General features: G+C 33.7%; 5 protein-coding genes across 5 annotated transcripts; 3 read left to right on the forward strand and 2 right to left on the reverse strand.

Annotated features, from left to right (window-relative positions):
- The first annotated feature begins 10,184 nt into the window (after positions 1–10,184).
- On the forward strand, positions 10,185–22,179 carry LOC145946720 (uncharacterized). Its single transcript, XM_083056470.1, has 2 exons — positions 10,185–11,229; positions 20,163–22,179. Exon 2 carries the CDS (start codon positions 20,163–20,165, stop codon positions 22,146–22,148), a length of 1,986 nt encoding a protein of 661 aa, XP_082912596.1. The 5' UTR covers positions 10,185–11,229; the 3' UTR covers positions 22,149–22,179.
- LOC145946727 (uncharacterized) lies at positions 11,983–12,724 on the reverse strand. Its single transcript, XM_083056481.1, has 2 exons — positions 12,068–12,724; positions 11,983–11,992 (listed from the first exon to the last, which is right to left on the reverse strand). The coding sequence occupies exon 1, from the start codon at positions 12,582–12,584 to the stop codon at positions 12,195–12,197; it is 390 nt and encodes a 129-aa protein (XP_082912607.1). The 5' UTR covers positions 12,585–12,724; the 3' UTR covers positions 11,983–11,992; positions 12,068–12,194.
- LOC145946726 (uncharacterized) lies at positions 12,894–15,843 on the forward strand. The gene has a single exon (XM_083056480.1). It carries the CDS (start codon positions 13,297–13,299, stop codon positions 14,917–14,919), a length of 1,623 nt encoding a protein of 540 aa, XP_082912606.1. The 5' UTR covers positions 12,894–13,296; the 3' UTR covers positions 14,920–15,843.
- Positions 22,180–22,191: 12 nt separating the features above from the next.
- Positions 22,192–26,353, forward strand: LOC145946722 (uncharacterized). Its single transcript, XM_083056471.1, has 2 exons — positions 22,192–25,642; positions 26,287–26,353. Exon 1 carries the CDS (start codon positions 22,294–22,296, stop codon positions 22,939–22,941), a length of 648 nt encoding a protein of 215 aa, XP_082912597.1. The 5' UTR covers positions 22,192–22,293; the 3' UTR covers positions 22,942–25,642; positions 26,287–26,353.
- A 42-nt stretch (positions 26,354–26,395) lies between these two features.
- On the reverse strand, positions 26,396–27,137 carry LOC145946725 (uncharacterized). Its single transcript, XM_083056479.1, has 2 exons — positions 26,481–27,137; positions 26,396–26,405 (listed from the first exon to the last, which is right to left on the reverse strand). The coding sequence occupies exon 1, from the start codon at positions 26,995–26,997 to the stop codon at positions 26,608–26,610; it is 390 nt and encodes a 129-aa protein (XP_082912605.1). The 5' UTR covers positions 26,998–27,137; the 3' UTR covers positions 26,396–26,405; positions 26,481–26,607.
- Between the last annotated feature and the right edge of the window lie 44,952 nt (positions 27,138–72,089).

Consider the following 72,089-nt stretch of genomic DNA (forward strand, 5'->3'; position numbering starts at 1 on the left):
ATCAAGTTAAAAATTTGTACGCTGATGTCTGTTTGGTACCAAATGGTTCTGTAATCAATGTACTATTAAAATGTATAATTGATGAATTTTTGGCTCGTCTTAAAATATTAGAAATCCATACTTTTTTACCGCTGACCCTATGCGACCCAACCTTATTTTATGTATATCAAGTTAAAAAATTTGTACGCTGGTGTCTGTTTGGTACCAAATGATTCTGTAATCAATGTACTATTAAAATGTATAATCGATGAATTTTTGGCTCGTCTTAAAATATTAGAAATCGATACTTTTTTACCGCTGACCCCATTCGACGCAACTTTATTTTATGTATATGAAGTTAAAAAATTTGTACGCTGGTGTCTGCATAGTATCAAAAGATTCTGTAATCAATGTACTATTAAAATGTATAATGGATGAATTTTTGGCTCGTCTTAAAATATTAGAAATCGATACTTTTTTACCGCTGACCCTATGCGACGCAACCTTATTTTATGTATATCAAGTTAAAAAATTTGTACGCTGGTGTCTGTTTGATACCAAATGGTTTTGTAATCAATGTACTATTAAAATGTATAATCGATGAATTTTTGGCTCGTCTTAAAATATTAGAAATCCATACTTTTTTACAGCTAACCCTATGCGACGCAACCTTATTTTATGTATATCAAGTTAAAAAATTTGTACGCTGGTGTCTGTTTGGTACCAAATGATTCTGTAATCAATGTACTATTAAAATGTATAATCGATGAATTTTTGGCTCGTCTTTAAATATTTGTAATCGATACTTTTTTACCGCTGACCCCATTCGACGCAACTTTATTTTATGTATATCAAGTTAAAAAATTTCTACGCTGGTGTCTGCATGGTATCAAAAGATTCTGTAATCAATGTACTATTAAAATGTATAATCGATGAATTTTTGGCTCGTCTTAAAATATTAGAAATCGATACTTTTTTACCGCTGACTCTATGCGACGCAACCTTATTTTATGTATATCAAGTTAAATAATTTGTACGCTGGTGTCTGTTTGGTACCAAATGATTGTGTAAACAATGTACTATTAAAATGTATAATTGATGAATTTTTGGCTCGTCTTAAAATATTAGAAATCGATACTTTTTTACCGCTGACTCCATTCGACGCAACTTTATTTTATGTATATCAAGTTAAAAAATTTGTACGCTGGTGTCTGCATGCTATCAAAAGATTCTGTAATCAATGTACTATTAAAATGTATAATCGATGAATTTTTGGCTCGTCTTAAAATATTGGAAATCGATACTTTTTACCGCTGATCCTTTGCGACGCAACCTTATTTTATGTATATCAAGTTAAAAAATTTGTACGCTGGTGTCTGTTTGGTACCAAATGATTCTGTAATCAATGTACTATTAAAATGTATAATCGATGAATTTTTGGCTCGTCTTTAAATATTTGAAATCGATACTTTTTTACCGCTGACCCCATTCGACGCAACTTTATTTTATGTATATCAAGTTAAAAAATTTGCACGCTGGTGTCTGCTTGGTACCAAAAGATTCTGTAATCAATGTACTATTAAAATGTATAATGGATGAATTTTTGGCTCGTCTTTAAATATTAGAAATCGATACTTTTTTACCGCTGACCTCATGCGACGCAACCTTATTTTATGTATATCATGTTAAAAAATTTGTACGCAGGTGTCTGTTTGGTACCAAATGGTTCTGTAATCAATGTACTATTAAAATGTATAATCGATGAATTTTTGGCTCGTCTTAAAATATTAGAAATCGATACTTTTTTACCGCTGACCCTATGCGACGCATCCTTAATTTATGTATAGCAAATGAAAAAGTTTGTATGCTGTTGTCTACTTGGTACCAAAAGATTCTGTAATTAATGTACTATTAAAATGTATAATGGATGAATTTTTGGCTCGTCTTTAAATATTAGAAATCGATACTTTTTTACCGCTGACCCCATGCGACGCAACCTTATTTTATGTATATCAAGTTAAAAAATTTGTACGCTGGTGTCTGTTTGGTACCAAATGGTTCTGTAATCAATGTACTATTAAAATGTATAATCGATGAATTTTTGGCTCGTCTTAAAATATTAGAATTCCATACTTTTTTACCGCTGACCCTATGCGACGCAACCTTATTTTATGTATATCAAGTTAAAAAATTTGTACGCTGGTGTCTGTTTGGTACCAAATAATTCTGTAATCAATGTACTATTAAAATGTATAATCGATGAATTTTTGGCTCGTCTTAAAATATTAGAAATCGATACTTTTTTACCGCTGACCCCATTCGACGCAACTTTATTTTATGTATATCAAGTTAAAAAATTTGTACGCTGGTGTCTGTTTGGTACCAAATGGTTCTGTAATCAATGTACTATTAAAATGTATAATCGATGAATTTTTGGCTCGTCTTAAAATATTAGAAATCCATACTTTTTTACCGCTGACCCTATGCGACGCAACCTTATTTTATGTATAGCAAGTTAAAAAATTTGTACGCTGGTGTCTGTTTGGTACCAAATGATTCTGTAATCAATGTACTATTAAAATGTATAATCGATGAATTTTTGGCTCGTCTTAAAATATTAGAAATCGATACTTTTTTACCGCGTACCCTATGCGACGCAACCTTATTTTATGTATATCAAGTTAAATAATTTGTACGCTGGTGTCTGTTTGGTACCAAATGATTGTGTAAACAATGTACTATTAAAATGTATAATCGATGAATTTTTGGCTCGTCTTAAAATATTAGAAATCGATACTTTTTTACCGCTGACCCCATTCGACGCAACTTTATTTTATGTATATCAAGTTAAAAATTTGTACGCTGGTGTCTGTTTGGTACCAAATGGTTCTGTAATCAATGTACTATTAAAATGTATAATCGATGAATTTTTGGCTCGTCTTAAAATATTAGAAATCGATACTTTTTTACCGCTGACCCCATTCGACGCAACTTTATTTTATGTATATCAAGTTAAAAAATTTGTACGCTGGTGTCTGCATGGTATCAAAAGATTCTGTAATCAATGTACTATTAAAATGTATAATCGATGAATTTTTGGCTCGTCTTAAAATATTGGAAATCGATACTTTTTACCGCTGATCCTATGCGACGCAACCTTATTTTATGTATATCATGTTAAAAAATTTGTACGCAGGTGTCTGTTTGGTACCAAATGGTTCTGTAATCAATGTACTATTAAAATGTATAATCGATGAATTTTTGGCTCGTCTTAAAATATTAGAAATCGATACTTTTTTACCGCTGACCCTATGCGACGCATCCTTAATTTATGTATAGCAAATGAAAAAGTTTGTATGCTGTTGTCTACTTGGTACCAAAAGATTCTGTAATTAATGTACTATTAAAATGTATAATGGATGAATTTTTGGCTCGTCTTTAAATATTAGAAATCGATACTTTTTTACCGCTGACCCCATGCGACGCAACCTTATTTTATGTATATCAAGTTAAAAAATTTGTACGCTGGTGTCTGTTTGGTACCAAATGGTTCTGTAATCATTGTACTATTAAAATGTATAATCGATGAATTTTTGGCTCGTCTTAAAATATTAGAAATCGATACTTTTTTACCGCTGACCCTATGCGACGCAACCTTATTTTATGTATATCAAGTTAAAAAATTTGTACGCTGGTGTCTGTTTGGTACCAAATGGTTCTGTAATCAATGTACTATTAAAATGTATAATCGATGAATTTTTGGCTCGTCTTAAAATATTAGAAATCCATACTTTTTTACCGCTGACTCCATTCGACGCAACTTTATTTTATGTATATCAAGTTAAAAAATTTGTACGCTGGTGTCTGCATGCTATCAAAAGATTCTGTAATCAATGTACTATTAAAATGTATAATCGATGAATTTTTGGCTCGTCTTAAAATATTGGAAATCGATACTTTTTACCGCTGATCCTTTGCGACGCAACCTTATTTTATGTATATCAAGTTAAAAAATTTGTACGCTGGTGTCTGTTTGGTACCAAATGATTCTGTAATCAATGTACTATTAAAATGTATAATCGAATTTTTGGCTCGTCTTTAAATATTTGAAATCGATACTTTTTTACCGCTGACTCCATTCGACGCAACATTATTTTATGTATATCAAGTTAAAAAATTTGCACGCTGGTGTCTGCTTGGTACCAAAAGATTCTGTAATCAATGTACTATTAAAATGTATAATGGATGAATTTTTGGCTCGTCTTTAAATATTAGAAATCGATACTTTTTTACCGCTGACCTCATGCGACGCAACCTTATTTTATGTATATCATGTTAAAAAATTTGTACGCAGGTGTCTGTTTGGTACCAAATGGTTCTGTAATCAATGTACTATTAAAATGTATAATCGATGAATTTTTGGCTCGTCTTAAAATATTAGAAATCGATACTTTTTTACCGCTGACCCTATGCGACGCATCCTTAATTTATGTATAGCAAATGAAAAAGTTTGTATGCTGTTGTCTACTTGGTACCAAAAGATTCTGTAATTAATGTACTATTAAAATGTATAATGGATGAATTTTTGGCTCGTCTTTAAATATTAGAAATCGATACTTTTTTACCGCTGACCCCATGCGACGCAACCTTATTTTATGTATATCAAGTTAAAAAATTTGTACGCTGGTGTCTGTTTGGTACCAAATGGTTCTGTAATCAATGTACTATTAAAATGTATAATCGATGAATTTTTGGCTCGTCTTAAAATATTAGAATTCCATACTTTTTTACCGCTGACCCTATGCGACGCAACCTTATTTTATGTATATCAAGTTAAAAAATTTGTACGCTGGTGTCTGTTTGGTACCAAATAATTCTGTAATCAATGTACTATTAAAATGTATAATCGATGAATTTTTGGCTCGTCTTAAAATATTAGAAATCGATACTTTTTTACCGCTGACCCCATTCGACGCAACTTTATTTTATGTATATCAAGTTAAAAAATTTGTACGCTGGTGTCTGTTTGGTACCAAATGGTTCTGTAATCAATGTACTATTAAAATGTATAATCGATGAATTTTTGGCTCGTCTTAAAATATTAGAAATCCATACTTTTTTACCGCTGACCCTATGCGACGCAACCTTATTTTATGTATAGCAAGTTAAAAAATTTGTACGCTGGTGTCTGTTTGGTACCAAATGATTCTGTAATCAATGTACTATTAAAATGTATAATCGATGAATTTTTGGCTCGTCTTAAAATATTAGAAATCGATACTTTTTTACCGCGTACCCTATGCGACGCAACCTTATTTTATGTATATCAAGTTAAATAATTTGTACGCTGGTGTCTGTTTGGTACCAAATGATTGTGTAAACAATGTACTATTAAAATGTATAATCGATGAATTTTTGGCTCGTCTTAAAATATTAGAAATCGATACTTTTTTACCGCTGACCCCATTCGACGCAACTTTATTTTATGTATATCAAGTTAAAAATTTGTACGCTGGTGTCTGTTTGGTACCAAATGGTTCTGTAATCAATGTACTATTAAAATGTATAATCGATGAATTTTTGGCTCGTCTTAAAATATTAGAAATCGATACTTTTTTACCGCTGACCCCATTCGACGCAACTTTATTTTATGTATATCAAGTTAAAAAATTTGTACGCTGGTGTCTGCATGGTATCAAAAGATTCTGTAATCAATGTACTATTAAAATGTATAATCGATGAATTTTTGGCTCGTCTTAAAATATTGGAAATCGATACTTTTTACCGCTGATCCTATGCGACGCAACCTTATTTTATGTATATCATGTTAAAAAATTTGTACGCAGGTGTCTGTTTGGTACCAAATGGTTCTGTAATCAATGTACTATTAAAATGTATAATCGATGAATTTTTGGCTCGTCTTAAAATATTAGAAATCGATACTTTTTTACCGCTGACCCTATGCGACGCATCCTTAATTTATGTATAGCAAATGAAAAAGTTTGTATGCTGTTGTCTACTTGGTACCAAAAGATTCTGTAATTAATGTACTATTAAAATGTATAATGGATGAATTTTTGGCTCGTCTTTAAATATTAGAAATCGATACTTTTTTACCGCTGACCCCATGCGACGCAACCTTATTTTATGTATATCAAGTTAAAAAATTTGTACGCTGGTGTCTGTTTGGTACCAAATGGTTCTGTAATCATTGTACTATTAAAATGTATAATCGATGAATTTTTGGCTCGTCTTAAAATATTAGAATTCCATACTTTTTTACCGCTGACCCTATGCGACGCAACTTTATTTTATGTATATCAAGTTAAAAAATTTGTACGCTGGTGTCTGTTTGGTACCAAATGGTTCTGTAATCAATGTACTATTAAAATGTATAATCGATGAATTTTTGGCTCGTCTTAAAATATTAGAAATCCATACTTTTTTACCGCTGACCCTATGCGACGCAACCTTATTTTATGTATAGCAAGTTAAAAAATTTGTACGCTGGTGTCTGTTTGGTACCAAATGATTCTGTAATCAATGTACTATTAAAATGTATAATCGATGAATTTTTGGCTCGTCTTAAAATATTAGAAATCGATACTTTTTTACCGCGTACCCTATGCGACGCAACCTTATTTTATGTATATCAAGTTAAATAATTTGTACGCTGGTGTCTGTTTGGTACCAAATGATTGTGTAAACAATGTACTATTAAAATGTATAATCGATGAATTTTTGGCTCGTCTTAAAATATTAGAAATCGATACTTTTTTACCGCTGACCCCATTCGACGCAACTTTATTTTATGTATATCAAGTTAAAAATTTGTACGCTGGTGTCTGTTTGGTACCAAATGATTGTGTAAACAATGTACTATTAAAATGTATAATCGATGAATTTTTGGCTCGTCTTAAAATATTAGAAATCGATACTTTTTTACCGCTGACTCCATTCGACGCAACTTTATTTTATGTATATCAAGTTAAAAAATTTGTACGCTGGTGTCTGCATGCTATCAAAAGATTCTGTAATCAATGTACTATTAAAATGTATAATCGATGAATTTTTGGCTCGTCTTAAAATATTAGAAATCGATACTTTTTTATCGCTGACCTCATTCGACGCAACTTTATTTTATGTATATCAAGTTAAAAAATTTGTACGCTGGTGTCTGTTTGGTACCAAATGGTTCTGTAATCAATGTACTATTAAAATGTATAATCGATGAATTTTTGGCTCGTCTTAAAATATTAGAATTCCATACTTTTTTACCGCTGACCCTATGCGACGCAACCTTATTTTATGTATATCAAGTTAAAAAATTTGTACGCTGGTGTCTGTTTGGTACCAAATGGTTCTGTAATCAATGTACTATTAAAATGTATAATCGATGAATTTTTGGCTCGTCTTAAAATATTAGAAATCGATACTTTTTTACCGCTGACCCTATGCGACGCAACCTTATTTTATGTATATCAAGTTAAATAATTTGTACGCTGGTGTCTGTTTGGTACCAAATGATTGTGTAAACAATGTACTATTAAAATGTATAATCGATGAATTTTTGGCTCGTCTTAAAATATTAGAAATCGATACTTTTTTACCGCTGACTCCATTCGACGCAACTTTATTTTATGTATATCAAGTTAAAAAATTTGTACGCTGGTGTCTGCATGCTATCAAAAGATTCTGTAATCAATGTACTATTAAAATGTATAATCGATGAATTTTTGGCTCGTCTTAAAATATTGGAAATCGATACTTTTTACCGCTGATCCTTTGCGACGCAACCTTATTTTATGTATATCAAGTTAAAAAATTTGTACGCTGGTGTCTGTTTGGTACCAAATGATTCTGTAATCAATGTACTATTAAAATGTATAATCGATGAATTTTTGGCTCGTCTTTAAATATTTGAAATCGATACTTTTTTACCGCTGACCCCATTCGACGCAACTTTATTTTATGTATATCAAGTTAAAAAATTTGCATGCTGGTGTCTGTTTGGTACCAAATGATTGTGTAATCAATGTACTATTAAAATGTATAATCGATGAATTTTTGGCTCGTCTTAAAATATTAGAAATCGATACTTTTTTACCGCTGACCCTATGCGACGCATCCTTAATTTATGTATAGCAAATGAAAAAGTTTGTATGCTGTTGTCTGCTTGGTACCAAAAGATTCTGTAATCAATGTACTATTAAAATGTATAATGGATGAATTTTTGGCTCGTCTTTAAATATTAGAAATCGATACTTTTTTACCGCTGACCTCATGCGACGCAACCTTATTTTATGTATATCATGTTAAAAAATTTGTACGCAGGTGTCTGTTTGGTACCAAATGGTTCTGTAATCAATGTACTATTAAAATGTATAATCGATGAATTTTTGGCTCGTCTTAAAATATTAGAAATCGATACTTTTTTACCGCTGACCCTATGCGACGCATCCTTAATTTATGTATAGCAAATGAAAAAGTTTGTATGCTGTTGTCTACTTGGTACCAAAAGATTCTGTAATTAATGTACTATTAAAATGTATAATCGATGAATTTTTGGCTCGTCTTAAAATATTAGAAATCGATACTTTTTTACCGCTGACCCCATTCGACGCAACTTTATTTTATGTATATCAAGTTAAAAAATTTGTACACTGGTGTCTGTTTGGTACCAAATGGTTCTGTAATCAATGTACTATTAAAATGTATAATCGATGAATTTTTGGCTCGTCTTAAAATATTAGAAATCCATACTTTTTTACCGCTGACCCTATGCGACGCAACCTTATTTTATGTATAGCAAGTTAAAAAATTTGTACGCTGGTGTCTGTTTGGTACCAAATGATTCTGTAATCAATGTACTATTAAAATGTATAATCGATGAATTTTTGGCTCGTCTTAAAATATTAGAAATCGATACTTTTTTACCGCTGACCCTATGCGACGCAACCTTATTTTATGTATATCAAGTTAAATAATTTGTACGCTGGTGTCTGTTTGGTACCAAATGATTGTGTAAACAATGTACTATTAAAATGTATAATCGATGAATTTTTGGCTCGTCTTAAAATATTAGAAATCGATACTTTTTTACCGCTGACCCCATTCGACGCAACTTTATTTTATGTATATCAAGTTAAAAATTTGTACGCTGGTGTCTGTTTGGTACCAAATGGTTCTGTAATCAATGTACTATTAAAATGTATAATCGATGAATTTTTGGCTCGTCTTAAAATATTAGAAATCCATACTTTTTTACCGCTGACCCTATGCGACCCAACCTTATTTTATGTATATCAAGTTAAAAAATTTGTACGCTGGTGTCTGTTTGGTACCAAATGATTCTGTAATCAATGTACTATTAAAATGTATAATCGATGAATTTTTGGCTCGTCTTAAAATATTAGAAATCGATACTTTTTTACCGCTGACCCCATTCGACGCAACTTTATTTTATGTATATGAAGTTAAAAAATTTGTACGCTGGTGTCTGCATAGTATCAAAAGATTCTGTAATCAATGTACTATTAAAATGTATAATCGATGAATTTTTGGCTCGTCTTAAAATATTAGAAATCGATACTTTTTTACCGCTGACCCTATGCGACGCAACCTTATTTTATGTATATCAAGTTAAAAAATTTGTACGCTGGTGTCTGTTTGATACCAAATGGTTCTGTAATCAATGTACTATTAAAATGTATAATCGATGAATTTTTGGCTCGTCTTAAAATATTAGAAATCCATACTTTTTTACCGCTGACCCTATGCGACGCAACCTTATTTTATGTATATCAAGTTAAAAAATTTGTACGCTGGTGTCTGTTTGGTACCAAATGATTCTATAATCAATGTACTATTAAAATGTATAATCGATGAATTTTTGGCTCGTCTTTAAATATTTGTAATCGATACTTTTTTACCGCTGACCCCATTCGACGCAACTTTATTTTATGTATATCAAGTTAAAAAATTTGTACGCTGGTGTCTGCATGGTATCAAAAGATTCTGTAATCAATGTACTATTAAAATGTATAATCGATGAATTTTTGGCTCGTCTTAAAATATTAGAAATCGATACTTTTTTACCGCTGACCCTATGCGACGCAACCTTATTTTATGTATATCAAGTTAAATAATTTGTACGCTGGTGTCTGTTTGGTACCAAATGATTGTGTAAACAATGTACTGTTACGTCCGGCGGACTTCACGATTCTTTTCTTTCCCACGACCAAGGCGAAGTTTGTTGTTAGGTAAATAAGAAAGGAAGAAAAAAGATAATAATAATCTAAGCGGCACGTATATAATAAAACGAAAACGTGCCCAGCGAAACGGACAGCTGCAGATATCGTGAGCGACCGATAAATATTACAAAATCGGTAAATAAAAGAGACCAGGCGGAAAGATGCCGAAAGCGGATTCTTGCCGACACCCTCGCGAATAATAAGTTAAAATCACATATCGGCAAAACATAAAGACGGCGAGAACGCGCCGAAAGCAAATCCTTCCCTAGTAAAATTAGGGGAAAACAAATAATGAAAACGAAAGTGTGCAAAATAAGATAGCACACCTGCGGGTATTCTCGCGAGAAAGCGGCGAAAAATATAAAGATTAAAAAGATGCCACACGCATCGCCTCTCAGTAAACAAGCTCTAAGCCACACGCGAGGGCAATAAAGCGAGAACCCGCCGATAAAAGCGGCACTAACAAACGACAAATATCGCGATATAGGAAAAACTAACAACAAACACCGCCGCCGATATCGAAATCTCGAGAGGATAATAAAAATATAAACCTCAACAAATTCTCCATTGGTCAAAACCTAGGGCCCTAAACAAAAGCCCTGACCAATCCCGATAAACTTTTAAAGTCAAGAGACGCCTCCGGGACTGAAAGGGCGTTATTGAAAAATTCCCTATTCGTCAGGAAATATTAACAAACTAACGGGAAGGAGGAGCAAGAAGGTATATATACCCGTAACATCTCTCAGAGAATATCAATCTTTTCTCAAACCTACGCTCGCGGATCAATCGCGAAAAGTTGTATCACCATCCTTCGAGAGAATCTCGAACTCGTGAGCATTCGCAGTGACATTTGTGAAATCATCGTGTGCCCAGTGCTCACCGAGTACGACGATTTTCGCGAGTGAACAACTGCGAGTGGAACACCATCCTCACGGAGGAGTCCGTAGCCAGATTCACACCTGGAATAATTAACATCTACCTGCGCACTCCATAAGTAGTAAGTTATCAAGCACGTTACATCTCCACCCTTACTAATAATACTTAAAATAATTCTGGGACTTCAATTAAATTATAATTGTTTTCCTTTTTAATTTATTAATTTATTATCCTTGTTAAATTCTAACTTCGAAAAACTGTCCTTTCTTCCCCCATCCTTATCTCTCTCTCTCTCTCGAAATCACTGTGGATTTCCCGCGATAGCGGAGCAATCCGTGATTTCTATCATCCCCTTACCTTTTGAAAAAACTCCGGATTTCCCGCGATAGCGGAGCAATCCGTGATTTCTTCCATCTCCTCTTTCTCTCGAAATCACTCTGGATTTCCCGCGATAGCGGAGCAATCCGTGATTTCTATCATCCCCTTACCTTTTGAAATCACTCCGGATTTCCCGCGATAGCGGAACAATCCGTGATTTACTCTCTCTCACTCTCTATCTCTCTCTCTCTCTCTCTCTCTCTCTCTCTTGAATGAACAAATAAGTAATACAATAACTAACTAAATTATTAAATAATTAAAATATCAAAATTATATAAAAATAAATATATATATATATATATTTTTTTTTTCTCTTACAAGAACTCCCAGAGTTATTTTTCAGTAAAAACTCTTCTTGCCCGGTTACTTTATTATTCACTCTCGTAGTGGAAAATCCAAGGAGACGACCCTCGCGAACCGCTGTTAAATTGGCGCGAAACCGGCGTAATAGGCGGTTAAAGAAAGCGTTGGCACGGAGTCTGGCTGCGGGCGAAACCTTCGGCTCCCTAGAAAAATTAACACACCGATCCATACAGAGACAACTAATACATATCACCCTACGGTCTCTCCTATTTCCTCACCCGAACATATAGAAACCCCGCTGACGCCGTCTCCCGCTACCTCTGCTTCTGCAGAATTTTTCGATTCCCCGCGAACTCCTTCTCCTCTTTCTCCCGAACCCGCTATACCTCAGCGGGCCCCTTCCCCTCACTCCTCTGTTTCCTCTGAGGACGCCGATTCTCCGCGGAGCCCTTCTCCCTTTCTTCCCCCTGCTTCTCCCGAACGCCCTGAGCCACCTAGATCTCCGTCTCCGGCTCCCTCAACAATCACCCTTGAAGATTCTCCTCCCTCATCCCCAACGTCCTCGGTAAATAGGGAACATCCGGAAGGGTTTGAGGTAGTAGATATCAGCGACGACGATTCCGAAGAATCAGAATCGCCTGCCAAGCTCTCATACGAGCAATTCAGAGCTTGGCTGATAAACCAGCTCCCAGGGATACGAGAAGTCCCTGAGGAAGCTTTCACGATTGGTCCAGGCCCCGTAGACCACGAGGCCTTACGCGAATTTCTAGAGACCACCGATAGGAATAACATCATCCCCTGGTATGTTCCCGGGCGAAGATATCCTTTAGCCGTCCCTGCACACCTTCTCCTACGAACCTATCCCCCCTCCACCGCCATAATTACCGAACTCATATAACCTAGAAGTCTCTCTTACACGCACACACATGGACACTAATTTTATATACCTATTACCATTTAAATTATTGTAACCACCAATCGGGACCCTAAAATTTAAACAATAACTCTTACCCCTTTCTGCCCCGATTGAAGACCTCCGTACTAATGTATCACCCGCGACACATACACATACATTCACTCTTCATTAGCAACTAAGTCCGTCAATAATATTATTATGTATATAAATTCTTTCGTCTTTATATTAGGAATAAATTTATAAATTTCAAAATAAATGATTTTCATTTATTAATAACCCGTTCCCACTTATTCCCGTAAACCAGGATCGCACAAGGTCCCATCCTGCGTAAAAGAGATTAAATTCTCTTGCCAAAAAGGGACCACCGAGCGAACGGCCCTTTAAATAGAGTAAGAGCGACCCTTGCGGTCGTTGACCTATTTGGGCCCAGACGTTCGTTCGGGTCGAACAGACGGATAGTCTGCCGTCGTTCGAAAAGATAAATTTAGTTACGTCCTTCCTTTCGACTCTTCCTTCCTTGAGTCTGGACGTAACATAAATAAAATTTGGGGGCTCGTCCGGGATAGAAATGTGCGATTCCTGGTAGCGGTAATGAGTAAAGGAACAAGAGGTCAAACTGATAAAGATCAAATAGAAGAACTATATAAAACTGCATTAACAACACCACATAGAACACGCAAATCTAAATCTAAACCATCTGATTCCGAATTAATTCACACATCCACACCTTTAGTACCTTCAACTTCGACATCTCGCCAAATAAAATTTTCGTTAAAAGATCCTTCCTCAGAATTCGATTTAACTGAAAATACTTTAGTAGCCGAATCGCCCGAGCCAGATTCCGACGATTCCACCGATATAACTACTGAAACAATAAAAGATCAAATCGAAAAATTTGATATCGAAAGCGATCCCGAAAATTTACTTTCTTTTAACATGGCGCAACCTAACCCCTTTGCTACCTTAAAATACGCGGTAGACGCCGTCCCCTTTTTTGACGGTAGTAACATTCCGCTAAATTATTTTATCGAGGGTTGCGAGGAAGCGAAAGCTATGCTTCCTAAGGAAGCAGAGGCTCAATTTACTAAAATTATAAGAACTAGAATAGTGGGAGAAGCGCGTCGAACAATTCGGGATGAAGATTTTGATACTGTATTGCAATTAACTACTTATTTAAAGAAAATTTATGGACCCACTAAAAATGTATATCAGTTACAAGGAGAACTAGGATGTATTTATCAAAGGAATGAAGAGGATGTCGTCACTTACGCAAATAGAGTTAAATTACTTGGAAAACAAATATTGGAAGCATATCGAAGTTCCGGTCACATTTTACCCAATCAAAATATAAAAACAACGGTAGAAAAAGACATGTGTAAGTGTTTTATTAGAGGGCTAAAGCCTGAAATAGAGCAAAGAATCGCTAGAGATTTAGACGTACAAGAAACTGTCGCCGACGCCCTAAGGATAGAAAGAGAGCTTCGAGAGATGACAGATTTGCGCCAAGGCCAAGGCGTTAAAACAGGCCAATCACCGTACACTAATCAAGTGCGGGAAATCTGTCAGATCTGTTTCAAAGAGGGACATGCCGCAAGTAGTTGTAGGAAGCTCGTTCAATTTTCCTTACAAGGGCACGATTTTCAAACGAATAACGGAACGGAGATTTTAATTTGCCAAATATGCAAAAAACGCGGCCACAGTGCGGATAAATGTCGCCAACGCGATCCTCGCGCTCGTCAATCAGTAAACGTAATTCAAGAAAAAATTACTATATGTCAATTATGTTCAAAAACCGGCCACGACGCCAAATCATGCCGACAAACTACTTCCCAACAACAAATTAATAAATCGACGGTTACTTGTCAATGGTGTGAAAGGCCTGGCCATTCGGCTAGTAATTGTTGGAAAAAACAGAACGAGGAAAGAAGTTTGGAAAGTAGACCGAAAGTTTCATGCCAACTTTGCGATAAATTCGGACACTCCGCTAAGGATTGTCGTGTTAAAATAAATCAACAACTGACAACGAAGAACGATACATTCTGCAGATATTGTAAAGAACAAGGCCATCTCCTTGAAAATTGTCAGTTACGCAACGCAAGTAATAATCGTCGAAAAGAAAATAATCAGGGAAACTACACAGGTCCCTCGGGGTCGGGTGCACAACGGGGGACCGGACAGACTTCACACCCGTCGACATCTCAAGAAGTCAAGTAGGCCGTCAAACCATCGACATACGACCCGTAACAGTAAACCTCGATAAACATAGTCGCGTGCCTACTGTTCAGGTCCAAATTAACGAAATACCATCGCAAATAACCTTTCTATTAGACACGGGATCCGGACCAAATATAATCAAGGAAAATTTTATACCTAAAACTCTAAAAATTAACTATACAAATATATTAAAATTAAATGGTATAAATAATCATCCCGTATATACGCTCGGAGAAGTCGCTTTAAATCTCCTTGGAATTCCGATATCTTTCCATTTAGTATCTCGCGACTTTCCGATTCCACAATCCGGAATATTGGGAAATGATTTCTTTAAACAAACATCATCGAAAATAGATTACGCTCAAGGATATCTGACCGTATCCGAAGTTAACATACCGTTTTTCTCACCGGAATCTATAATAGTGTCTCCGAGATCCGAATCATTATTTTATGTAAGGATAGAAAACCCCGAAATAAAGGTGGGATATATACCAAAATTAAAAATAGAACATGGAATTTACTTAGGAGACACTATTGTAGAGAACATCTCCGGAAAAGCATATCTCAATGTTATAAGTACTTTAGACGAAGAAGTGGAAGTCCGCGTACCCACTTTGCGTTTAAAGCCGTTGGATCAATTATTTGACGACCATAAATCCGACTGTCCGACGGTCAACAATTACGATGAAGTTTCATCTATAAACGAAGAACCAATGAACACCAACGAAACTTATATTGATATCGAAGACGAAGAAGAAATTTTCGAGGATGAAGAAAAATTTACGGAAATAACTCGAAGGACAAACAAAATTAATGTTGACAAGGGGAATAAAAATTCTCCTGAAAATTTTAATAATTCAAAAATCCTTGGAGAGGGAAGTTACCAAACCTCTCCTGAAAATTTTAATAATTCGAAAATCCTTGGAGAGGGAAGCTACCAAACCTCTCCTGAAATTTCATATAATCCAACAATTAACGGAGAGGGAAGTTACCAAACCTCTCTTGAAAAATTGAATAATTCTAGTAAAGGGAAAAATTATCAAATCTCTCTCAAAAATTTAAATGATTCAAAATCCCTTGGAGAGGGAAGTTACCAAACCTCTCCTGGAGGGGATATTTCTAGAATTTCGGAGGGAAATTTCCAAACCTCGACAGAAAATTCTAGCTCCGTCAATTGCGAGGAGGGAAGTTACCAAACCTCACTACGCGATTTGACACAATCTTGTTCTAATTTAAGAGAGAAAAATTCCTTATCAATTCTAGATATCAAATTTCCGAAAGTTGGATTATTCACAGAAGACCACAATGACAAATTAAAGTCATCTCATGTCACTATAAAAGACCTTCTTGAAAAGGCACAAAAATATTTAAATATTGAAAAATTAAACATTAAAAACTCTAAACGCATGAAAAACAGAACCAAACCGTCTTCGAAAGTTTCGACGTCTTTATTAAATAAATCGCAAGAAATTATAGATAAATTTATGCGAAAACGAAAATCTAAACATAAAAGAAAACAACAACAAATTAACGATGCAAGCAACGATTTGCATAATTGTCTGGTGGTTTCCGAGAAAAAGGAGAAAGACCGCTTTATACAAATTACCGAATTATTACGATTGGAACATCTAAATGAAAAGGAACAAGAAAGTGTAAAGAAATTAATAACAAACAGTCAAAACCAATTTCATATTCCCGGAGAAAATTTAACTGCAACTCATGTACTCCAACATCAAATACCAACCACAGATGATCGACCAATTAACACTCGTCAATACAGATTCCCGCAACTACATAAGGAAGAAATAAACAAGCAGGTAGAGGAACTGTTAGAAGGAGGCATCGTAAAACCCTCACAATCGCCATACAATACGCCCATATGGATCGTGCCGAAGAAAGAGGACTCCAAAGGAAACAAGCGCTGGAGAATGGTCCTCGACTTTCGGGCTTTAAACGACAAGATCATCGGGGACGCATATCCATTACCTAACATCATAGATATATTAGATCAATTAGGGGGCGCGCAATATTTCTCTGTATGCGACTTAGCATCTGGGTTTCATCAGATAAAAATGGATCCTGCTGACAGTCACAAAACTGCATTCACTACTCCCTTCGGTCACTACGAATTCGATCGAATGCCTTTTGGATTAAAAAACGCTCCTGCAACATTTCAGCGCCTAATGGATTTAGTATTAACAGGATTACAGGGCGAAGAATTATTTGTTTATATGGACGACATTGTTATTTATGCTACTTCCTTAGAAGAACACGAACGAAAATATAACGCATTAATAGAACGACTTCGCGAAGCTAATTTAAAACTACAACCTGATAAATGTGAATTTTTAAAAACCGAAGTAACTTATTTGGGACACGTAATTGGCAGAGATGGAGTAAAACCAGATCCGAAAAAATTAGAGGCAGTACATAAATTTCCCCGACCAAAAACCCCAAGAAATATTAAGCAATTTTTGGGACTTGCCGGATATTACCGGCGCTTTATTCCAAATTTCTCTAAACTAGCAAAACCATTAACAAATCTATTAAAAAATGACACTCGTTTCGAATGGACATCAATTCAAGAAGAATCCTTCGAGATATTGAAACAAAAATTATGTGAAGAGCCAGTACTACAATACCCTGATTTCTCTCGACCATTTATTTTAACTACGGATGCGTCGGGTTTAGCCGTAGGAGGAATACTCTCACAAGGAGAAATAAACAAGGACAGACCTATCGCATACGCTTCCAGAACACTCACGGACGACGAAACGAAATACGACACTTACGAAAAGGAAGCACTAGCCATAATATATTGCGTTAAACACTTCAGACCATACTTATATGGAAGAAAATTCACCCTAGTTACAGATCATAAACCTTTAATGTGGTTTAAAAACGCGCAAGACGCAAATATGAGAATACTTCGCTGGAGATTAAAATTAGCGGAATACGATTACGACGTTGTTTATAAGGCAGGAAAAACTAACGTAAATGCGGACGCATTATCAAGAAACCCAGTAGATCTTGAAGAAATTGATTGCAAAATAATAAAAGAACGAAAAACATTAAATCCAAATAATCCAGAAGATGCAGAAATAATTTCCAGAATGCTGGAAGAAACCGATGACGAAGAAGAAGAAGACGACGATTTTCAACTATATCTGTCAGATACCGAAGAAATTGAAGGACCGATACTCGAAGAAGAACCCCCTGATAATAATGCCGATCCTATACCTTTTACCCCCGAAGAACTAAACGAACCTCCAGCGTCACAAACTATCGAAAAAGCGCTAATACATGATCCTCCAAAACAAAACAGAATGCAAACAAGAAGTCAGGCGACAAAACGAAATATTAAGAAAAATAATGAAAATCATAATAACAACAAAAACAATACTGAAAAGATAGAAGAAAGAAACGATCCGCCAGACAAAGATCAGGATAACAAAGAAACAGATGGAAAAGAAAGGGAAGAAAGCGATGACGACGAAGAAGAAATTATCAATAAAAATTTAAAATCAAGAAAAACAAAAATGAAACCTACTATCATTGAGAATAAAATAATTAAAAGCAACGTTATAGATTCTCGCGAACTATTATTTCTGCGAAAAGACAATGTCGCGTATTTTGTCGACATTTACGGAAAACCTTTAGACTCAGGATCTGAAAAACTCTTCGAAAGAAACGAACTCCCGAATATAGGACCCCTGGAGTTAGGTAAAGCGAAAGCAATAAAATACAAAACCTACTACCACATAGTCTTACCCATCAGTGAGACGGAACGAGAAGGCCCCACAGCGACTCTCAACCAAATTATCGCGGTCATACACGACTTACGAAATTTGACTGAAAATTTAAATTTAGGAACACTCAGCATTGCAAAAACAGAAATTATCAACAACGTTCCATGGAATAATATCAAATCGCAACTGCAATTAAGATTCATTAATTCCACTACCAAAATAATCATTTGCAACGGACAAATTAAATATCCACCGAAAGATCTACGATCCGTTATAATTGGTGAGATGCACTGTTCGCCGACCGGAGGACATCGCGGCGTCACTAAGACATACAATAGAATAAAACACAATTACTATTGGGAAAACTTAAAACTAGACGTTCAAAGATACATACAACAATGTTTGCAGTGCCAACTGAGAAAATTAGTACGCGTCAAAACAAAACAGCCTATGATAATCACAGACACACCAGGCTCTTCTTTCGACAAGGTAGCCATGGATATTGTCGGACCTTTACCCAAGACAGAAAGAAACAGCGAATACATTTTGACCTTACAAGATCAGCTGACCAAATACTGTATGGGTATACCATTACAAAACCAAACCTCCGAAACTATCGCAGAAGCTTTCGTAGATCGTTTCATCTGCATATTCGGAGCGCCAAAGGCAATATTAACGGATCAAGGAAGAAATTTTATCAGTGATTTAATGAGGAAAATCGCAAAATTATTTAAAATTCGTAAATTTCGTACTACTGCCTTCCACCCACAATCTAACGGATCTTTGGAAAGATCGCATCACGCATTAGGAGAATATTTAAAACAATACGCAAACGAACAAAAACAGTGGGATAGATGGATAAGCCTTGCAATGTTCAATTATAATACTAATGTACACGAAGCAACCAGACATACACCGTACGAATTAGTCTTCGGAAAAATAGCCAGAATTCCTTCGAACGAGCTTTTACCTCCAAGCGACCAATTAGCGAATTACAACGATTATCTAGTAAACCTCGTTACACAACTTCATACAATTCAAGGAAATGCTCGTGAAAACGTTATCGAAGCAAAACACAGATCGAAGAAATATTACGATAGAAAGATTAACCCCCAAACCTTTAAACCAGGAGACCATGTATTTCTCTTAAAGGGGCCAAAACCCGGAAAATTCGGGGATCACTATACAGGACCTCATGAAGTACTGGAAATATTAAATAAAAATAATGTAAAAATTAGAATAAAGAAAAATAGCCGAATCGTGCATCCTAATCGATTGCGAATTTCCTACATTAAAACCACTAAATAATCAACAAAAAGGATTAATTTTCCACAAAAATAAATGTTTTTTTTTTTTTATATATATATATATATATATATATATATATATATATTAAAAATACAAAATATAATATTAATAAAAATAAAGTAGAAATACATAAAGGTTATAAGAGGAAAAAGATACACACACCTACAAAAATAATTAATATTTCAGATGGATCGCAAATTCAGACGAATAATCGCAATATTAATAATACTAGCAGTATACCTGCATCCAACACATGGGCTAATAGGATATGACTGTGGATCTTCCTCCGCAAACCTAACCACGCTATCACTGTTAAACATCGAGGAATGCGATATCCCTCGTAAAGAAATTAAACCGGATCAAGTTTACGTGCAGCTGTTACAAATTAATGAATTCGAAGCAGTGCACGTAATACAGTGCAAAGTTGAAATCGACCGATTAGTCAAGAAATGCGGAATGTTTTCTCACACAATGGATGTACATAACGGAAAATATTCATATATAGAAGAAATAACTCGCGAGGCTTGCAGGCGAATGCATAGTTACGGAAGTTATCAAGTAGGAAGCACTCTTATCTCAGGACTTAAATCCAATAGCACAATAACCAGACCGATTACGTTAGCTGGTCAAGTAGACAACTACGGCGAATGCCACGGAGGAGCATACTCAGATCCTTACGGAACATGGTCGGATGTCATTGTAGTCGGAACTGTAAAAATCACATTACAGGATTACACTGCCGACGTACGCATCAACACTAATAAAGTACAACTCAGATCCGGCATTACTTGCCAACTCGGCTCTACACATTGCATAGACATCGAAGGAGGAGACACGTATTGGAATACCGTACCTGCAGGTCCCTGTAAATTTAATAACTATGGAATATTATTCGAGGGGTACGCCTACAAAATAATTGACGACGAGCAAGGCCAAACAGTATATTCTCTCACCACACAAGACACAATATTCGCCCTAACCAGTAAAGGCAAACAAGATGTCTGCGGATATTCGATAATACGTACCGAACATCCTAAATTAATGATTTTCGAAACTGTACGAGGAACCGTCGTTTTCAAAAAACAATCGCGCGTTTCAAATCTCGATATCTTCACGTACATGAATTCTAAGTTTGTTTACGTGGAAAAACATATTCGCACGCAAATTAATCAACTTTACCATGACATTTTATTACAACAATGTAATTTAGAGCAACGAATGCTACAAAACGCTTTGGCCATAGCCACACAATCTCCAGATATTTTTGCATATCATCTAATGAAAGGGCCCGGCTATATGGCTCTACTAGCTGGAGAGGTTATTCACATCGTAAAATGCGTACCCGTCGAAGTCAAGCTCGCTCAAACAAACCGATGCTACAACCAACTACCCGTGCTTCGGGAAAATCAAACGTATTATTTAACTCCACAAACGCACATATTATTGCAACAAGGAACGCAAACCACTTGTAACACATTAGCACCCGCCATGTATCAGCTAGGAGATTCTTGGTACAAATTTATGCCAAGACCAGTGGATACCATACCGCCGGTCACTATAAAACCATTGACTAAGCCTGTATGGAAATACATCAGCCCAGGATCGCTCGCCACCAGCGGTATATACACGGAAACAGATTTAAAGGACCTACGAGATCATATAATGTTTCCAGCCGAACGACCTGCCGTCCTCAACTCCCTAGCGAGAGGGGTGATGGGAAAAACCATATCCCTGGAAGGGGGATCAATCTCCAATTTACTTGATACAAACACCATAGAAAAAATAGCAATATCTACATGGAACAAATTCTGGAATAAATTTCTATTTTTCGGGAATCTCAGCGCTGGACTAATCGGAATATACCTGAGCATCAGAGTCATAAAACTGACGCTAGACACAATAGTACACGGCTACGCCTTACACACAGTGTACGGGTGGTCCTTGTACCTGCTAGGAGCCCTATGGGACTCCCTAACACATCTACTAATACATTTGAAAACAAGGCAATCGAAAAAATCGAAAGCCAGCGTGCCGGTTCCCTATACCCAAAATAACGAGACACCTGAAACCATCCACACAGAAAACAACACAACTCCAACAGCTACCTACCCCCTCCTCCCCCCACGGGAAGATACTACATATACCTTGGAGCTTAAAGAAGCGAAATTTTAACGAGCAAGGCATACCGCCAATTACAATAACCCCCCCCCCCGGTTTTCTTCACATATCAAGCAAGGCATACCGCCAACACAATAAACCCCCTTTTTGGATCTCCCCATGCACCAAAAACAGTAAAATTTTTTTTTTATATACAGAAATGGAAACCTCTTACATCGACACTGAATTCTTGACTCGCGGTCGCCTGAAGGTGACCGTGGTAAGAGCGGAATCACCCTTGCTGTTTTGGGTACAACTAAGAAATAGCGCAAGGGAACTCTTGGAAATGGAAGAAGAAATCCAATTCCGGATGGATAGGAGAGCCAATTCATTGCTCGTATATCCTCACCATATGAAGGAGGACTTAGAGGTCGTGGTTAAAGACAAGAAAGGATGGAAGCGAGGGTTTATACAAAGCATAAATAAAAACACTTGGATGGTCAAAATAATGCTCGGCGACTGGGGAAGAACAGTGTGGCGCCGTATGAGCGAAGTGTATCACCTAGAAGACCGTTTTAAGGGGGTATCCTGGCAAGCCATAATATGTGGATTAGCCCACACCGCAGCCCCTAATGGTAGGCAAACGTGGCCAATAATGACACGAGACCTGTGTCGACTCCTTTTAGAGGGACAAGATGGATGGATAAATATAGTCCATCCTCTAAGAAAGGGTGCGGCCCTGGTGAAACTCCATATGGAGACCACCAAAATGTTCGATAGAGCATATAACTTTAGGGACGCGCTAATTCGGATTGGCCACGCCGAACTTTGCACAAAAATCACCGCCGACGTGGAACCCTCAGTCTAAAAAAAAAAAAAAAAAAAAAAAAAAAAAAAAAAAAAAAAAAAAAAAAAAAAAAAAAAAAAATATATATATATATATAACCAGAATTATGTATTAACTTAGAGTTATTGTAGCATTTAAATAATTCTATATATTCTAAATTTTTATTACTCCACTATTCATTTGAAATCTGAATTGTGTATTAATTCAGAATTACTCTAGTGTTTAACAATAAGTATTCCTATAGACCCTAAATTTTCTTTACCTTACTACTACTTCGTTTGAATTTTGAATTATGTATTAGTTAGAATTACGCAAGCGTTTAAGTACTCCCATATATCCCAAATATTAATTACTATTATCATTAGTCACTATATCACCCTACCTTTCCTCTTTATATTATGTACTTCTTTTGCATATTATAATTATAGCGTCATTATTGATGCTACACATTATCATATCATATTATTTTTTTTTTTTGTATTAATTACTATTAGACCATATATATATATTGAATCGTTATTGGTAATATTTCAACATTTGCGTTCTTAGATTTCAGTTTTTTTGTATACTTATCATGAATATATGTGTTTCTTCTTTAATTACATGCGCAAATTTATACCTTATACTTAACCTCATAATAATAATACTTTGTAAACAAGTGGAACCATTTTCTATCTTAATTACATCATTATCGTCAAAACATACTGCCTGATCATCGGTTGCAGTATAACAATGCCAGTATATCACCATCTTCAATGGACACCCGAGATGCCGGAAGAAGTACGCCAAGGCCCAATCGACGGTGTTAAACCAGGAGACCACCCCGAAACATACCGAAATCTAACAGAACTCCGGTGTGTTACATTAATGGAGGGTGAAATCTATCAAGATACGACTGACTGCAGCAAAATTTGTCAAGAATGCTATGGTAAAATATCAGCCGAGGAAAACCAAGAATATGCAACAATACCACCGCATAATTTGGTCCACGAAATATCAGCTGGCGACCAAACAAATTGCACTAAATGCAATAAAGTAATAGTAACAATCAAACCGGCAATAAACTGCAGGGACTGCATAGAAGAATATCTATACGTCGACCAGACATACTTGGCCGAAGGCTGGGGTCAAGCTGTGATCCCCAGAGGGGTAGAAGAGCAATAAAAGGAAGGGACCTGCTACTTGACACCAGAGAACTGACATTTACTACTGACGAAAATCAGGCAGATAAAAACGTGCCTAAATTCTTTTCTTTTCTTTATATATAACATATATATATTTTATATATATATATATCCCTCTATTTTCATTAGAATTTTCATACGATAGAAAAAGGGCTCCACACCAGCGTTACATGTATTAGCGGTACTAAATTTAAATAAATAAGTACAATTAAAAATAAGCTATAAGTAAATTGTATAAAAAGCGAGGAAAGGACGAAAGAACAAAGGAAGGGGTTATGGTGGTCGCCTTTTCTTTCCTCCTTTTCTACAAAATATTTAAATAGTAATTAGGAACTCAAAGAAACACATTTAATAAAAACAGAATTAAATGTGAGTCTTTCTACCAAATCGGCAAGTCGTGGCAAGAAAAGAATCGAATTATTCCTCACAGATTCTTTTTGCAAATGTTGTGTTTTTACACCCCCAACATTTGTCTAAGGCGGGGGGTGTTACGTCCGGCGGACTTCACGATTCTTTTCTTTCCCACGACCAAGGCGAAGTTTGTTGTTAGGTAAATAAGAAAGGAAGAAAAAAGATAATAATAATCTAAGCGGCACGTATATAATAAAACGAAAACGTGCCCAGCGAAACGGACAGCTGCAGATATCGTGAGCGACCGATAAATATTACAAAATCGGTAAATAAAAGAGACCAGGCGGAAAGATGCCGAAAGCGGATTCTTGCCGACACCCTCGCGAATAATAAGTTAAAATCACATATCGGCAAAACATAAAGACGGCGAGAACGCGCCGAAAGCAAATCCTTCCCTAGTAAAATTAGGGGAAAACAAATAATGAAAACGAAAGTGTGCAAAATAAGATAGCACACCTGCGGGTATTCTCGCGAGAAAGCGGCGAAAAATATAAAGATTAAAAAGATGCCACACGCATCGCCTCTCAGTAAACAAGCTCTAAGCCACACGCGAGGGCAATAAAGCGAGAACCCGCCGATAAAAGCGGCACTAACAAACGACAAATATCGCGATATAGGAAAAACTAACAACAAACACCGCCGCCGATATCGAAATCTCGAGAGGATAATAAAAATATAAACCTCAACAAATTCTCCATTGGTCAAAACCTAGGGCCCTAAACAAAAGCCCTGACCAATCCCGATAAACTTTTAAAGTCAAGAGACGCCTCCGGGACTGAAAGGGCGTTATTGAAAAATTCCCTATTCGTCAGGAAATATTAACAAACTAACGGGAAGGAGGAGCAAGAAGGTATATATACCCGTAACATCTCTCAGAGAATATCAATCTTTTCTCAAACCTACGCTCGCGGATCAATCGCGAAAAGTTGTATCACCATCCTTCGAGAGAATCTCGAACTCGTGAGCATTCGCAGTGACATTTGTGAAATCATCGTGTGCCCAGTGCTCACCGAGTACGACGATTTTCGCGAGTGAACAACTGCGAGTGGAACACCATCCTCACGGAGGAGTCCGTAGCCAGATTCACACCTGGAATAATTAACATCTACCTGCGCACTCCATAAGTAGTAAGTTATCAAGCACGTTACATCTCCACCCTTACTAATAATACTTAAAATAATTCTGGGACTTCAATTAAATTATAATTGTTTTCCTTTTTAATTTATTAATTTATTATCCTTGTTAAATTCTAACTTCGAAAAACTGTCCTTTCTTCCCCCATCCTTATCTCTCTCTCTCTCTCGAAATCACTGTGGATTTCCCGCGATAGCGGAGCAATCCGTGATTTCTATCATCCCCTTACCTTTTGAAAAAACTCCGGATTTCCCGCGATAGCGGAGCAATCCGTGATTTCTTCCATCTCCTCTTTCTCTCGAAATCACTCTGGATTTCCCGCGATAGCGGAGCAATCCGTGATTTCTATCATCCCCTTACCTTTTGAAATCACTCCGGATTTCCCGCGATAGCGGAACAATCCGTGATTTACTCTCTCTCACTCTCTATCTCTCTCTCTCTCTCTCTCTCTCTCTCTCTTGAATGAACAAATAAGTAATACAATAACTAACTAAATTATTAAATAATTAAAATATCAAAATTATATAAAAATAAATATATATATATATATATTTTTTTTTTCTCTTACAAGAACTCCCAGAGTTATTTTTCAGTAAAAACTCTTCTTGCCCGGTTACTTTATTATTCACTCTCGTAGTGGAAAATCCAAGGAGACGACCCTCGCGAACCGCTGTTAAATTGGCGCGAAACCGGCGTAATAGGCGGTTAAAGAAAGCGTTGGCACGGAGTCTGGCTGCGGGCGAAACCTTCGGCTCCCTAGAAAAATTAACACACCGATCCATACAGAGACAACTAATACATATCACCCTACGGTCTCTCCTATTTCCTCACCCGAACATATAGAAACCCCGCTGACGCCGTCTCCCGCTACCTCTGCTTCTGCAGAATTTTTCGATTCCCCGCGAACTCCTTCTCCTCTTTCTCCCGAACCCGCTATACCTCAGCGGGCCCCTTCCCCTCACTCCTCTGTTTCCTCTGAGGACGCCGATTCTCCGCGGAGCCCTTCTCCCTTTCTTCCCCCTGCTTCTCCCGAACGCCCTGAGCCACCTAGATCTCCGTCTCCGGCTCCCTCAACAATCACCCTTGAAGATTCTCCTCCCTCATCCCCAACGTCCTCGGTAAATAGGGAACATCCGGAAGGGTTTGAGGTAGTAGATATCAGCGACGACGATTCCGAAGAATCAGAATCGCCTGCCAAGCTCTCATACGAGCAATTCAGAGCTTGGCTGATAAACCAGCTCCCAGGGATACGAGAAGTCCCTGAGGAAGCTTTCACGATTGGTCCAGGCCCCGTAGACCACGAGGCCTTACGCGAATTTCTAGAGACCACCGATAGGAATAACATCATCCCCTGGTATGTTCCCGGGCGAAGATATCCTTTAGCCGTCCCTGCACACCTTCTCCTACGAACCTATCCCCCCTCCACCGCCATAATTACCGAACTCATATAACCTAGAAGTCTCTCTTACACGCACACACATGGACACTAATTTTATATACCTATTACCATTTAAATTATTGTAACCACCAATCGGGACCCTAAAATTTAAACAATAACTCTTACCCCTTTCTGCCCCGATTGAAGACCTCCGTACTAATGTATCACCCGCGACACATACACATACATTCACTCTTCATTAGCAACTAAGTCCGTCAATAATATTATTATGTATATAAATTCTTTCGTCTTTATATTAGGAATAAATTTATAAATTTCAAAATAAATGATTTTCATTTATTAATAACCCGTTCCCACTTATTCCCGTAAACCAGGATCGCACAAGGTCCCATCCTGCGTAAAAGAGATTAAATTCTCTTGCCAAAAAGGGACCACCGAGCGAACGGCCCTTTAAATAGAGTAAGAGCGACCCTTGCGGTCGTTGACCTATTTGGGCCCAGACGTTCGTTCGGGTCGAACAGACGGATAGTCTGCCGTCGTTCGAAAAGATAAATTTAGTTACGTCCTTCCTTTCGACTCTTCCTTCCTTGAGTCTGGACGTAACAGTACTATTAAAATGTATAATCGATGAATTTTTGGCTCGTCTTAAAATATTAGAAATCGATACTTTTTTACCGCTGACTCCATTCGACGCAACTTTATTTTATGTATATCAAGTTAAAAAATTTGTACGCTGGTGTCTGCATGCTATCAAAAGATTCTGTAATCAATGTAAGGTAAACGGCCCAGTTACAGGCACTGTCCTAGTTTCCGACACCGACGGTACATTTATATTTGTAATAAATAAAGTTTTCGTCAAATATTAAAAAGATTACAAGCAAATTAAAGAGCGTTTTTTACTGTTGATTATTGCACAAACACTTTTTTTTTTAATGTTTCGTACTTAAATTACCGACAGTGAATGGGGCGACTCGCGCGTTTCAGTGGCTCCCGAAGGGCATTCCTAGGTGACACACCTTAGTGGTAGCGAACGTCAAATTGCTGATGTTTAGTATTATGTAAGTATTAAAACGTCATAATGGTTATATGAACATGTTCAGCACGAATCACATTATCGATTAGATAAGTAATAGTTTATCTGTATGTTAGTTTTTCCCTTAAATTCCCGATGCCAAGAAGTGCGTCACGTAATGAAGGTTATGTTTCACTTTTTGGCACAGAGTTTGTAATATGTTGCATCATCAATTTTGCTTTATTATTCTAGAAATTGAGGTAGATTTATTGATACTTGTAACTCGAAAATTTATGATAAAAAACATTTTTTATGAAAAAAATAATTCTAATGAATTTTTATGAAATTTGTTTGAAATTTATTAATTATTCAACACATTTTGACACTTTACGCTACAGATAAATTTTGTTTTCTGTGTTTTATTTTCACCTATCTTATTTTTTGTATTTTAATGTATAATATATAAAAAATCTGTTGTAACAGAGTAAGCACAGATAGAGAAAAAAGTGATGGAGACTTTGGACTCTTCGAAGGTAGCTAATTTATCTCAGAATGCATCGAAAAGGTACAGAATACTTCTTTCAAACTAAGTATAGATTGTATTTTCAATAGGAAATATTTTAATATATTTTAATGTGCTTAGGAAGAAAAAATCTGCTGCAAGGTACACAGATGCTATTCTGAAGGAGGCCTTAGACGCAGTAAAGAAAGGGATGCCTGTCAGCACTGCATCAAAGCAGTACAATATTCCAAGAACTACGTTGCAGTACAAAAACTGGGGCAAATCGCCACCTGTTATTAAAAGTCGAGGACCTGAGTGTATACTTGGAGAAGAATACGAACGCCAACTCGTACAGTGGATTTTTTATATGAGTCAAAATGGATTTCCTGTGTCACGGGTTCAACTATTAGATAGCGTTCAACTGCTGCTGAAGCAGATAAAGACGACGACGACATTTCCAGATAATCGTCCTGGGAGACATTGGTATGATGCCTTTCGTGCTCGTCACAAAAATGTAACTGAACGAATGTCTCAGAATTTGACGCACAGTCGAGCTAAAGTAACGGAAGATAAGCTACGAGCGTGGTTCAACGAGGTGCGGATATATTTTGAATCGAAGTCGCTCCTTGATATTGATCCTTCTCGTGTATTCAATTGTGATGAGTCAGCATTCTTCCTGAGTCCGAAAGGAAGCAAAGCATTAGTCAAGAAAGGTGACAAAACGGTTTACAATTTTATAAATAACGATGAAAAGGAATGCTTGACTACGCTTATCTGTGGAAGTGCGAGCGGAAAAATTGCATCACCGATGGTAATTTTCTCATATAAGCGAATCCCCGGACACATCGCCAGAAGCATGCCAAAAGACTGGAGCATCGGACACTCTGAGAATGGATGGATGACTGGAGAAACGTTTTACGAGTACATCGCAAATATTTTTTACCCGTGGTTGGTGAAAAATGCTATCATGTTCCCAGTCGTGCTATTCTTAGACGGACACAGTTCGCATTTAACAATGGCGTTAAGCAATTTTTGCAGAGAGAAAGAAATAGAGCTCATTGCTCTGTACCCAAATGCGACGCACATACTGCAACCGTTAGACGTAGCATTTTTTCATCCTCTGAAGACAGCATGGGCGAAGGTAGTGGGTCAATGGAGACTCGAGAATAACGGCGAACGTATAAAACGAGAAAATTTCGCACAGCTCTTGCAGAAAGCCCTCGATATGTTGGACGTGAAAACAATTCTGAAAAACGGATTTGAAAAGACTGGGCTCCACCCTTTTTCGGCGGACGGAATTAATTATCAGAAATATTTCAAAAATTCAGTAGACTACGCAACTCCTCAAACTACTCCGAGCGAAAGAATTCGAACAGAGCTCGAAGATTACTTAGCGTTTATCGAGAATAATATCGAGAAGGAGGTCTTACAAATATTCAAGGACGTCGAAGAGGATGCTGAGTGGACGGGCGAACCGACACACAAAAGCCTCTTTTGCTTCTGGCGAAAGATTAAGAGTAAGATGAACTCCAGCGAAGCCAGTCATAGTATCTCCGGAGAGTCCAGAGTTGTCGGCGAGACACATGTAGCTAACGAAAACGAAAAACGGGTATTTAGAGAATATTTTTTATATTGATAACTTTTTATCAATCAATTCTATTGTATTACAATCATTGACAGTTTCTACTATAAGTGTACAACGTCAATTTCTATTACTTTTACAAGAATTTACATATAATTTATTTATACATTTTTTTTATTGATATCTTATAGGACTTTTTTATTTCTCATTATCAATTTATTTACAAAATTATTCTATATACTGTACAAATATAGATTTGCAACGAAGGTACGGCGAATGAGATAAACGAAGAGCGAGAGGAGAACGAAGAACTCAACGTAGAAGCTTTACCTATTTTTATTACAGCCTCCGACGACGCTTCAATTCTTCAAAACGAAACAGTGCCTAATTTATTGTTAATCGACAAAGATTCCAGAAATAATTTTGATCCACTGCAGGGAGACATCACCGTTTACGAAGTTAACCCATGCGGAGTGTTAACACCGATAAAAAATCAACTCAACGATGTTGATACTGCTGAGTTGATAGTAGAATTGCCTAATAAATGTATTGATGAATTGACTTCGCCGAAATCGCCACCGAAATCGCCGCCGAAATCGCCACCGAAATCGCCATCGAAATCGCCACCGAAATCGCCATCAAAATCGCCACCGAAATCGCCACCAAAATCGCCACCGAAATCGCCGAGTAGCATTCGCTTAAATGTACCTTCGCCGTTCAAGCATGCGTTGTTTTGGCCTTCGCAAAAAAAAGGACCTCCAAAAAAGCGCCAAGATAAGGAGAAGGTGCCAACAGTAGTCACGTCTGATGCATGGAAACAATTCCAAGAGGCAAAAGCAGAAAAAAAACGTAAAGAAGAAGAGGAAAAGGAAGCGAGGAAAGCAGAACGTTTAAAGAAAGCACAGTTTAAGAAGGAACAACAAGAAATCGCAAAAGCGGCAAGGAAAATAAAAAAGGAGCAGCTAGAAATTGCCAAAAAAGAGAAAAACGCTAAGAAGAGAGTTCAAAAAGAACAAGCACAAATAACAAAAAAAGTAAAAAAATAGTCATTAGAAATCCTACAAGGTGAAGAAAAACTAAAAAAAACTCGTAAATTAACTTTATAAAAGTGTGCAAAATGTATTATTTTATATGTAGTTTTTGTATAGAGGTTGACAAAATATATTTTGTAAAACTGTGCATATGTCTTATATTATATGTAGTTTTTGCATAGAGGTTGACAAAATATAATACCTACAAGCTAATTAGTAATTAAACATTGATTATTACAGCTAAAATTATACGCAGGACAATTTAAGTAACTGTGACGTCTCGAAGTGCCGAAAATTGGGCCCGTTGGTGCCATAAAGTGCGGCAGAGCACTTCGATAGTGCCAAAAACGCCGGCAGTAACGAGCATTATAAAAATAATTATTTATTTATTAGAACTGAATGATTTAACTAAAAATATAGGTGAATCTTACTCAGAAAGCTTTAATGCACGTGTTAAAATAGTTTGTTTGGGGTTTAACAATATATCGCGTTCGTAAATAATAGAAAATCAGGGCCGCTGCTATAAAGGTGCCTATAACTGGGCCGTTTACCTTACTATTAAAATGTATAATCGATGAATTTTTGGCTCGTCTTAAAATATTGGAAATCGATACTTTTTACCGCTGATCCTTTGCGACGCAACCTTATTTTATGTATATCAAGTTAAAAAATTTGTACGCTGGTGTCTGTTTGGTACCAAATGATTCTGTAATCAATGTACTATTAAAATGTATAATCGATGAATTTTTGGCTCGTCTTTAAATATTTGAAATCGATACTTTTTTACCGCTGACTCCATTCGACGCAACTTTATTTTATGTATATCAAGTTAAAAAATTTCCACGCTGGTGTCTGTTTGGTACCAAATGATTGTGTAATCAATGTACTATTAAAATGTATAATCGATGAATTTTTGGCTCGTCTTAAAATATTAGAAATCGATACTTTTTTACCGCTGACCCTATGCGACGCATCCTTAATTTATGTATAGCAAATGAAAAAGTTTGTATGCTGTTGTCTGCTTGGTACCAAAAGATTCTGTAATCAATGTACTATTAAAATGTATAATGGATGAATTTTTGGCTCGTCTTTTAATATTAGAAATCGATACTTTTTTACCGCTGACCTCATGCGACGCAACCTTATTTTATGTATATCATGTTAAAAAATTTGTACGCAGGTGTCTGTTTGGTACCAAATGGTTCTGTAATCAATGTACTATTAAAATGTATAATCGATGAATTTTTGGCTCGTCTTAAAATATTAGAAATCGATACTTTTTTACCGCTGACCCTATGCGACGCATCCTTATTTTATGTATATCAAGTTAAATAATTTGTACGCTGGTGTCTGTTTGGTACCAAATGATTGTGTAAACAATGTACTATTAAAATGTATAATCGATGAATTTTTGGCTCGTCTTAAAATATTAGAATTCCATACTTTTTTACCGCTGACCCTATGCGACGCAACCTTATTTTATGTATATCAAGTTAAAAAATTTGTACGCTGGTGTCTGTTTGGTATCAAATGATTCTGTAATCAATGTACTATTAAAATGTATAATCGATGAATTTTTGGATCGTCTTAAAATATTAGAAATCGATACTTTTTTACCGCTGACCCCATTCGACGCAACTTTATTTTATGTATATCAAGTTAAAAAATTTGTACGCTGGTGTCTGTTTGGTACCAAATGGTTCTGTAATCAATGTACTATTAAAATGTATAATCGATGAATTTTTGGCTCGTCTTAAAATATTAGAAATCCATACTTTTTTACCGCTGACCCTATGCGACGCAACCTTATTTTATGTATAGCAAGTTAAACAATTTGTACGCTGGTGTCTGTTTGGTACCAAATGATTCTGTAATCAATGTACTATTAAAATGTATAATCGATGAATTTTTGGCTCGTCTTAAAATATTAGAAATCGATACTTTTTTACCGCTGACCCTATGCGACGCAACCTTATTTTATGTATATCAAGTTAAATAATTTGTACGCTGGTGTCTGTTTGGTACCAAATGATTGTGTAAACAATGTACTATTAAAATGTATAATCGATGAATTTTTGGCTCGTCTTAAAATATTAGAAATCCATACTTTTTTACCGCTGACCCTATGCGACCCAACCTTATTTTATGTATATCAAGTTAAAAAATTTGTACGCTGGTGTCTGTTTGGTACCAAATGATTCTGTAATCAATGTACTATTAAAATGTATAATCGATGAATTTTTGGCTCGTCTTAAAATATTAGAAATCGATACTTTTTTACCGCTGACTCCATTCGACGCAACTTTATTTTATGTATATGAAGTTAAAAAATTTGTACGCTGGTGTCTGCATAGTATCAAAAGATTCTGTAATCAATGTACTATTAAAATGTATAATCGATGAATTTTTGGCTCGTCTTAAAATATTAGAAATCGATACTTTTTTACCGCTGACCCTATGCGACGCAACCTTATTTTATGTATATCAAGTTAAAAAATTTGTACGCTGGTGTCTGTTTGGTACCAAATGGTTCTGTAATCAATGTACTATTAAAATGTATAATCGATGAATTTTTGGCTCGTCTTAAAATATTAGAAATCCATACTTTTTTACCGCTGACCCTATGCGACGCAACCTTATTTTATGTATATCAAGTTAAAAAATCTGTACGCTGGTGTCTGTTTGGTACCAAATGATTCTGTAATCAATGTACTATTAAAATGTATAATCGATGAATTTTTGGCTCGTCTTTAAATATTTGTAATCGATACTTTTTTACCGCTGACCCCATTCGACGCAACTTTATTTTATGTATATCAAGTTAAAAAATTTGTACGCTGGTGTCTGCATGGTATCAAAAGATTCTGTAATCAATGTACTATTAAAATGTATAATCGATGAATTTTTGGCTCGTCTTAAAATATTAGAAATCGATACTTTTTTACCGCTGACCCTATGCGACGCAACCTTATTTTATGTATATCAAGTTAAATAATTTGTACGCTGGTGTCTGTTTGGTACCAAATGATTGTGTAAACAATGTACTATTAAAATGTATAATCGATGAATTTTTGGCTCGTCTTAAAATATTAGAAATCGATACTTTTTTACCGCTGACTCCATTCGACGCAACTTTATTTTATGTATATCAAGTTAAAAAATTTGTACGCTGGTGTCTGCATGCTATCAAAAGATTCTGTAATCAATGTACTATTAAAATGTATAATCGATGAATTTTTGGCTCGTCTTAAAATATTGGAAATCGATACTTTTTACCGCTGATCCTTTGCGACGCAACCTTATTTTATGTATATCAAGTTAAAAAATTTGTACGCTGGTGTCTGTTTGGTACCAAATGATTCTGTAATCAATGTACTATTAAAATGTATAATCGATGAATTTTTGGCTCGTCTTTAAATATTTGAAATCGATACTTTTTTACCGCTGACTCCATTCGACGCAACATTATTTTATGTATATCAAGTTAAAAAATTTGCACGCTGGTGTCTGCTTGGTACCAAAAGATTCTGTAATCAATGTACTATTAAAATGTATAATGGATGAATTTTTGGCTCGTCTTTAAATATTAGAAATCGATACTTTTTTACCGCTGACCTCATGGGACGCAACCTTATTTTATGTATATCATGTTAAAAAATTTGTACGCAGGTGTCTGTTTGGTACCAAATGGTTCTGTAATCAATGTACTATTAAAATGTATAATCGATGAATTTTTGGCTCGTCTTAAAATATTAGAAATCGATACTTTTTTACCGCTGACCCTATGCGATGCATCCTTAATTTATGTATAGCAAATGAAAAAGTTTGTATGCTGTTGTCTACTTGGTACCAAAAGATTCTGTAATTAATGTACTATTAAAATGTATAATGGATGAATTTTTGGCTCGTCTTTAAATATTAGAAATCGATACTTTTTTACCGCTGACCCCATGCGACGCAACCTTATTTTATGTATATCAAGTTAAAAAATTTGTACGCTGGTGTCTGTTTAGTACCAAATGGTTCTGTAATCAATGTATTATTAAAATGTATAATCGATGAATTTTTGGCTCGTCTTAAAATATTAGAATTCCATACTTTTTTACCGCTGACCCTATGCGACGCAACCTTATTTTATGTATATCAAGTTAAAAAATTTGTACGCTGGTGTCTGTTTGGTACCAAATGATTCTGTAATCAATGTACTATTAAAATGTATAATCGATGAATTTTTGGCTCGTCTTAAAATATTAGAAATCGATACTTTTTTACCGCTGACCCTATGCGACGCAACCTTATTTTATGTATATCAAGTTAAATAATTTGTACGCTGGTGTCTGTTTGGTACCAAATGATTGTGTAAACAATGTACTATTAAAATGTATAATCGATGAATTTTTGGCTCGTCTTAAAATATTAGAAATCGATACTTTTTTACCGCTGACCCCATTCGACGCAACTTTATTTTATGTATATCAAGTTAAAAATTTGTACGCTGGTGTCTGTTTGGTACCAAATGGTTCTGTAATCAATGTACTATTAAAATGTATAATCGATGAATTTTTGGCTCGTCTTAAAATATTAGAAATCCATACTTTTTTACCGCTGACCCTATGCGACCCAACCTTATTTTATGTATATCAAGTTAAAAAATTTGTACGCTGGTGTCTGTTTGGTACCAAACGATTCTGTAATCAATGTACTATTAAAATGTATAATCGATGAATTTTTGGCTCGTCTTAAAATATTAGAAATCGATACTTTTTTACCGCTGACCCCATTCGACGCAACTTTATTTTATGTATATGAAGTTAAAAAATTTGTACGCTGGTGTCTGCATAGTATCAAAAGATTCTGTAATCAATGTACTATTAAAATGTATAATGGATGAATTTTTGGCTCGTCTTAAAATATTAGAAATCGATACTTTTTTACCGCTGACCCTATGCGACGCAACCTTATTTTATGTATATCAAGTTAAAAAATTTGTACGCTGGTGTCTGTTTGATACCAAATGGTTCTGTAATCAATGTACTATTAAAATGTATAATCGATGAATTTTTGGCTCGTCTTAAAATATTAGAAATCGATACTTTTTTACCGCTGACCCTATGCGACGCAACCTTATTTTATGTATATCAAGTTAAATAATTTGTACGCTGGTGTCTGTTTGGTACCAAATGATTGTGTAAACAATGTACTATTAAAATGTATAATTGATGAATTTTTGGCTCGTCTTAAAATATTAGAAATCGATACTTTTTTACCGCTGACTCCATTCGACGCAACTTTATTTTATGTATATCAAGTTAAAAAATTTGTACGCTGGTGTCTGCATGCTATCAAAAGATTCTGTAATCAATGTACTATTAAAATGTATAATCGATGAATTTTTGGCTCGTCTTAAAATATTGGAAATCGATACTTTTTACCGCTGATCCTTTGCGACGCAACCTTATTTTATGTATATCAAGTTAAAAAATTTGTACGCTGGTGTCTGTTTGGTACCAAATGATTCTGTAATCAATGTACTATTAAAATGTATAATCGATGAATTTTTGGCTCGTCTTTAAATATTTGAAATCGATACTTTTTTACCGCTGACCCCATTCGACGCAACTTTATTTTATGTATATCAAGTTAAAAAATTTGCACGCTGGTGTCTGCTTGGTACCAAAAGATTCTGTAATCAATGTACTATTAAAATGTATAATGGATGAATTTTTGGCTCGTCTTTAAATATTAGAAATCGATACTTTTTTACCGCTGACCTCATGCGACGCAACCTTATTTTATGTATATCATGTTAAAAAATTTGTACGCAGGTGTCTGTTTGGTACCAAATGGTTCTGTAATCAATGTACTATTAAAATGTATAATCGATGAATTTTTGGCTCGTCTTAAAATATTAGAAATCGATACTTTTTTACCGCTGACCCTATGCGACGCATCCTTAATTTATGTATAGCAAATGAAAAAGTTTGTATGCTGTTGTCTACTTGGTACCAAAAGATTCTGTAATTAATGTACTATTAAAATGTATAATGGATGAATTTTTGGCTCGTCTTTAAATATTAGAAATCGATACTTTTTTACCGCTGACCCCATGCGACGCAACCTTATTTTATGTATATCAAGTTAAAAAATTTGTACGCTGGTGTCTGTTTGGTACCAAATGGTTCTGTAATCAATGTACTATTAAAATGTATAATCGATGAATTTTTGGCTCGTCTTAAAATATTAGAATTCCATACTTTTTTACCGCTGACCCTATGCGACGCAACCTTATTTTATGTATATCAAGTTAAAAAATTTGTACGCTGGTGTCTGTTTGGTACCAAATGATTCTGTAATCAATGTACTATTAAAATGTATAATCGATGAATTTTTGGCTCGTCTTAAAATATTAGAAATCGATACTTTTTTACCGCTGACCCCATTCGACGCAACTTTATTTTATGTATATCCAGTTAAAAAATTTGTACGCTGGTGTCTGTTTGGTACCAAATGGTTCTGTAATCAATGTACTATTAAAATGTATAATCGATGAATTTTTGGCTCGTCTTAAAATATTAGAAATCCATACTTTTTTACCGCTGACCCTATGCGACGCAACCTTATTTTATGTATAGCAAGTTAAAAAATTTGTACGCTGGTGTCTGTTTGGTACCAAATGATTCTGTAATCAATGTACTATTAAAATGTATAATCGATGAATTTTTGGCTCGTCTTAAAATATTAGAAATCGATACTTTTTTACCGCGTACCCTATGCGACGCAACCTTATTTTATGTATATCAAGTTAAATAATTTGTACGCTGGTGTCTGTTTGGTACCAAATGATTGTGTAAACAATGTACTATTAAAATGTATAATCGATGAATTTTTGGCTCGTCTTAAAATATTAGAAATCGATACTTTTTTACCGCTGACCCCATTCGACGCAACTTTATTTTATGTATATCAAGTTAAAAATTTGTACGCTGGTGTCTGTTTGGTACCAAATGGTTCTGTAATCAATGTACTATTAAAATGTATAATCGATGAATTTTTGGCTCGTCTTAAAATATTAGAAATCGATACTTTTTTACCGCTGACCCCATTCGACGCAACTTTATTTTATGTATATCAAGTTAAAAAATTTGTACGCTGGTGTCTGCATGGTATCAAAAGATTCTGTAATCAATGTACTATTAAAATGTATAATCGATGAATTTTTGGCTCGTCTTAAAATATTAGAATTCCATACTTTTTTACCGCTGACCCTATGCGACCCAACCTTATTTTATGTATATCAAGTTAAAAAATTTGTACGCTGGTGTCTGTTTGGTACCAAATGATTCTGTAATCAATGTACTATTAAAATGTATAATCGATGAATTTTTGGCTCGTCTTAAAATATTAGAAATCGATACTTTTTTACCGCTGACTCCATTCGACGCAACTTTATTTTATGTATATGAAGTTAAAAAATTTGTACGCTGGTGTCTGTTTGGTACCAAATGGTTCTGTAATCAATGTACTATTAAAATGTATAATCGATGAATTTTTGGCTCGTCTTAAAATATTAGAAATCCATACTTTTTTACCGCTGACCCTATGCGACGCAACCTTATTTTATGTATAGCAAGTTAAAAAATTTGTACGCTGGTGTCTGTTTGGTACCAAATGATTCTGTAATCAATGTACTATTAAAATGTATAATCGATGAATTTTTGGCTCGTCTTAAAATATTAGAAATCGATACTTTTTTACCGCGTACCCTATGCGACGCAACCTTATTTTATGTATATCAAGTTAAATAATTTGTACGCTGGTGTCTGTTTGGTACCAAATGATTGTGTAAACAATGTACTATTAAAATGTATAATCGATGAATTTTTGGCTCGTCTTAAAATATTAGAAATCGATACTTTTTTACCGCTGACCCCATTCGACGCAACTTTATTTTATGTATATCAAGTTAAAAATTTGTACGCTGGTGTCTGTTTGGTACCAAATGGTTCTGTAATCAATGTACTATTAAAATGTATAATCGATGAATTTTTGGCTCGTCTTAAAATATTAGAAATCGATACTTTTTTACCGCTGACCCCATTCGACGCAACTTTATTTTATGTATATCAAGTTAAAAAATTTGTACGCTGGTGTCTGCATGGTATCAAAAGATTCTGTAATCAATGTACTATTAAAATGTATAATCGATGAATTTTTGGCTCGTCTTAAAATATTGGAAATCGATACTTTTTACCGCTGATCCTATGCGACGCAACCTTATTTTATGTATATCATGTTAAAAAATTTGTACGCAGGTGTCTGTTTGGTACCAAATGGTTCTGTAATCAATGTACTATTAAAATGTATAATCGATGAATTTTTGGCTCGTCTTAAAATATTAGAAATCGATACTTTTTTACCGCTGACCCTATGCGACGCATCCTTAATTTATGTATAGCAAATGAAAAAGTTTGTATGCTGTTGTCTACTTGGTACCAAAAGATTCTGTAATTAATGTACTATTAAAATGTATAATGGATGAATTTTTGGCTCGTCTTTAAATATTAGAAATCGATACTTTTTTACCGCTGACCCCATGCGACGCAACCTTATTTTATGTATATCAAGTTAAAAAATTTGTACGCTGGTGTCTGTTTGGTACCAAATGGTTCTGTAATCATTGTACTATTAAAATGTATAATCGATGAATTTTTGGCTCGTCTTAAAATATTAGAATTCCATACTTTTTTACCGCTGACCCTATGCGACGCAACCTTATTTTATGTATATCAAGTTAAAAAATTTGTACGCTGGTGTCTGTTTGGTACCAAATGATTCTGTAATCAATGTACTATTAAAATGTATAATCGATGAATTTTTGGCTCGTCTTAAAATATTAGAAATCGATACTTTTTTACCGCTGACCCCATTCGACGCAACTTTATTTTATGTATATCAAGTTAAAAAATTTGTACGCTGGTGTCTGTTTGGTACCAAATGGTTCTGTAATCAATGTACTATTAAAATGTATAATCGATGAATTTTTGGCTCGTCTTAAAATATTAGAAATCCATACTTTTTTACCGCTGACCCTATGCGACGCAACCTTATTTTATGTATAGCAAGTTAAAAAATTTGTACGCTGGTGTCTGTTTGGTACCAAATGATTCTGTAATCAATGTACTATTAAAATGTATAATCGATGAATTTTTGGCTCGTCTTAAAATATTAGAAATCGATACTTTTTTACCGCGTACCCTATGCGACGCAACCTTATTTTATGTATATCAAGTTAAATAATTTGTACGCTGGTGTCTGTTTGGTACCAAATGATTGTGTAAACAATGTACTATTAAAATGTATAATCGATGAATTTTTGGCTCGTCTTAAAATATTAGAAATCGATACTTTTTTACCGCTGACCCCATTCGACGCAACTTTATTTTATGTATATCAAGTTAAAAATTTGTACGCTGGTGTCTGTTTGGTACCAAATGGTTCTGTAATCAATGTACTATTAAAATGTATAATCGATGAATTTTTGGCTCGTCTTAAAATATTAGAAATCGATACTTTTTTACCGCTGACCCCATTTGACGCAACTTTATTTTATGTATATCAAGTTAAAAAATTTGTACGCTGGTGTCTGCATGGTATCAAAAGATTCTGTAATCAATGTACTATTAAAATGTATAATCGATGAATTTTTGGCTCGTCTTAAAATATTGGAAATCGATACTTTTTACCGCTGATCCTATGCGACGCAACCTTATTTTATGTATATCAAGTTAAAAAATTTGTACGCTGGTGTCTGCATGGTACCAAATGGTTCTGTAATCAATGTACTATTAAAATGAATAATCGATGAATTTTTGGCTCGTCTTAAAATATTAGAAATCGATACTTTTTTACCGCTGACCCTATGCGACGCAACCTTATTTTATGTATATCAAGTTAAATAATTTGTACGCTGGTGTCTGTTTGGTACCAAATGATTGTGTAATCAATGTACTATTAAAATGTATAATCGATGAATTTTTGGCTCGTCTTAAAATATTAGAAATCGATACTTTTTTATCGCTGACCTCATTCGATGCAACTTTATTTTATGTATATCAAGTTAAAAAATTTGTACGCTGGTGTCTGTTTGGTACCAAATGGTTCTGTAATCAATGTACTATTAAAATGTATAATCGATGAATTTTTGGCTCGTCTTAAAATATTAGAATTCCATACTTTTTTACCGCTGACCCTATGCGACGCAACCTTATTTTATGTATATCAAGTTAAAAAATTTGTACGCTGGTGTCTGTTTGGTACCAAATGGTTCTGTAATCAATGTACTATTAAAATGTATAATCGATGAATTTTTGGCTCGTCTTAAAATATTAGAAATCGATACTTTTTTACCGCTGACCCTATGCGACGCAACCTTATTTTATGTATATCAAGTTAAATAATTTGTACGCTGGTGTCTGTTTGGTACCAAATGATTGTGTAAACAATGTACTATTAAAATGTATAATCGATGAATTTTTGGCTCGTCTTAAAATATTAGAAATCGATACTTTTTTACCGCTGACTCCATTCGACGCAACTTTATTTTATGTATATCAAGTTAAAAAATTTGTACGCTGGTGTCTGCATGCTATCAAAAGATTCTGTAATCAATGTACTATTAAAATGTATAATCGATGAATTTTTGGCTCGTCTTAAAATATTGGAAATCGATACTTTTTACCGCTGATCCTTTGCGACGCAACCTTATTTTATGTATATCAAGTTAAAAAATTTGTACGCTGGTGTCTGTTTGGTACCAAATGATTCTGTAATCAATGTACTATTAAAATGTATAATCGATGAATTTTTGGCTCGTCTTTAAATATTTGAAATCGATACTTTTTTACCGCTGACCCCATTCGACGCAACTTTATTTTATGTATATCAAGTTAAAAAATTTGCATGCTGGTGTCTGTTTGGTACCAAATGATTGTGTAATCAATGTACTATTAAAATGTATAATCGATGAATTTTTGGCTCGTCTTAAAATATTAGAAATCGATACTTTTTTACCGCTGACCCTATGCGACGCATCCTTAATTTATGTATAGCAAATGAAAAAGTTTGTATGCTGTTGTCTGCTTGGTACCAAAAGATTCTGTAATCAATGTACTATTAAAATGTATAATGGATGAATTTTTGGCTCGTCTTTAAATATTAGAAATCGATACTTTTTTACCGCTGACCTCATGCGACGCAACCTTATTTTATGTATATCATGTTAAAAAATTTGTACGCAGGTGTCTGTTTGGTACCAAATGGTTCTGTAATCAATGTACTATTAAAATGTATAATCGATGAATTTTTGGCTCGTCTTAAAATATTAGAAATCCATACTTTTTTACCGCTGACCCTATGCGACCCAACCTTATTTTATGTATATCAAGTTAAAAAATTTGTACGCTGGTGTCTGTTTGGTACCAAATGGTTCTGTAATCAATGTACTATTAAAATGTATAATCGATGAATTTTTGGCTCGTCTTAAAATATTAGAAATCCATACTTTTTTACCGCTGACCCTATGCGACCCAACCTTATTTTATGTATATCAAGTTAAAAAATTTGTACGCTGGTGTCTGTTTGGTACCAAATGATTCTGTAATCAATGTACTATTAAAATGTATAATCGATGAATTTTTGGCTCGTCTTAAAATATTAGAAATCGATACTTTTTTACCGCTGACCCCATTCGACGCAACTTTATTTTATGTATATGAAGTTAAAAAATTTGTACGCTGGTGTCTGCATAGTATCAAAAGATTCTGTAATCAATGTACTATTAAAATGTATAATCGATGAATTTTTGGCTCGTCTTAAAATATTAGAAATCGATACTTTTTTACCGCTGACCCTATGCGACGCAACCTTATTTTATGTATATCAAGTTAAAAAATTTGTACGCTGGTGTCTGTTTGATACCAAATGGTTCTGTAATCAATGTACTATTAAAATGTATAATCGATGAATTTTTGGCTCGTCTTAAAATATTAGAAATCCATACTTTTTTACCGCTGACCCTATGCGACGCAACCTTATTTTATGTATATCAAGTTAAAAAATTTGTACGCTGGTGTCTGTTTGGTACCAAATGATTCTATAATCAATGTACTATTAAAATGTATAATCGATGAATTTTTGGCTCGTCTTTAAATATTTGTAATCGATACTTTTTTACCGCTGACCCCATTCGACGCAACTTTATTTTATGTATATCAAGTTAAAAAATTTGTACGCTGGTGTCTGCATGGTATCAAAAGATTCTGTAATCAATGTACTATTAAAATGTATAATCGATGAATTTTTGGCTCGTCTTAAAATATTAGAAATCGATACTTTTTTACCGCTGACCCTATGCGACGCAACCTTATTTTATGTATATCAAGTTAAATAATTTGTACGCTGGTGTCTGTTTGGTACCAAATGATTGTGTAAACAATGTACTATTAAAATGTATAATCGATGAATTTTTGGCTCGTCTTAAAATATTAGAAATCGATACTTTTTTACCGCTGACTCCATTCGACGCAACTTTATTTTATGTATATCAAGTTAAAAAATTTGTACGCTGGTGTCTGCATGCTATCAAAAGATTCTGTAATCAATGTACTATTAAAATGTATAATCGATGAATTTTTGGCTCGTCTTAAAATATTGGAAATCGATACTTTTTACCGCTGATCCTTTGCGACGCAACCTTATTTTATATATATCAAGTTAAAAAATTTGTACGCTGGTGTCTGTTTGGTACCAAATGATTCTGTAATCAATGTACTATTAAAATGTATAATCGATGAATTTTTGGCTCGTCTTTAAATATTTGAAATCGATACTTTTTTACCGCTGACTCCATTCGACGCAACTTTATTTTATGTATATCAAGTTAAAAAATTTCCACGCTGGTGTCTGTTTGGTACCAAATGATTGTGTAATCAATGTACTATTAAAATGTATAATCGATGAATTTTTGGCTCGTCTTAAAATATTAGAAATCGATACTTTTTTACCGCTGACCCTATGCGACGCATCCTTAATTTATGTATAGCAAATGAAAAAGTTTGTATGCTGTTGTCTGCTTGGTACCAAAAGATTCTGTAATCAATGTACTATTAAAATGTATAATGGATGAATTTTTGGCTCGTCTTTTAATATTAGAAATCGATACTTTTTTACCGCTGACCTCATGCGACGCAACCTTATTTTATGTATATCATGTTAAAAAATTTGTACGCAGGTGTCTGTTTGGTACCAAATGGTTCTGTAATCAATGTACTATTAAAATGTATAATCGATGAATTTTTGGCTCGTCTTAAAATATTAGAAATCGATACTTTTTTACCGCTGACCCTATGCGACGCATCCTTATTTTATGTATATCAAGTTAAATAATTTGTACGCTGGTGTCTGTTTGGTACCAAATGATTGTGTAAACAATGTACTATTAAAATGTATAATCGATGAATTTTTGGCTCGTCTTAAAATATTAGAATTCCATACTTTTTTACCGCTGACCCTATGCGACGCAACCTTATTTTATGTATATCAAGTTAAAAAATTTGTACGCTGGTGTCTGTTTGGTATCAAATGATTCTGTAATCAATGTACTATTAAAATGTATAATCGATGAATTTTTGGCTCGTCTTAAAATATTAGAAATCGATACTTTTTTACCGCTGACCCCATTCGACGCAACTTTATTTTATGTATATCAAGTTAAAAAATTTGTACGCTGGTGTCTGTTTGGTACCAAATGGTTCTGTAATCAATGTACTATTAAAATGTATAATCGATGAATTTTTGGCTCGTCTTAAAATATTAGAAATCCATACTTTTTTACCGCTGACCCTATGCGACGCAACCTTATTTTATGTATAGCAAGTTAAACAATTTGTACGCTGGTGTCTGTTTGGTACCAAATGATTCTGTAATCAATGTACTATTAAAATGTATAATCGATGAATTTTTGGCTCGTCTTAAAATATTAGAAATCGATACTTTTTTACCGCTGACCCTATGCGACGCAACCTTATTTTATGTATATCAAGTTAAATAATTTGTACGCTGGTGTCTGTTTGGTACCAAATGATTGTGTAAACAATGTACTATTAAAATGTATAATCGATGAATTTTTGGCTCGTCTTAAAATATTAGAAATCCATACTTTTTTACCGCTGACCCTATGCGACCCAACCTTATTTTATGTATATCAAGTTAAAAAATTTGTACGCTGGTGTCTGTTTGGTACCAAATGATTCTGTAATCAATGTACTATTAAAATGTATAATCGATGAATTTTTGGCTCGTCTTAAAATATTAGAAATCGATACTTTTTTACCGCTGACTCCATTCGACGCAACTTTATTTTATGTATATGAAGTTAAAAAATTTGTACGCTGGTGTCTGCATAGTATCAAAAGATTCTGTAATCAATGTACTATTAAAATGTATAATCGATGAATTTTTGGCTCGTCTTAAAATATTAGAAATCGATACTTTTTTACCGCTGACCCTATGCGACGCAACCTTATTTTATGTATATCAAGTTAAAAAATTTGTACGCTGGTGTCTGTTTGGTACCAAATGGTTCTGTAATCAATGTACTATTAAAATGTATAATCGATGAATTTTTGGCTCGTCTTAAAATATTAGAAATCCATACTTTTTTACCGCTGACCCTATGCGACGCAACCTTATTTTATGTATATCAAGTTAAAAAATCTGTACGCTGGTGTCTGTTTGGTACCAAATGATTCTGTAATCAATGTACTATTAAAATGTATAATCGATGAATTTTTGGCTCGTCTTTAAATATTTGTAATCGATACTTTTTTACCGCTGACCCCATTCGACGCAACTTTATTTTATGTATATCAAGTTAAAAAATTTGTACGCTGGTGTCTGCATGGTATCAAAAGATTCTGTAATCAATGTACTATTAAAATGTATAATCGATGAATTTTTGGCTCGTCTTAAAATATTAGAAATCGATACTTTTTTACCGCTGACCCTATGCGACGCAACCTTATTTTATGTATATCAAGTTAAATAATTTGTACGCTGGTGTCTGTTTGGTACCAAATGATTGTGTAAACAATGTACTATTAAAATGTATAATCGATGAATTTTTGGCTCGTCTTAAAATATTAGAAATCGATACTTTTTTACCGCTGACTCCATTCGACGCAACTTTATTTTATGTATATCAAGTTAAAAAATTTGTACGCTGGTGTCTGCATGCTATCAAAAGATTCTGTAATCAATGTACTATTAAAATGTATAATCGATGAATTTTTGGCTCGTCTTAAAATATTGGAAATCGATACTTTTTACCGCTGATCCTTTGCGACGCAACCTTATTTTATGTATATCAAGTTAAAAAATTTGTACGCTGGTGTCTGTTTGGTACCAAATGATTCTGTAATCAATGTACTATTAAAATGTATAATCGATGAATTTTTGGCTCGTCTTTAAATATTTGAAATCGATACTTTTTTACCGCTGACTCCATTCGACGCAACATTATTTTATGTATATCAAGTTAAAAAATTTGCACGCTGGTGTCTGCTTGGTACCAAAAGATTCTGTAATCAATGTACTATTAAAATGTATAATGGATGAATTTTTGGCTCGTCTTTAAATATTAGAAATCGATACTTTTTTACCGCTGACCTCATGGGACGCAACCTTATTTTATGTATATCATGTTAAAAAATTTGTACGCAGGTGTCTGTTTGGTACCAAATGGTTCTGTAATCAATGTACTATTAAAATGTATAATCGATGAATTTTTGGCTCGTCTTAAAATATTAGAAATCGATACTTTTTTACCGCTGACCCTATGCGATGCATCCTTAATTTATGTATAGCAAATGAAAAAGTTTGTATGCTGTTGTCTACTTGGTACCAAAAGATTCTGTAATTAATGTACTATTAAAATGTATAATGGATGAATTTTTGGCTCGTCTTTAAATATTAGAAATCGATACTTTTTTACCGCTGACCCCATGCGACGCAACCTTATTTTATGTATATCAAGTTAAAAAATTTGTACGCTGGTGTCTGTTTAGTACCAAATGGTTCTGTAATCAATGTATTATTAAAATGTATAATCGATGAATTTTTGGCTCGTCTTAAAATATTAGAATTCCATACTTTTTTACCGCTGACCCTATGCGACGCAACCTTATTTTATGTATATCAAGTTAAAAAATTTGTACGCTGGTGTCTGTTTGGTACCAAATGATTCTGTAATCAATGTACTATTAAAATGTATAATCGATGAATTTTTGGCTCGTCTTAAAATATTAGAAATCGATACTTTTTTACCGCTGACCCTATGCGACGCAACCTTATTTTATGTATATCAAGTTAAATAATTTGTACGCTGGTGTCTGTTTGGTACCAAATGATTGTGTAAACAATGTACTATTAAAATGTATAATCGATGAATTTTTGGCTCGTCTTAAAATATTAGAAATCGATACTTTTTTACCGCTGACCCCATTCGACGCAACTTTATTTTATGTATATCAAGTTAAAAATTTGTACGCTGGTGTCTGTTTGGTACCAAATGGTTCTGTAATCAATGTACTATTAAAATGTATAATCGATGAATTTTTGGCTCGTCTTAAAATATTAGAAATCCATACTTTTTTACCGCTGACCCTATGCGACCCAACCTTATTTTATGTATATCAAGTTAAAAAATTTGTACGCTGGTGTCTGTTTGGTACCAAACGATTCTGTAATCAATGTACTATTAAAATGTATAATCGATGAATTTTTGGCTCGTCTTAAAATATTAGAAATCGATACTTTTTTACCGCTGACCCCATTCGACGCAACTTTATTTTATGTATATGAAGTTAAAAAATTTGTACGCTGGTGTCTGCATAGTATCAAAAGATTCTGTAATCAATGTACTATTAAAATGTATAATGGATGAATTTTTGGCTCGTCTTAAAATATTAGAAATCGATACTTTTTTACCGCTGACCCTATGCGACGCAACCTTATTTTATGTATATCAAGTTAAAAAATTTGTACGCTGGTGTCTGTTTGATACCAAATGGTTCTGTAATCAATGTACTATTAAAATGTATAATCGATGAATTTTTGGCTCGTCTTAAAATATTAGAAATCGATACTTTTTTACCGCTGACCCTATGCGACGCAACCTTATTTTATGTATATCAAGTTAAATAATTTGTACGCTGGTGTCTGTTTGGTACCAAATGATTGTGTAAACAATGTACTATTAAAATGTATAATTGATGAATTTTTGGCTCGTCTTAAAATATTAGAAATCGATACTTTTTTACCGCTGACTCCATTCGACGCAACTTTATTTTATGTATATCAAGTTAAAAAATTTGTACGCTGGTGTCTGCATGCTATCAAAAGATTCTGTAATCAATGTACTATTAAAATGTATAATCGATGAATTTTTGGCTCGTCTTAAAATATTGGAAATCGATACTTTTTACCGCTGATCCTTTGCGACGCAACCTTATTTTATGTATATCAAGTTAAAAAATTTGTACGCTGGTGTCTGTTTGGTACCAAATGATTCTGTAATCAATGTACTATTAAAATGTATAATCGATGAATTTTTGGCTCGTCTTTAAATATTTGAAATCGATACTTTTTTACCGCTGACCCCATTCGACGCAACTTTATTTTATGTATATCAAGTTAAAAAATTTGCACGCTGGTGTCTGCTTGGTACCAAAAGATTCTGTAATCAATGTACTATTAAAATGTATAATGGATGAATTTTTGGCTCGTCTTTAAATATTAGAAATCGATACTTTTTTACCGCTGACCTCATGCGACGCAACCTTATTTTATGTATATCATGTTAAAAAATTTGTACGCAGGTGTCTGTTTGGTACCAAATGGTTCTGTAATCAATGTACTATTAAAATGTATAATCGATGAATTTTTGGCTCGTCTTAAAATATTAGAAATCGATACTTTTTTACCGCTGACCCTATGCGACGCATCCTTAATTTATGTATAGCAAATGAAAAAGTTTGTATGCTGTTGTCTACTTGGTACCAAAAGATTCTGTAATTAATGTACTATTAAAATGTATAATGGATGAATTTTTGGCTCGTCTTTAAATATTAGAAATCGATACTTTTTTACCGCTGACCCCATGCGACGCAACCTTATTTTATGTATATCAAGTTAAAAAATTTGTACGCTGGTGTCTGTTTGGTACCAAATGGTTCTGTAATCAATGTACTATTAAAATGTATAATCGATGAATTTTTGGCTCGTCTTAAAATATTAGAATTCCATACTTTTTTACCGCTGACCCTATGCGACGCAACCTTATTTTATGTATATCAAGTTAAAAAATTTGTACGCTGGTGTCTGTTTGGTACCAAATGATTCTGTAATCAATGTACTATTAAAATGTATAATCGATGAATTTTTGGCTCGTCTTAAAATATTAGAAATCGATACTTTTTTACCGCTGACCCCATTCGACGCAACTTTATTTTATGTATATCCAGTTAAAAAATTTGTACGCTGGTGTCTGTTTGGTACCAAATGGTTCTGTAATCAATGTACTATTAAAATGTATAATCGATGAATTTTTGGCTCGTCTTAAAATATTAGAAATCCATACTTTTTTACCGCTGACCCTATGCGACGCAACCTTATTTTATGTATAGCAAGTTAAAAAATTTGTACGCTGGTGTCTGTTTGGTACCAAATGATTCTGTAATCAATGTACTATTAAAATGTATAATCGATGAATTTTTGGCTCGTCTTAAAATATTAGAAATCGATACTTTTTTACCGCGTACCCTATGCGACGCAACCTTATTTTATGTATATCAAGTTAAATAATTTGTACGCTGGTGTCTGTTTGGTACCAAATGATTGTGTAAACAATGTACTATTAAAATGTATAATCGATGAATTTTTGGCTCGTCTTAAAATATTAGAAATCGATACTTTTTTACCGCTGACCCCATTCGACGCAACTTTATTTTATGTATATCAAGTTAAAAATTTGTACGCTGGTGTCTGTTTGGTACCAAATGGTTCTGTAATCAATGTACTATTAAAATGTATAATCGATGAATTTTTGGCTCGTCTTAAAATATTAGAAATCGATACTTTTTTACCGCTGACCCCATTCGACGCAACTTTATTTTATGTATATCAAGTTAAAAAATTTGTACGCTGGTGTCTGCATGGTATCAAAAGATTCTGTAATCAATGTACTATTAAAATGTATAATCGATGAATTTTTGGCTCGTCTTAAAATATTAGAATTCCATACTTTTTTACCGCTGACCCTATGCGACCCAACCTTATTTTATGTATATCAAGTTAAAAAATTTGTACGCTGGTGTCTGTTTGGTACCAAATGATTCTGTAATCAATGTACTATTAAAATGTATAATCGATGAATTTTTGGCTCGTCTTAAAATATTAGAAATCGATACTTTTTTACCGCTGACTCCATTCGACGCAACTTTATTTTATGTATATGAAGTTAAAAAATTTGTACGCTGGTGTCTGCATAGTATCAAAAGATTCTGTAATCAATGTACTATTAAAATGTATAATCGATGAATTTTTGGCTCGTCTTAAAATATTAGAAATCGATACTTTTTTACCGCTGACCCTATGCGACGCAACCTTATTTTATGTATATCAAGTTAAAAAATTTGTACGCTGGTGTCTGTTTGGTACCAAATGGTTCTGTAATCAATGTACTATTAAAATGTATAATCGATGAATTTTTGGCTCGTCTTAAAATATTAGAAATCCATACTTTTTTACCGCTGACCCTATGCGACGCAACCTTATTTTATGTATATCAAGTTAAAAAATCTGTACGCTGGTGTCTGTTTGGTACCAAATGATTCTGTAATCAATGTACTATTAAAATGTATAATCGATGAATTTTTGGCTCGTCTTTAAATATTTGTAATCGATACTTTTTTACCGCTGACCCCATTCGACGCAACTTTATTTTATGTATATCAAGTTAAAAAATTTGTACGCTGGTGTCTGTTTGGTACCAAATGATTGTGTAAACAATGTACTATTAAAATGTATAATCGATGAATTTTTGGCTCGTCTTAAAATATTAGAAATCGATACTTTTTTACCGCTGACTCCATTCGACGCAACTTTATTTTATGTATATCAAGTTAAAAAATTTGTACGCTGGTGTCTGCATGCTATCAAAAGATTCTGTAATCAATGTACTATTAAAATGTATAATCGATTGAATTTTTGGCTCGTCTTAAAATATTGGAAATCGATACTTTTTACCGCTGATCCTTTGCGACGCAACCTTATTTTATGTATATCAAGTTAAAAAATTTGTACGCTGGTGTCTGTTTGGTACCAAATGATTCTGTAATCAATGTACTATTAAAATGTATAATCGATGAATTTTTGGCTCGTCTTTAAATATTTGAAATCGATACTTTTTTACCGCTGACTCCATTCGACGCAACATTATTTTATGTATATCAAGTTAAAAAATTTGCACGCTGGTGTCTGCTTGGTACCAAAAGATTCTGTAATCAATGTACTATTAAAATGTATAATGGATGAATTTTTGGCTCGTCTTTAAATATTAGAAATCGATACTTTTTTACCGCTGACCTCATGGGACGCAACCTTATTTTATGTATATCATGTTAAAAAATTTGTACGCAGGTGTCTGTTTGGTACCAAATGGTTCTGTAATCAATGTACTATTAAAATGTATAATCGATGAATTTTTGGCTCGTCTTAAAATATTAGAAATCGATACTTTTTTACCGCTGACCCTATGCGATGCATCCTTAATTTATGTATAGCAAATGAAAAAGTTTGTATGCTGTTGTCTACTTGGTACCAAAAGATTCTGTAATTAATGTACTATTAAAATGTATAATGGATGAATTTTTGGCTCGTCTTTAAATATTAGAAATCGATACTTTTTTACCGCTGACCCCATGCGACGCAACCTTATTTTATGTATATCAAGTTAAAAAATTTGTACGCTGGTGTCTGTTTAGTACCAAATGGTTCTGTAATCAATGTATTATTAAAATGTATAATCGATGAATTTTTGGCTCGTCTTAAAATATTAGAATTCCATACTTTTTTACCGCTGACCCTATGCGACGCAACCTTATTTTATGTATATCAAGTTAAAAAATTTGTACGCTGGTGTCTGTTTGGTACCAAATGATTCTGTAATCAATGTACTATTAAAATGTATAATCGATGAATTTTTGGCTCGTCTTAAAATATTAGAAATCCATACTTTTTTACCGCTGACCCTATGCGACGCAACCTTATTTTATGTATATCAAGTTAAATAATTTGTACGCTGGTGTCTGTTTGGTACCAAATGATTGTGTAAACAATGTACTATTAAAATGTATAATCGATGAATTTTTGGCTCGTCTTAAAATATTAGAAATCGATACTTTTTTACCGCTGACCCCATTCGACGCAACTTTATTTTATGTATATCAAGTTAAAAATTTGTACGCTGGTGTCTGTTTGGTACCAAATGGTTCTGTAATCAATGTACTATTAAAATGTATAATCGATGAATTTTTGGCTCGTCTTAAAATATTAGAAATCCATACTTTTTTACCGCTGACCCTATGCGACCCAACCTTATTTTATGTATATCAAGTTAAAAAATTTGTACGCTGGTGTCTGTTTGGTACCAAACGATTCTGTAATCAATGTACTATTAAAATGTATAATCGATGAATTTTTGGCTCGTCTTAAAATATTAGAAATCGATACTTTTTTACCGCTGACCCCATTCGACGCAACTTTATTTTATGTATATGAAGTTAAAAAATTTGTACGCTGGTGTCTGCATAGTATCAAAAGATTCTGTAATCAATGTACTATTAAAATGTATAATGGATGAATTTTTGGCTCGTCTTAAAATATTAGAAATCGATACTTTTTTACCGCTGACCCTATGCGACGCAACCTTATTTTATGTATATCAAGTTAAAAAATTTGTACGCTGGTGTCTGTTTGATACCAAATGGTTCTGTAATCAATGTACTATTAAAATGTATAATCGATGAATTTTTGGCTCGTCTTAAAATATTAGAAATCCATACTTTTTTACAGCTAACCCTATGCGACGCAACCTTATTTTATGTATATCAAGTTAAAAAATTTGTACGCTGGTGTCTGTTTGGTACCAAATGATTCTGTAATCAATGTACTATTAAAATGTATAATCGATGAATTTTTCGCTCGTCTTTAAATATTTGTAATCGATACTTTTTTACCGCTGACCCCATTCGACGCAACTTTATTTTATGTATATCAAGTTAAAAAATTTGTACGCTGGTGTCTGCATGGTATCAAAAGATTCTGTAATCAATGTACTATTAAAATGTATAATCGATGAATTTTTGGCTCGTCTTAAAATATTAGAAATCGATACTTTTTTACCGCTGACCCTATGCGACGCAACCTTATTTTATGTATATCAAGTTAAATAATTTGTACGCTGGTGTCTGTTTGGTACCAAATGATTGTGTAAACAATGTACTATTAAAATGTATAATTGATGAATTTTTGGCTCGTCTTAAAATATTAGAAATCGATACTTTTTTACCGCTGACTCCATTCGACGCAACTTTATTTTATGTATATCAAGTTAAAAAATTTGTACGCTGGTGTCTGCATGCTATCAAAAGATTCTGTAATCAATGTACTATTAAAATGTATAATCGATGAATTTTTGGCTCGTCTTAAAATATTGGAAATCGATACTTTTTACCGCTGATCCTTTGCGACGCAACCTTATTTTATGTATATCAAGTTAAAAAATTTGTACGCTGGTGTCTGTTTGGTACCAAATGATTCTGTAATCAATGTACTATTAAAATGTATAATCGATGAATTTTTGGCTCGTCTTTAAATATTTGAAATCGATACTTTTTTACCGCTGACCCCATTCGACGCAACTTTATTTTATGTATATCAAGTTAAAAAATTTGCACGCTGGTGTCTGCTTGGTACCAAAAGATTCTGTAATCAATGTACTATTAAAATGTATAATGGATGAATTTTTGGCTCGTCTTTAAATATTAGAAATCGATACTTTTTTACCGCTGACCTCATGCGACGCAACCTTATTTTATGTATATCATGTTAAAAAATTTGTACGCAGGTGTCTGTTTGGTACCAAATGGTTCTGTAATCAATGTACTATTAAAATGTATAATCGATGAATTTTTGGCTCGTCTTAAAATATTAGAAATCGATACTTTTTTACCGCTGACCCTATGCGACGCATCCTTAATTTATGTATAGCAAATGAAAAAGTTTGTATGCTGTTGTCTACTTGGTACCAAAAGATTCTGTAATTAATGTACTATTAAAATGTATAATGGATGAATTTTTGGCTCGTCTTTAAATATTAGAAATCGATACTTTTTTACCGCTGACCCCATGCGACGCAACCTTATTTTATGTATATCAAGTTAAAAAATTTGTACGCTGGTGTCTGTTTGGTACCAAATGGTTCTGTAATCAATGTACTATTAAAATGTATAATCGATGAATTTTTGGCTCGTCTTAAAATATTAGAATTCCATACTTTTTTACCGCTGACCCTATGCGACGCAACCTTATTTTATGTATATCAAGTTAAAAAATTTGTACGCTGGTGTCTGTTTGGTACCAAATGATTCTGTAATCAATGTACTATTAAAATGTATAATCGATGAATTTTTGGCTCGTCTTAAAATATTAGAAATCGATACTTTTTTACCGCTGACCCCATTCGACGCAACTTTATTTTATGTATATCAAGTTAAAAAATTTGTACGCTGGTGTCTGTTTGGTACCAAATGGTTCTGTAATCAATGTACTATTAAAATGTATAATCGATGAATTTTTGGCTCGTCTTAAAATATTAGAAATCCATACTTTTTTACCGCTGACCCTATGCGACGCAACCTTATTTTATGTATAGCAAGTTAAAAAATTTGTACGCTGGTGTCTGTTTGGTACCAAATGATTCTGTAATCAATGTACTATTAAAATGTATAATCGATGAATTTTTGGCTCGTCTTAAAATATTAGAAATCGATACTTTTTTACCGCGTACCCTATGCGACGCAACCTTATTTTATGTATATCAAGTTAAATAATTTGTACGCTGGTGTCTGTTTGGTACCAAATGATTGTGTAAACAATGTACTATTAAAATGTATAATCGATGAATTTTTGGCTCGTCTTAAAATATTAGAAATCGATACTTTTTTACCGCGTACCCTATGCGACGCAACCTTATTTTATGTATATCAAGTTAAAAATTTGTACGCTGGTGTCTGTTTGGTACCAAATGGTTCTGTAATCAATGTACTATTAAAATGTATAATCGATGAATTTTTGGCTCGTCTTAAAATATTAGAAATCGATACTTTTTTACCGCTGACCCCATTCGACGCAACTTTATTTTATGTATATCAAGTTAAAAAATTTGTACGCTGGTGTCTGCATGGTATCAAAAGATTCTGTAATCAATGTACTATTAAAATGTATAATCGATGAATTTTTGGCTCGTCTTAAAATATTAGAATTCCATACTTTTTTACCGCTGACCCTATGCGACGCAACCTTATTTTATGTATATCAAGTTAAAAAATTTGTACGCTGGTGTCTGTTTGGTACCAAATGATTCTGTAATCAATGTACTATTAAAATGTATAATCGATGAATTTTTGGCTCGTCTTAAAATATTAGAAATCGATACTTTTTTACCGCTGACCCCATTCGACGCAACTTTATTTTATGTATATCAAGTTAAAAAATTTGTACGCTGGTGTCTGTTTGGTACCAAATGGTTCTGTAATCAATGTACTATTAAAATGTATAATCGATGAATTTTTGGCTCGTCTTAAAATATTAGAAATCCATACTTTTTTACCGCTGACCCTATGCGACGCAACCTTATTTTATGTATAGCAAGTTAAAAAATTTGTACGCTGGTGTCTGTTTGGTACCAAATGATTCTGTAATCAATGTACTATTAAAATGTATAATCGATGAATTTTTGGCTCGTCTTAAAATATTAGAAATCGATACTTTTTTACCGCGTACCCTATGCGACGCAACCTTATTTTATGTATATCAAGTTAAAAAATTTGTACGCTGGTGTCTGTTTGGTACCAAATGATTCTGTAATCAATGTACTATTAAAATGTATAATCGATGAATTTTTGGCTCGTCTTTAAATATTTGAAATCGATACTTTTTTACCGCTGACCCTATGCGACGCAACCTTATTTTATGTATATCAAGTTAAATAATTTGTACGCTGGTGTCTGTTTAGTACCAAATGATTGTGTAATCAATGTACTATTAAAATGTATAATCGATGAATTTTTGGCTCGTCTTAAAATATTAGAAATCGATACTTTTTTACCGCTGACCCTATGCGACGCATCCTTAATTTATGTATAGCAAATGAAAAAGTTTGTATGCTGTTGTCTGCTTGGTACCAAAAGATTCTGTAATCAATGTACTATTAAAATGTATAATGGATGAATTTTTGGCTCGTCTTTAAATATTAGAAATCGATACTTTTTTACCGCTGACCCCATGCGACGCAACCTTATTTTATGTATATCAAGTTAAAAAATTTGTACGCTGGTGTCTGTTTGGTACCAAATGGTTCTGTAATCAATGTACTATTAAAATGTATAATCGATGAATTTTTGGCTCGTCTTAAAATATTAGAATTCCATACTTTTTTACCGCTGACCCTATGCGACGCAACCTTATTTTATGTATATCAAGTTAAAAAATTTGTACGCTGGTGTCTGTTTGGTACCAAATGATTCTGTAATCAATGTACTATTAAAATGTATAATCGATGAATTTTTGGCTCGTCTTAAAATATTAGAAATCGGTACTTTTTTACCGCTGACCCCATTCGACGCAACTTTATTTTATGTATATCAAGTTAAAAAATTTGTACGCTGGTGTCTGTTTGGTACCAAATGGTTCTGTAATCAATGTACTATTAAAATGTATAATCGATGAATTTTTGGCTCGTCTTAAAATATTGGAAATCGATACTTTTTACCGCTGATCCTTTGCGACGCAACCTTATTTTATGTATATCAAGTTAAAAAATTTGTACGCTGGTGTCTGTTTGGTACCAAATGATTCTGTAATCAATGTACTATTAAAATGTATAATCGATGAATTTTTGGCTCGTCTTAAAATATTAGAAATCGATACTTTTTTACCGCTGACCCCATTCGACGCAACTTTATTTTATGTATATCAAGTTAAAAAATTTGTACGCTGGTGTCTGTTTGGTACCAAATGGTTCTGTAATCAATGTACTATTAAAATGTATAATCGATGAATTTTTGGCTCGTCTTAAAATATTAGAAATCCATACTTTTTTACCGCTGACCCTATGCGACGCAACCTTATTTTATGTATAGCAAGTTAAAAAATTTGTACGCTGGTGTCTGTTTGGTACCAAATGATTCTGTAATCAATGTACTATTAAAATGTATAATCGATGAATTTTTGGCTCGTCTTAAAATATTAGAAATCGATACTTTTTTACCGCGTACCCTATGCGACGCAACCTTATTTTATGTATATCAAGTTAAAAAATTTGTACGCTGGTGTCTGTTTGGTACCAAATGATTCTGTAATCAATGTACTATTAAAATGTATAATCGATGAATTTTTGGCTCGTCTTTAAATATTTGAAATCGATACTTTTTTACCGCTGACCCTATGCGACGCAACCTTATTTTATGTATATCAAGTTAAATAATTTGTACGCTGGTGTCTGTTTAGTACCAAATGATTGTGTAATCAATGTACTATTAAAATGTATAATCGATGAATTTTTGGCTCGTCTTAAAATATTAGAAATCGATACTTTTTTACCGCTGACCCTATGCGACGCATCCTTAATTTATGTATAGCAAATGAAAAAGTTTGTATGCTGTTGTCTGCTTGGTACCAAAAGATTCTGTAATCAATGTACTATTAAAATGTATAATGGATGAATTTTTGGCTCGTCTTTAAATATTAGAAATCGATACTTTTTTACCGCTGACCCCATGCGACGCAACCTTATTTTATGTATATCAAGTTAAAAAATTTGTACGCTGGTGTCTGTTTGGTACCAAATGGTTCTGTAATCAATGTACTATTAAAATGTATAATCGATGAATTTTTGGCTCGTCTTAAAATATTAGAATTCCATACTTTTTTACCGCTGACCCTATGCGACGCAACCTTATTTTATGTATATCAAGTTAAAAAATTTGTACGCTGGTGTCTGTTTGGTACCAAATGATTCTGTAATCAATGTACTATTAAAATGTATAATCGATGAATTTTTGGCTCGTCTTAAAATATTAGAAATCGGTACTTTTTTACCGCTGACCCCATTCGACGCAACTTTATTTTATGTATATCAAGTTAAAAAATTTGTACGCTGGTGTCTGTTTGGTACCAAATGGTTCTGTAATCAATGTACTATTAAAATGTATAATCGATGAATTTTTGGCTCGTCTTAAAATATTGGAAATCGATACTTTTTACCGCTGATCCTTTGCGACGCAACCTTATTTTATGTATATCAAATTAAAAAATTTGTACGCTGGTGTCTGTTTGGTACCAAATGATTCTGTAATCAATGTACTATTAAAATGTATAATCGATGAATTTTTGGCTCGTCTTAAAATATTAGAAATCGATACTTTTTTACCGCTGACCCCATTCGACGCAACTTTATTTTATGTATATCAAGTTAAAAAATTTGTACGCTGGTGTCTGTTTGGTACCAAATGGTTCTGTAATCAATGTACTATTAAAATGTATAATCGATGAATTTTTGGCTCGTCTTAAAATATTAGAAATCCATACTTTTTTACCGCTGACCCTATGCGACGCAACCTTATTTTATGTATAGCAAGTTAAAAAATTTGTACGCTGGTGTCTGTTTGGTACCAAATGATTCTGTAATCAATGTACTATTAAAATGTATAATCGATGAATTTTTGGCTCGTCTTAAAATATTAGAAATCGATACTTTTTTACCGCGTACCCTATGCGACGCAACCTTATTTTATGTATATCAAGTTAAAAAATTTGTACGCTGGTGTCTGTTTGGTACCAAATGATTCTGTAATCAATGTACTATTAAAATGTATAATCGATGAATTTTTGGCTCGTCTTTAAATATTTGAAATCGATACTTTTTTACCGCTGACCCTATGCGACGCAACCTTATTTTATGTATATCAAGTTAAATAATTTGTACGCTGGTGTCTGTTTAGTACCAAATGATTGTGTAATCAATGTACTATTAAAATGTATAATCGATGAATTTTTGGCTCGTCTTAAAATATTAGAAATCGATACTTTTTTACCGCTGACCCTATGCGACGCATCCTTAATTTATGTATAGCAAATGAAAAAGTTTGTATGCTGTTGTCTGCTTGGTACCAAAAGATTCTGTAATCAATGTACTATTAAAATGTATAATGGATGAATTTTTGGCTCGTCTTTAAATATTAGAAATCGATACTTTTTTACCGCTGACCCCATGCGACGCAACCTTATTTTATGTATATCAAGTTAAAAAATTTGTACGCTGGTGTCTGTTTGGTACCAAATGGTTCTGTAATCAATGCACTATTAAAATGTATAATCGATGAATTTTTGGCTCGTCTTAAAATATTAGAATTCCATACTTTTTTACCGCTGACCCTATGCGACGCAACCTTATTTTATGTATATCAAGTTAAAAAATTTGTACGCTGGTGTCTGTTTGGTACCAAATGATTCTGTAATCAATGTACTATTAAAATGTATAATCGATGAATTTTTGGCTCGTCTTAAAATATTAGAAATCGGTACTTTTTTACCGCTGACCCCATTCGACGCAACTTTATTTTATGTATATCAAGTTAAAAAATTTGTACGCTGGTGTCTGTTTGGTACCAAATGATTCTGTAATCAATGTACTATTAAAATGTATAATCGATGAATTTTTGGCTCGTCTTAAAATATTAGAAATCGGTACTTTTTTACCGCTGACCCCATTCGACGCAACTTTATTTTATGTATATCAAGTTAAAAAATTTGTACGCTGGTGTCTGTTTGGTACCAAATGGTTCTGTAATCAATGTACTATTAAAATGTATAATCGATGAATTTTTGGCTCGTCTTAAAATATTGGAAATCGATACTTTTTACCGCTGATCCTTTGCGACGCAACCTTATTTTATGTATATCAAGTTAAAAAATTTGTACGCTGGTGTCTGTTTGGTACCAAATGATTCTGTAATCAATGTACTATTAAAATGTATAATCGATGAATTTTTGGCTCGTCTTAAAATATTAGAAATCGATACTTTTTTACCGCTGACCCCATTCGACGCAACTTTATTTTATGTATATCAAGTTAAAAAATTTGTACGCTGGTGTCTGTTTGGTACCAAATGGTTCTGTAATCAATGTACTATTAAAATGTATAATCGATGAATTTTTGGCTCGTCTTAAAATATTAGAAATCGATACTTTTTTACCGCTGACCCTATGCGACGCATCCTTAATTTATGTATAGCAAATGAAAAAGTTTGTATGCTGTTGTCTACTTGGTACCAAAAGATTCTGTAAGTAATGTACTATTAAAATGTATAATGGATGAATTTTTGGCTCGTCTTTAAATATTAGAAATCGATACTTTTTTACCGCTGACCCCATGCGACGCAACCTTATTTTATGTATATCAAGTTAAAAAATTTGTACGCTGGTGTCTGTTTGGTACCAAATGGTTCTGTAATCAATGTACTATTAAAATGTATAATCGATGAATTTTTGGCTCGTCTTAAAATATTAGAATTCCATACTTTTTTACCGCTGACCCTATGCGACGCAACCTTATTTTATGTATATCAAGTTAAAAAATTTGTACGCTGGTGTCTGTTTGGTACCAAATGATTCTGTAATCAATGTACTATTAAAATGTATAATCGATGAATTTTTGGCTCGTCTTAAAATATTAGAAATCGATACTTTTTTACCGCTGACCCCATTCGACGCAACTTTATTTTATGTATATCAAGTTAAAAAATTTGTACGCTGGTGTCTGTTTGGTACCAAATGGTTCTGTAATCAATGTACTATTAAAATGTATAATCGATGAATTTTTGGCTCGTCTTAAAATATTAGAAATCCATACTTTTTTACCGCTGACCCTATGCGACGCAACCTTATTTTATGTATAGCAAGTTAAAAAATTTGTACGCTGGTGTCTGTTTGGTACCAAATGATTCTGTAATCAATGTACTATTAAAATGTATAATCGATGAATTTTTGGCTCGTCTTAAAATATTAGAAATCGATACTTTTTTACCGCGTACCCTATGCGACGCAACCTTATTTTATGTATATCAAGTTAAATAATTTGTACGCTGGTGTCTGTTTGGTACCAAATGATTGTGTAAACAATGTACTATTAAAATGTATAATCGATGAATTTTTGGCTCGTCTTAAAATATTAGAAATCGATACTTTTTTACCGCTGACCCCATTCGACGCAACTTTATTTTATGTATAGCAAGTTAAAAAATTTGTACGCTGGTGTCTGTTTGGTACCAAATGGTTCTGTAATCAATGTACTATTAAAATGTATAATCGATGAATTTTTGGCTCGTCTTAAAATATTAGAAATCCATACTTTTTTACCGCTGACCCTATGCGACGCAACCTTATTTTATGTATAGCAAGTTAAAAAATTTGTACGCTGGTGTCTGTTTGGTACCAAATGATTCTGTAATCAATGTACTATTAAAATGTATAATCGATGAATTTTTGGCTCGTCTTAAAATATTAGAAATCGATACTTTTTTACCGCGTACCCTATGCGACGCAACCTTATTTTATGTATATCAAGTTAAATAATTTGTACGCTGGTGTCTGTTTGGTACCAAATGATTGTGTAAACAATGTACTATTAAAATGTATAATCGATGAATTTTTGGCTCGTCTTAAAATATTAGAAATCGATACTTTTTTACCGCTGACCCCATTCGACGCAACTTTATTTTATGTATATCAAGTTAAAAAATTTGTACGCTGGTGTCTGTTTGGTACCAAATGGTTCTGTAATCAATGTACTATTAAAATGTATAATCGATGAATTTTTGGCTCGTCTTAAAATATTAGAAATCCATACTTTTTTACCGCTGACCCTATGCGACGCAACCTTATTTTATGTATAGCAAGTTAAAAAATTTGTACGCTGGTGTCTGTTTGGTACCAAATGATTCTGTAATCAATGTACTATTAAAATGTATAATCGATGAATTTTTGGCTCGTCTTAAAATATTAGAAATCGATACTTTTTTACCGCGTACCCTATGCGACGCAACCTTATTTTATGTATATCAAGTTAAATAATTTGTACGCTGGTGTCTGTTTGGTACCAAATGATTGTGTAAACAATGTACTATTAAAATGTATAATCGATGAATTTTTGGCTCGTCTTAAAATATTAGAAATCGATACTTTTTTACCGCGTACCCTATGCGACGCAACCTTATTTTATGTATATCAAGTTAAAAATTTGTACGCTGGTGTCTGTTTGGTACCAAATGGTTCTGTAATCAATGTACTATTAAAATGTATAATCGATGAATTTTTGGCTCGTCTTAAAATATTAGAAATCGATACTTTTTTACCGCTGACCCCATTCGACGCAACTTTATTTTATGTATATCAAGTTAAAAAATTTGTACGCTGGTGTCTGCATGGTATCAAAAGATTCTGTAATCAATGTACTATTAAAATGTATAATCGATGAATTTTTGGCTCGTCTTAAAATATTAGAATTCCATACTTTTTTACCGCTGACCCTATGCGACGCAACCTTATTTTATGTATATCAAGTTAAAAAATTTGTACGCTGGTGTCTGTTTAGTACCAAATGATTCTGTAATCAATGTACTATTAAAATGTATAATCGATGAATTTTTGGCTCGTCTTAAAATATTAGAAATCGATACTTTTTTACCGCTGACCCCATTCGACGCAACTTTATTTTATGTATATCAAGTTAAAAAATTTGTACGCTGGTGTCTGTTTGGTACCAAATGGTTCTGTAATCAATGTACTATTAAAATGTATAATCGATGAATTTTTGGCTCGTCTTAAAATATTAGAAATCCATACTTTTTTACCGCTGACCCTATGCGACGCAACCTTATTTTATGTATAGCAAGTTAAAAAATTTGTACGCTGGTGTCTGTTTGGTACCAAATGATTCTGTAATCAATGTACTATTAAAATGTATAATCGATGAATTTTTGGCTCGTCTTAAAATATTAGAAATCGATACTTTTTTACCGCGTACCCTATGCGACGCAACCTTATTTTATGTATATCAAGTTAAAAAATTTGTACGCTGGTGTCTGTTTGGTACCAAATGATTCTGTAATCAATGTACTATTAAAATGTATAATCGATGAATTTTTGGCTCGTCTTTAAATATTTGAAATCGATACTTTTTTACCGCTGACCCTATGCGACGCAACCTTATTTTATGTATATCAAGTTAAATAATTTGTACGCTGGTGTCTGTTTAGTACCAAATGATTGTGTAATCAATGTACTATTAAAATGTATAATCGATGAATTTTTGGCTCGTCTTAAAATATTAGAAATCGATACTTTTTTACCGCTGACCCTATGCGACGCATCCTTAATTTATGTATAGCAAATGAAAAAGTTTGTATGCTGTTGTCTGCTTGGTACCAAAAGATTCTGTAATCAATGTACTATTAAAATGTATAATGGATGAATTTTTGGCTCGTCTTTAAATATTAGAAATCGATACTTTTTTACCGCTGACCCCATGCGACGCAACCTTATTTTATGTATATCAAGTTAAAAAATTTGTACGCTGGTGTCTGTTTGGTACCAAATGGTTCTGTAATCAATGTACTATTAAAATGTATAATCGATGAATTTTTGGCTCGTCTTAAAATATTAGAATTCCATACTTTTTTACCGCTGACCCTATGCGACGCAACCTTATTTTATGTATATCAAGTTAAAAAATTTGTACGCTGGTGTCTGTTTGGTACCAAATGATTCTGTAATCAATGTACTATTAAAATGTATAATCGATGAATTTTTGGCTCGTCTTAAAATATTAGAAATCGGTACTTTTTTACCGCTGACCCCATTCGACGCAACTTTATTTTATGTATATCAAGTTAAAAAATTTGTACGCTGGTGTCTGTTTGGTACCAAATGGTTCTGTAATCAATGTACTATTAAAATGTATAATCGATGAATTTTTGGCTCGTCTTAAAATATTGGAAATCGATACTTTTTACCGCTGATCCTTTGCGACGCAACCTTATTTTATGTATATCAAGTTAAAAAATTTGTACGCTGGTGTCTGTTTGGTACCAAATGATTCTGTAATCAATGTACTATTAAAATGTATAATCGATGAATTTTTGGCTCGTCTTAAAATATTAGAAATCGATACTTTTTTACCGCTGACCCCATTCGACGCAACTTTATTTTATGTATATCAAGTTAAAAAATTTGTACGCTGGTGTCTGTTTGGTACCAAATGGTTCTGTAATCAATGTACTATTAAAATGTATAATCGATGAATTTTTGGCTCGTCTTAAAATATTAGAAATCCATACTTTTTTACCGCTGACCCTATGCGACGCAACCTTATTTTATGTATAGCAAGTTAAAAAATTTGTACGCTGGTGTCTGTTTGGTACCAAATGATTCTGTAATCAATGTACTATTAAAATGTATAATCGATGAATTTTTGGCTCGTCTTAAAATATTAGAAATCGATACTTTTTTACCGCGTACCCTATGCGACGCAACCTTATTTTATGTATATCAAGTTAAAAAATTTGTACGCTGGTGTCTGTTTGGTACCAAATGATTCTGTAATCAATGTACTATTAAAATGTATAATCGATGAATTTTTGGCTCGTCTTTAAATATTTGAAATCGATACTTTTTTACCGCTGACCCTATGCGACGCAACCTTATTTTATGTATATCAAGTTAAATAATTTGTACGCTGGTGTCTGTTTAGTACCAAATGATTGTGTAATCAATGTACTATTAAAATGTATAATCGATGAATTTTTGGCTCGTCTTAAAATATTAGAAATCGATACTTTTTTACCGCTGACCCTATGCGACGCATCCTTAATTTATGTATAGCAAATGAAAAAGTTTGTATGCTGTTGTCTGCTTGGTACCAAAAGATTCTGTAATCAATGTACTATTAAAATGTATAATGGATGAATTTTTGGCTCGTCTTTAAATATTAGAAATCGATACTTTTTTACCGCTGACCCCATGCGACGCAACCTTATTTTATGTATATCAAGTTAAAAAATTTGTACGCTGGTGTCTGTTTGGTACCAAATGGTTCTGTAATCAATGTACTATTAAAATGTATAATCGATGAATTTTTGGCTCGTCTTAAAATATTAGAATTCCATACTTTTTTACCGCTGACCCTATGCGACGCAACCTTATTTTATGTATATCAAGTTAAAAAATTTGTACGCTGGTGTCTGTTTGGTACCAAATGATTCTGTAATCAATGTACTATTAAAATGTATAATCGATGAATTTTTGGCTCGTCTTAAAATATTAGAAATCGGTACTTTTTTACCGCTGACCCCATTCGACGCAACTTTATTTTATGTATATCAAGTTAAAAAATTTGTACGCTGGTGTCTGTTTGGTACCAAATGGTTCTGTAATCAATGTACTATTAAAATGTATAATCGATGAATTTTTGGCTCGTCTTAAAATATTGGAAATCGATACTTTTTACCGCTGATCCTTTGCGACGCAACCTTATTTTATGTATATCAAATTAAAAAATTTGTACGCTGGTGTCTGTTTGGTACCAAATGATTCTGTAATCAATGTACTATTAAAATGTATAATCGATGAATTTTTGGCTCGTCTTAAAATATTAGAAATCGATACTTTTTTACCGCTGACCCCATTCGACGCAACTTTATTTTATGTATATCAAGTTAAAAAATTTGTACGCTGGTGTCTGTTTGGTACCAAATGGTTCTGTAATCAATGTACTATTAAAATGTATAATCGATGAATTTTTGGCTCGTCTTAAAATATTAGAAATCCATACTTTTTTACCGCTGACCCTATGCGACGCAACCTTATTTTATGTATAGCAAGTTAAAAAATTTGTACGCTGGTGTCTGTTTGGTACCAAATGATTCTGTAATCAATGTACTATTAAAATGTATAATCGATGAATTTTTGGCTCGTCTTAAAATATTAGAAATCGATACTTTTTTACCGCGTACCCTATGCGACGCAACCTTATTTTATGTATATCAAGTTAAAAAATTTGTACGCTGGTGTCTGTTTGGTACCAAATGATTCTGTAATCAATGTACTATTAAAATGTATAATCGATGAATTTTTGGCTCGTCTTTAAATATTTGAAATCGATACTTTTTTACCGCTGACCCTATGCGACGCAACCTTATTTTATGTATATCAAGTTAAATAATTTGTACGCTGGTGTCTGTTTAGTACCAAATGATTGTGTAATCAATGTACTATTAAAATGTATAATCGATGAATTTTTGGCTCGTCTTAAAATATTAGAAATCGATACTTTTTTACCGCTGACCCTATGCGACGCATCCTTAATTTATGTATAGCAAATGAAAAAGTTTGTATGCTGTTGTCTGCTTGGTACCAAAAGATTCTGTAATCAATGTACTATTAAAATGTATAATGGATGAATTTTTGGCTCGTCTTTAAATATTAGAAATCGATACTTTTTTACCGCTGACCCCATGCGACGCAACCTTATTTTATGTATATCAAGTTAAAAAATTTGTACGCTGGTGTCTGTTTGGTACCAAATGGTTCTGTAATCAATGCACTATTAAAATGTATAATCGATGAATTTTTGGCTCGTCTTAAAATATTAGAATTCCATACTTTTTTACCGCTGACCCTATGCGACGCAACCTTATTTTATGTATATCAAGTTAAAAAATTTGTACGCTGGTGTCTGTTTGGTACCAAATGATTCTGTAATCAATGTACTATTAAAATGTATAATCGATGAATTTTTGGCTCGTCTTAAAATATTAGAAATCGGTACTTTTTTACCGCTGACCCCATTCGACGCAACTTTATTTTATGTATATCAAGTTAAAAAATTTGTACGCTGGTGTCTGTTTGGTACCAAATGATTCTGTAATCAATGTACTATTAAAATGTATAATCGATGAATTTTTGGCTCGTCTTAAAATATTAGAAATCGGTACTTTTTTACCGCTGACCCCATTCGACGCAACTTTATTTTATGTATATCAAGTTAAAAAATTTGTACGCTGGTGTCTGTTTGGTACCAAATGGTTCTGTAATCAATGTACTATTAAAATGTATAATCGATGAATTTTTGGCTCGTCTTAAAATATTGGAAATCGATACTTTTTACCGCTGATCCTTTGCGACGCAACCTTATTTTATGTATATCAAGTTAAAAAATTTGTACGCTGGTGTCTGTTTGGTACCAAATGATTCTGTAATCAATGTACTATTAAAATGTATAATCGATGAATTTTTGGCTCGTCTTAAAATATTAGAAATCGATACTTTTTTACCGCTGACCCCATTCGACGCAACTTTATTTTATGTATATCAAGTTAAAAAATTTGTACGCTGGTGTCTGTTTGGTACCAAATGGTTCTGTAATCAATGTACTATTAAAATGTATAATCGATGAATTTTTGGCTCGTCTTAAAATATTAGAAATCGATACTTTTTTACCGCTGACCCTATGCGACGCATCCTTAATTTATGTATAGCAAATGAAAAAGTTTGTATGCTGTTGTCTACTTGGTACCAAAAGATTCTGTAAGTAATGTACTATTAAAATGTATAATGGATGAATTTTTGGCTCGTCTTTAAATATTAGAAATCGATACTTTTTTACCGCTGACCCCATGCGACGCAACCTTATTTTATGTATATCAAGTTAAAAAATTTGTACGCTGGTGTCTGTTTGGTACCAAATGGTTCTGTAATCAATGTACTATTAAAATGTATAATCGATGAATTTTTGGCTCGTCTTAAAATATTAGAATTCCATACTTTTTTACCGCTGACCCTATGCGACGCAACCTTATTTTATGTATATCAAGTTAAAAAATTTGTACGCTGGTGTCTGTTTGGTACCAAATGATTCTGTAATCAATGTACTATTAAAATGTATAATCGATGAATTTTTGGCTCGTCTTAAAATATTAGAAATCGATACTTTTTTACCGCTGACCCCATTCGACGCAACTTTATTTTATGTATATCAAGTTAAAAAATTTGTACGCTGGTGTCTGTTTGGTACCAAATGGTTCTGTAATCAATGTACTATTAAAATGTATAATCGATGAATTTTTGGCTCGTCTTAAAATATTAGAAATCCATACTTTTTTACCGCTGACCCTATGCGACGCAACCTTATTTTATGTATAGCAAGTTAAAAAATTTGTACGCTGGTGTCTGTTTGGTACCAAATGATTCTGTAATCAATGTACTATTAAAATGTATAATCGATGAATTTTTGGCTCGTCTTAAAATATTAGAAATCGATACTTTTTTACCGCGTACCCTATGCGACGCAACCTTATTTTATGTATATCAAGTTAAATAATTTGTACGCTGGTGTCTGTTTGGTACCAAATGATTGTGTAAACAATGTACTATTAAAATGTATAATCGATGAATTTTTGGCTCGTCTTAAAATATTAGAAATCGATACTTTTTTACCGCTGACCCCATTCGACGCAACTTTATTTTATGTATATCAAGTTAAAAATTTGTACGCTGGTGTCTGTTTGGTACCAAATGGTTCTGTAATCAATGTACTATTAAAATGTATAATCGATGAATTTTTGGCTCGTCTTAAAATATTAGAAATCGATACTTTTTTACCGCTGACCCCATTCGACGCAACTTTATTTTATGTATATCAAGTTAAAAAATTTGTACGCTCGTGTCTGCATGGTATCAAAAGATTCTGTAATCAATGTACTATTAAAATGTATAATCGATGAATTTTTGGCTCGTCTTAAAATATTAGAATTCCATACTTTTTTACCGCTGACCCTATGCGACGCAACCTTATTTTATGTATATCAAGTTAAAAAATTTGTACGCTGGTGTCTGTTTGGTACCAAATGATTTTGTAATCAATGTACTATTAAAATGTATAATCGATGAATTTTTGGCTCGTCTTAAAATATTAGAAATCGATACTTTTTTACCGCTGACCCCATTCGACGCAACTTTATTTTATGTATATCAAGTTAAAAAATTTGTACGCTGGTGTCTGTTTGGTACCAAATGGTTCTGTAATCAATGTACTATTAAAATGTATAATCGATGAATTTTTGGCTCGTCTTAAAATATTAGAAATCCATACTTTTTTACCGCTGACCCTATGCGACGCAACCTTATTTTATGTATAGCAAGTTAAAAAATTTGTACGCTGGTGTCTGTTTGGTACCAAATGATTCTGTAATCAATGTACTATTAAAATGTATAATCGATGAATTTTTGGCTCGTCTTAAAATATTAGAAATCGATACTTTTTTACCGCGTACCCTATGCGACGCAACCTTATTTTATGTATATCAAGTTAAAAAATTTGTACGCTGGTGTCTGTTTGGTACCAAATGATTCTGTAATCAATGTACTATTAAAATGTATAATCGATGAATTTTTGGCTCGTCTTTAAATATTTGAAATCGATACTTTTTTACCGCTGACCCTATGCGACGCAACCTTATTTTATGTATATCAAGTTAAATAATTTGTACGCTGGTGTCTGTTTAGTACCAAATGATTGTGTAATCAATGTACTATTAAAATGTATAATCGATGAATTTTTGGCTCGTCTTAAAATATTAGAAATCGATACTTTTTTACCGCTGACCCTATGCGACGCATCCTTAATTTATGTATAGCAAATGAAAAAGTTTGTATGCTGTTGTCTGCTTGGTACCAAAAGATTCTGTAATCAATGTACTATTAAAATGTATAATGGATGAATTTTTGGCTCGTCTTTAAATATTAGAAATCGATACTTTTTTACCGCTGACCCCATGCGACGCAACCTTATTTTATGTATATCAAGTTAAAAAATTTGTACGCTGGTGTCTGTTTGGTACCAAATGGTTCTGTAATCAATGTACTATTAAAATGTATAATCGATGAATTTTTGGCTCGTCTTAAAATATTAGAATTCCATACTTTTTTACCGCTGACCCTATGCGACGCAACCTTATTTTATGTATATCAAGTTAAAAAATTTGTACGCTGGTGTCTGTTTGGTACCAAATGATTCTGTAATCAATGAATTTTTGGCTATAATCGATGAATTTTTGGCTCGTCTTAAAATATTAGAAATCGATACTTTTTTACCGCTGACCCCATTCGACGCAACTTTATTTTATGTATATCAAGTTAAAAAATTTGTACGCTGGTGTCTGTTTGGTACCAAATGGTTCTGTAATCAATGTACTATTAAAATGTATAATCGATGAATTTTTGGCTCGTCTTAAAATATTGGAAATCGATACTTTTTACCGCTGATCCTTTGCGACGCAACCTTATTTTATGTATATCAAGTTAAAAAATTTGTACGCTGGTGTCTGGTTGGTACCAAATGATTCTGTAATCAATGTACTATTAAAATGTATAATCGATGAATTTTTGGCTCGTCTTTAAATATTTGAAATCGATACTTTTTTACCGCTGACCCCATTCGACGCAACTTTATTTTATGTATATCAAGTTAAAAAATTTGCACGCTGGTGTCTGCTTGGTACCAAAAGATTCTGTAATCAATGTACTATTAAAATGTATAATGGATGAATTTTTGGCTCGTCTTTAAATATTAGAAATCGATACTTTTTTACCGCTGACCTCATGCGACGCAACCTTATTTTATGTATATCATGTTAAAAAATTTGTACGCAGGTGTCTGTTTGGTACCAAATGGTTCTGTAATCAATGTACTATTAAAATGTATAATCGATGAATTTTTGGCTCGTCTTAAAATATTAGAAATCGATACTTTTTTACCGCTGACCCTATGCGACGCATCCTTAATTTATGTATAGCAAATGAAAAAGTTTGTATGCTGTTGTCTACTTGGTACCAAAAGATTCTGTAATTAATGTACTATTAAAATGTATAATGGATGAATTTTTGGCTCGTCTTTAAATATTAGAAATCGATACTTTTTTACCGCTGACCCCATGCGACGCAACCTTATTTTATGTATATCAAGTTAAAAAATTTGTACGCTGGTGTCTGTTTGGTACCAAATGGTTCTGTAATCAATGTACTATTAAAATGTATAATCGATGAATTTTTGGCTCGTCTTAAAATATTAGAATTCCATACTTTTTTACCGCTGACCCTATGCGACGCAACCTTATTTTATGTATATCAAGTTAAAAAATTTGTACGCTGGTGTCTGTTTGGTACCAAATGATTCTGTAATCAATGTACTATTAAAATGTATAATCGATGATATTTTGGCTCGTCTTAAAATATTAGAAATCGATACTTTTTTACCGCTGACCCCATTCGACGCAACTTTATTTTATGTATATCAAGTTAAAAAATTTGTACGCTGGTGTCTGTTTGGTACCAAATGGTTCTGTAATCAATGTACTATTAAAATGTATAATCGATGAATTTTTGGCTCGTCTTAAAATATTAGAA

Source organism: Prenolepis imparis, unplaced genomic scaffold, assembly GCF_030444845.1.
Source record: "Prenolepis imparis isolate NDT839.2.m4 unplaced genomic scaffold, iyPreImpa1.0 SCAF_19, whole genome shotgun sequence".
NCBI lineage: Eukaryota > Metazoa > Arthropoda > Insecta > Hymenoptera > Formicidae > Prenolepis > Prenolepis imparis.

What these genes read in the sequence shown, in the direction of transcription:
- LOC145946727 (XM_083056481.1), bottom strand. Translation starts at nt 12,584, where the DNA reads ATGATGTTATTCCTATCGGTGGTCTCTAGAAATTCGCGTAAGGCCTCG.
- LOC145946726 (XM_083056480.1), top strand. Translation starts at nt 13,297, where the DNA reads ATGAGTAAAGGAACAAGAGGTCAAACTGATAAAGATCAAATAGAAGAA.
- LOC145946720 (XM_083056470.1), top strand. Translation starts at nt 20,163, where the DNA reads ATGGATCGCAAATTCAGACGAATAATCGCAATATTAATAATACTAGCA.
- LOC145946722 (XM_083056471.1), top strand. Translation starts at nt 22,294, where the DNA reads ATGGAAACCTCTTACATCGACACTGAATTCTTGACTCGCGGTCGCCTG.
- LOC145946725 (XM_083056479.1), bottom strand. Translation starts at nt 26,997, where the DNA reads ATGATGTTATTCCTATCGGTGGTCTCTAGAAATTCGCGTAAGGCCTCG.